This window comes from Antennarius striatus, chromosome 24 (genome assembly GCF_040054535.1).
Source record: "Antennarius striatus isolate MH-2024 chromosome 24, ASM4005453v1, whole genome shotgun sequence".
Lineage (NCBI taxonomy): Eukaryota > Metazoa > Chordata > Actinopteri > Lophiiformes > Antennariidae > Antennarius > Antennarius striatus.
In genome coordinates, this window is record NC_090799.1 from 397,732 (window position 1) to 461,672 (window position 63,941).

Consider the following 63,941-nt stretch of genomic DNA (forward strand, 5'->3'; position numbering starts at 1 on the left):
ATTTATGCTACGTAGCATCTGAGGTTAGCATTCTGAATGTCAATGAGGAAATCAATTGTAACTAGCTTACAACTAGCTGTAGCTTCCAGCCCGACACATGGAGCGTTGAGTCTGTGTTGGTCTTTTAAAAGGACGCGACACAAAAACGACTTCTACACGTATAACGAATCCAGAAACGACCGACGCCCAGGAGCTGCCCTGATTGGCTGTGATGAATCCTGTCAGAGAACAAGCAGTGATCCTGAGAGCTGCTAAACATCAGGTTCATCCCATAATGATCCCTCAGAGCGTAAAGGTACAGTTTACACGCAAGCATCTGATTTTGGAGTTTACGCCCCTTTATGTTCCATCCGTCACCCCCCCTCGCCATAGGTCCCATTCCAGCTGCAGATTCAGCATCAGGCGCCGTCAGACGGATGCTGGGCGCCAGCGCGTGTCGTCTGCGTCACGCTCCCACCAGGATGTCGTTCACGTGACGGATCGGCGCCGTAGAGCCCAATGGAACGCTCCTGAGGCGTGCATCACGTATGGAGACTCCCCCCACCCACAGAGGTCCTGGGTTTGAGTCAGGCCCCCATCACAACCTGCGTCTGTGCAAACGCAGAACTGTTCTGGGTGGGGGGGCCGCCTCCGAAGAGACGAGCGGGGGCCGTAATTCATCCCTGATTGGGAGGGAGGCAGCGGAGTCGGATTGGCGCTACAACGCGGCGCCCGTAAAGATGGAGGGGCGACATTTCCTCCCCGTCTCCCCCCTCATGAATATCAGAGACGGGGGCAGCGCCGCCAACAGACGCAGAAATTACAGCCCTATTATTTTATTTGCATTACCTGTAATAGGCAGCATATTGGGGGGGTATTTATGGCCTATCAGACGCAGCGCGGCTGTAAACAGTCCTGATTTATTATCCCTGAGCACAAACATCACCCCTAATCACTGGTAAACACTCACGTTATGGGGGGGTTCTGTTGTTTTTACCACTTTGGGGGTTTTTGCGGCGGATTGACCGGACTTAGGGCGACTCGTCTCCTACAGATGGGGGGTGGGGGGCGAGTTGATCCTCCTACCTGGCCCAGAAGCTGGAGCCTCGGCTGGGGAGTCGGAGGACGGCTGTTAGCGGCCCCCACCGGGGGCGTGCTTGTTTTTCTCTACCTGAGCTTCCATCCAATTATGTTGTTTGTCTCCTCAAAGGCCCCCACACCTCCAGCTTCACGACCCCCCCTCTCAGGCAGGCGCTTCTCCACAAAGTTAGACAGAACTGGCCCCATTAAGTTGGTGAGATGAGCAGGAACCCAGCAGTCGGCTCAGGGGTTACCCTGGATGCGCGCCGTTCTTTCCGTTATCCAATTTTACTGGGATTTGGAGTGATTTGCGCCCGGCCCCCCCAGGGAAATAAATACTTTGATTAATGTAATCCTGGAGGTGCCACCGCCACCCCGTCCCGCCCCCCCACCCGTCCCCTCCATCCTCAGGGAACGCCGCTGTTTAACAAACAAAAACAGGAGCAGACGGGGGGGGGCTCAAACCGGGGGGGGGCTCAAACCAGGCCGGGGCGGCGGCCGATGGATCTGATTTCCTGTGGATTTACTCTGTTTATTAATTACTCTGCTAATAACGTGACATCACTGCCTGTTAGCATGTGTGGAGCAATCTGATTGGACGAGAGGCGCCTGATTTACATACACATGAACCCCACGCTGGTGATGCTGTGGGGGGGTGGATGGGGGGGGGGGTTTAGACATGCGTCTCCATACTGATGTGTTTTACATCTGTATGAGTGTTGTTTTCTAGAGTGTGTGTGTGTGTGTGTGTGTGTGTGTGTGTGTGTGTGTGTGTGTGTGTGTGTGTGTGTGTGTGTGTGTGTGTGTGTGTACATCCAGTAAACCTCATCTCGCTGTAAATTTTGACCTCATTCTCAAATCAGTTTTTCACGTCTGAATTTCCCTCCACCAGCCACACCTGTCAATCTGTTGCTCCGCCCCCTCGCTGCTCGTCCAATAAAAGCCGGATAAAACAAAAACACTTCCGGTCCAGGAAGCACCTGTCCCTCTGCGTTTCCTCTTCCCTGTCAAAGCCCACGTGACGCCACACCTATCAGTTTCCAATCCCAGATCAATACGAACGGCTCCGATATGTCCGAGCGGCCGTGAAGGCGTCACACGTCTACGGTCCAGTTTGCTGGATGCAGGCCTGCAGAGCCCCCCCCCGCACCGGTCGGAGGTGTGCGTGACTCCAGCCGGCTGTCATTAATGAAGAGCTTCTGTCTCCTCTGATTGGTGGAAAAGATCCCCTCGTGTCTGAAGCTGAAGGCGCGTCAAGGTGAGAGTGGAACCGTCTAATTACCGGGACGGTGGCTCTCCTCTCACCGGGGGCCCCCGGTCGGACCCGGCTTTAAATCAGAGCCGACGGGAGACACACTCAACGTATGTCGTCCCGGATTAGTGACCGGACCAAAGGGGGGGGGGGATAAATTATGTCGCCCATAGGCGACTTAAGTAGGTCGTAATTAAAACGGCAGGAATTGCGTCAATTTAATCTGAATATTGTAACGGGGGGGGGGGGGCAGCGGAAACTGAGTTTACCGACCTCTGGAGGCGCGCATAAATCTGGGGGGGGGGGGTCAGGTGTCATAAATCCGGAGCTGAAGTGATGAAGATGAGGAGGTTTTATGAGGGAGACAGAACAGATGAATGTGTGGGGGGGGGGACTCATTTCTTTTCATATCGGACGTTGTTACCCCCCCCCGTTTTAGGCCCATCGTATATTTTTATTCTAAAGAGCAGACGGCCCTCCGCCTCGTCGCCTCCCTCATTTTTCCTTCACCGTTTCCCACCTTGATCGGTTCCTGAACGCGTCCTGATCGATCGGATAAATAACCGGCCCCCCCACCGCCGGTGACCGTCACCGGGACGAACGGGCGCGGAACGCGGAGGGAGGAGGCGCGGCTCGGAGGCTCTGCGGCCGCCGCTGGTGTTAGCGGTGATGATGATGATGATGATGATGAAGGCTAACATTGATCACCGGTCACTCAGCGTCCCGGGATGATGCCCGGCGCGCGCTCAGCCCTCATTGGCTCATAATTCTTACCGGCTCCGGTGCGTCACGACGGACCATTTGCATACCGACAAGGGTGCCATCGATAGGCCTGATCGATCCGCCTTCGACTGATAGGAACGATCAGAAGTCACGCGCGGGGAGGGGTATCTTTAAAACGGGGTAATTAAATTAAGGAGCTTTAATTGCCTCTGGGATTGGGGGCCGCGCCAGAATGTCGGAGCCGGGATTTGACGGTGAGCCCGTTTTTATCCTGAGGAGCCGCGGTTATCGATGACCTCGGAAATCTGTCGCGCGGCGATATCTTAATAACCAATAGTGTCAATCAAGCCATCGATCCGGTCCGGCTGTAAACCAGAACCCACTGCAAAAATAAATACCGTCAATTCTGTCAGATTGTGATATTTTAATCAAATTAATGGGTGTCGGTTTTTTTGTTTTTGCAGTGTGTGTGTGTGTGTGTGTGTGTGTGTGTGTGTGTGTGTGTGTGTGTGTGTGTGTGTGTGTGTGTGTGTGTGTGTGTGTGTGTTGGCTTCACGACTGATCGCGACACCTGGTGGCACTTCTGTGTTCCTTTAATCACGTGGAAACAAATGAACCTGCTTCTCCTCAACCTTTGACTCAAAAGGCGCGAAGTGGATCCAATCAGCGGCTTCACGCGCAGTTTGTCACCAATCAGAGTGTTTCTTATTTTTACCCCCCCGGTAAATCATGACGGGAGTTTGTTTCCCTAAAAGTTTAAATCACAAACAGTGGATCCGTTTTTTGCATTTACGCGTTTTGGAGTAAATTCGTTACTGTAACGCGCCACAGTAACAACACCCCCCCACACACACACACACACACACACACACACTCGGATTGGGGTGTGGATGGGTTGGGGGGGCACTGTGCTCCTTTTCATCTCGACTCCAGTGCACAAACATACAGCTTAATGCGACTAGTGTTCCCCCCTTTATGGGGCTCACCATGGCGACCAAGTGCCAGCCTCAGAAATGTGCCCCCCCCTCAATGAAGGAGGAAAAAAAAGTTAACCCGTGAGAAAAACTAAACGCAAAAAAAAAAAAAAAGTATCGCGCGGACCTACACACACACACACACACACACACACACACACACACACACACACACACACACACACACACACACACACACACTCGCGTTAATGTGTGATAAATCCTGATGGACTTTGTGGCGGAGAGCTGAAGCGAGGGGCTCGCCTTCACCCCCCCCCCCCCACCGAGCCGTGAACGTCTCCAAACCGACAAACGGAGCCGTGAAGGAACGCGCGGCGCGTCCGTCGGAGCTCCGTCCGCGCGTCTCGATGCGCGTAAACTTTAAACCAAACTTTTACAACCGCGGATCGATTTATTAGAAACGATTTCTGATTGAACTTGTCTGCGCGGCCCCCCCGGAGGATTAACCGAAGCCCCCACCCCCCCCCTTACCCCCTCCCTGCCTGAGTTGTGATTGACCGCACATGTCGGTGGACATTCAACCCGCAGCTTTTCATCCACATTTAGGATTATTTTATAGACGTAGAAGCCGTGACGTAAAAAAACAAACAAATCGACGATATTGATCAATATTTTTCTGCACTGGGGGGGCGCGTTTGTCAATTGGTTTTAATGTGCAGGTCGAGAGAAATCTGTCAACATATTCAGCAAAAGAAGTGTGTTTTAATGTGATGTGGAGCCGCCGGCAGCCGGTCAGGACGCGGAGCGGAGCGGGGAGATAAAGTCCAACATTCCTCCAGGGGGGGTAAAAAAAAAAAAAGAAATCCGTAAAGATGTGTTGACTCACCTTGTGTCCGAGAAAAGGAAACGTGTTGGTTGTGGGTGAACGTTATCCCGTCCTGCGACTCGCTGCTCCCCGAGTGTCTCCGCTCTGAGCGGCAGCTCTCCGCGGTCCCGCTATTATTTTCACTAAAATATATGAAAATTTATGCAAATGAAAATCAGCACTAACTGTTCGTCTCTTGTTATACTTGGGGAGGATTTTTTTCCTCTCCCCCTTTCTTTCTTTCTCTCGTTCTTTTTTTTTTCCTTTTTTTTACGCATACAAAATAAATGAACCCCCCCCCAGCAGGGAACCTGGGGACCTTTTTTTTTTTATAATAAGCAAATAAATATGAACACATGATATATCAGAGGGTGTTTATGGGGGGGGTGATTCGGGGAGCATTTCTGAAGCAGCTTTGACTTCTTTTATGCACATATTGTCTATTTTGTCTTCATTGGGGGGGTTGTCATGTGAAGATCCTTCTCTTCTGCGCGCTGCTGCCGCCGCCTGAGACCCCCCCCCCTTTCAAAGCTGCAGTGTGGACTGAACGGCAGTAATTTAGAGCCAATTCCTCACTGTATATTAATGAATAGAGGGCCCCACGGTTTGGCCCCCAGCCGGCCTATTCAATGTAAACACATCCACGAGGCACCCCCGGTGTGGAGCCCAGTCCAAATTAAATCTACTGGGGGGGACAGGAAGGAACTTGAAAATTTTTTACCCTTAAATCCCTTTTTTATATGGAATTATTTTGCGCCATTTTTGATTTCACCTGTCAGGGGCCTTGATCACCTGTCAGGGGCCTTGATCACCTGTCAGGGGCCTTGATCACCTGTCAGGGGCCTTGATCACCTGTCAGGGGCCTTGATCATGGCCAGGCGCACTCAACAGGCTGAACACACCCTGGGACCCGGAGACACCCACTCCCAACCGGGGGGGCCTCGCAATAACAAAAGGCCGCATTCAGCGCGGGGGTGATGCGGTCATCCAGAGGGACGGTGCGCATGTTAAAGGCTGTCGTCGTCGTCGTGTCCCCCCCCCCCCCCAAACGACTCCTCTATTTGCCCTTGTTTTCGTTGCCCCTTTCTCTTCTCCACACCCCCTGTGAGCTGCGCGCCGCCGCTCCGCATGGAGCACCCGCAACCTGTGTGCGCGAACCACACACACACACACACACACACACAGACACACACACACACACACACACAGACACACAAACACACACACACACACACACAGACACACACACACACAAACACACACACACACACACACACACAAACACACACACACACACACACAAACACACACACACACACACACACACAACCACACAGACACACAAACACACACACACACAGACACACAAACACACACACACACAGACACACACACACACAAACACACACACACACACAAACACACACACACACACAGACACACACACACACAAACACACACACACACACACACACACAAACACACACACACACACACACACACAACCACACAGACACACAAACACACACACACACAGACACACAAACACACACACACACAGACACACACACACACACACACACACACACAGACACTCATGAACCATTAACTGGACCGGAAGTTTTCAAAAGCTAGTTTGACCGTTTGTAACGCGCCATCCCATAATATAACAAGGTAAAGCACACAGCCGCACCTTTCCATTGTGTCTTTATTCCCAGAGGGAATTGAACCCTCAACCGCGGTGTGGATGTTTCATTCCGTGGGATTATGTAAATCCTAATCTGTGGGTGTCATCATCTGTAGAGGCTCGAGCCGTCGGTCCTGATGAGTCACTGGTCCTCAGGTGACGTCACTTTACATGGATGACGTAGCTGTGACGTGTGAAGTGGACACACGTTCATCTGGTCTGGTTTTTGTCTGCCCCCCCTCACACGTGACTCATCAGGGGACTCTTTACTACAAAGTTCTGCTCCCGCTTTTCTTTGGACTGCAATTAAAAATCAGCCAATCGGAACCGCCGGAAGGAGGGCTCCTGCCCCGCCCCCGGGTGGAGGGACCCGCCAATCACACCGCGGGTAACCAATCAACGGGGACGCACCGGGGTAAACATCCGCGCGTCGGTGGGGACGGAGCGGGGCGGGGCGACGCGTTTCTTTCAGGGAGGGGCTAGAGAGAGACGGGGAGAGAGGGGGGGGCAGAGAGACAGGGGGAGAGAGAGGGAGACAGGGGAGAGGAGGAGAGGGAAGGAGCGAATGAGAGCGCTCCTCGCCGGCAGCGCGCACACAGCAGCGCGCTCCCGGCCCAGCGGCTCGTACTTGAACGGGAGTTTTCGGTTCGTCCGGTTTATATACATGAAAAGAGAACAAAGAGCGGCTCCCCGGTGCTATAAAAGAAGAGAAAAGAATAAAGCGGGGGGAGAAATCTCTGCGCCTGAATGACAAAGAGCTGAGGACATCCCGCTCATGTTTTCACCTCCAGAGGGGACACGAACCGGGACATAACCGGGACATCACCGGGACTCTGGACATTGTGGAGGATTTTTGAGGCTGTTTCTGTTTTTCTGCCCCCACCAAAAAGTTTCCCCGGGACAGTTTTTTTTTTTTTTTCTTTCTCCGTATATATTCATTTTAATTTCCTCCCCGGTGCAGAACTTTGTGAACGGACTGCACATGGTTTCCAAGGGATTTTGAAAAACTGGATTTTTGTGTACCCCCCCTCGGTGTCCACAGCTGTCTGAAGCAGAATGCTGTAAATACCTGCGGATTTTACTTTTTTTTTTGGACCGACTCCTGAAGCCCTTCCATGGTGTTTCCAGAAGCTTCACACTTAAAGTCTGAATAATTCATGAGAGATCATTTTCCTGCCCGACAGAAGTGCGTGTGACCGGGGGGGGCCATCCACCAACATATTCATAAGGGCTGCCGGAATGGCCACCGCGGCTTCCAACCCTTATCTGCCCAGCAATAGCATCCTGTCGTCCGGCTCCATCGTGCACTCTGACTCCGGGGGGGGCGGCATGCAGCCGGGCAGCGCTGCGGTCACCTCCGGGTCCGGGGGCTACCGGGGGGACCCCTCGGTCAAGATGGTACAGAGTGACTTTATGCAGGGCGCGATGGCAGCGAGCAACGGGGGGCACATGCTGAGCCACGCGCACCAGTGGGTGACGTCCCTCCCCCACGCCGCGGCGGCGGCGGCGGCGGCCGCGGTGGCGGCGGCCGAGGCCGGGTCGCCCTGGTCGTCGAGCCCCGTCGGGATGGCGGGGAGCCCCCAGCAGCAGGACGTGAAGAGCTCCGCCCGGGACGACCTGCACACGGGCACCGCGCTGCACCACCGGCCCCCCCACCTGCCCCCCCACCAGACTCACGCCGGGGCTTGGGGGAGCAGCACCGCGGCGCACATCAACTCCATCTCGGGGGGGCAGCAGCAGCAGCAGCCGCTCATCTACCCCCAGCCCGGGGGCTTCACTGTGAACGGGATGCTGAGCCCGGGGGGGCAGAGCCTGGTGCACCCCGGCCTGGTGCGGGGGGACACCCACACCCCGGACCTGGACCACGGCAGCCACCACCACCACCACCACCACCAGCACCCGCACCACCAGCACCACGGGGGGGTGGGCCACGACCCGCACTCGGACGACGACACCCCCACGTCGGACGACCTGGAGCAGTTCGCCAAGCAGTTCAAGCAGCGGCGGATCAAGCTGGGCTTCACGCAGGCGGACGTGGGTCTGGCGCTGGGGACCCTGTACGGGAACGTCTTCTCCCAGACCACCATCTGCAGGTTCGAGGCGCTGCAGCTCAGCTTCAAGAACATGTGCAAGCTCAAGCCCCTCCTGAACAAGTGGCTGGAGGAGGCCGACTCCTCCACCGGAAGCCCCACCAGCATCGACAAGATCGCGGCGCAGGGCAGGAAGCGGAAGAAGCGCACGTCCATCGAGGTGAGCGTGAAGGGCGCGCTGGAGAGCCACTTCCTCAAGTGCCCCAAGCCGTCCGCCCAGGAGATCACGTCCCTGGCGGACAGCCTGCAGCTGGAGAAGGAGGTGGTCCGGGTCTGGTTCTGCAACAGGAGGCAGAAGGAAAAGCGGATGACGCCCCCCGGAGTGGCGCAGACGCCGGAGGATGTGTACTCTCAGGTCGGCAACGTGAGTGCAGAAACGCCGCCCCCCCCCTCCATGGACTGCAAGAGAATGTTCAGTGAAACATAGAATATTTTATAATTAAAGTGATTTAAACAGACTATCTCCAGGATAGCCCCCCCCCCCCTTTGATACTGTGATTGTGAGGGAATGAATGAGACTCAAATGTTATCTATTTTTCACCAAGAGAGAGAGAAAACCTTTCCCCCCCTTTTTCCTCCCAACCCAACCCCCCCATCAGAAAGAACCCTTCTTCCAGGCCCTGAAATGTCTTAACCTAAAAGGTTCCTTCTGCTTTTTTCTTTCAGGGGCATTTTTTAGTAGATTACTTAAAAGATGCGAGTGAAGCGAGCGACCAGAGGGTGACCACCACAAGTTCATTCCACCAGGTCATTCTGGCGCATTGAGACCCCCCCCCCTCCCCGACAGGAAAAACCCACAGGAAACCAGAGCTGGGGGGTTTTAATATTTTTTCTCTTCCCTTCAAAAAACAAAATATTCTCCCTTCATTTTTCTGTGTTTGATTGAAGAAACAAAGGAGCAGCATTTTGTATATTTAGAAATGGGACTGAACCGCCTTACCCCCCCCCCACCACCACCACCACCGACCCCCCCACCACCACCACCTTTCTCCCCCAGCCTCACAGTAACACAAGAGGAAAACTACAACAATAAGAGAGACATCCACGGAGCTTCCGTCGTCATTTCCAGCATCTTTTTTTCCTCTGAGATGGACTGCACACACACACACACACACACACACACACACACACACACACACACACACACACACACACACACACACACACACACACACACACACACACACGGAGGATTAAGGGTTTTTCTTTTTGTCACCGAGGCCCTCAAAGAGAACCAGGACCAGGACTTGATCTCAAAGATCTGTTCTCTCTCTCTCTCTTTTTTAATTAATATTATTATTATTATTATTTAAAGAACTTTGACTCCTGAAGGATTTTCTCCAATTTGTTTTTTTTTTGTTTTTCAGTAAATAGAGCATAAAGACGTTTGAAAAAGACTTCAACTGCACTTATTTGGAGAAAAAAAATCTGTTGCCAAGTGTGAGTGAGTGGGTGCTGTGGAAATATTAATGCTGCCCTTTCTAAGCAGTGTTCTTTGGTAGGTTTTAATAAACAAATCTCTGTAAAGCCGGCAATATAGATCACTCGATCAGATTCTGATCTGACTTATTTGCTTTATATTTTCATCGGAATTACTTGTTTTAAAATTTTATTCGGAATACATATGAATTATTCCAAACGGTAATTTATTTTTATTTCGTCCCCCCCCCTTCCAGGAACTTGTGTAAGGTGTTTTTTCCTCCTCTCCCTTGTTTGATTTCATTTTTTTCTTCCATCCTCTGTTGAATTTTTTTTTTTGTATTATCGTTTCTGAAGGAGCACAAATCACCGTGAGATGACCGTTGTTAGGTAATAAGGGTATATTTTGATGTGATCATTTGATTGTAATTTAATTTCAGTAGTGGTTCCGTACGAGCTGATTGAGACACAATAAATTTGTTAGAATGAAACGCAGTCATCTTGTCTTCTGAAATTTATAATTTCTCCCCGGGCTCGGGGGGGGGGTATTACCCCGGTGCTAGTTTTTGCTGCTCAGCAGCAGCTAATGAAGAAAATGGTGGACTATTTTGTCCCAGATGCGGGCTAATAATAACCTCCATTAGAATAAAGCAGAACAAAGGCTCTTTGTGTCAGAGGAACATGGTAATTAAAAGTAAAATATGTGGATTTTTTTATTTGCTGGTAAATAAAAATAAATAAACCTGCGCGTAAAAACAATTAACGCTTTAAGGTCTGGTGATGTCCGGTAGGCTGATCTGATCCTCACTCCTGCGTTCAGGTGGAGCGCGGTGTCGGTTGGAGGCCTAACCCTAATCTAACCCTAACCCTAATCTAACCCTAATCTAATCCTAATCCTACACATCAGATCGGCTGTTTGTTTACATCTGCTGCCTCTTGAGGCCTTGAGCAAAAAAATCCCACAGCCTCATCCCGCAGGAGGGACTTCAGGATTTTACGCACGAACTTTGGAGCAAAATCCACCAATACCTATGGAGCGCGTGCCCATATTCCTGCGTGTTACGTAATATTTACATCACGGAGACACAGACGTCATCATCAGGCTGTTTTATTAGCGCCTGATTCAGGAGCTCATCGATGTCATCTGCAAAATAATTGATTTGCGCTCATCGGAGGAGCAGCGGCTGTGTGGAGCTCAGGTGTGTGTTCCTGTCCAGGTGGAGCTCAGGTGTGTGTTCCTGTCCAGGTGGAGCTCAGGTGTGTGTTCCTGTCCAGGTGGAGCTCAGGTGTGTGTTCCTCTCGGGTGTGTGTCGGCTGACCGATGCGGGGCAGTGTGTCAGTGGGTGTATTGATCGTGGGAGTCCGGAGCTGGGCATCCTCTCCAAAGGGGGGCCGTTTGACGCGTCAGGCTAGGAGGGTGTGTGCAGATTAACGTCAAGGTCTCACCGTGTGCCAGGTGGACAGACCCCCCCATGACCGATCTGACATCCTGTCGTGGTGTTTTATCTCCAGGAGCTTCAGCTCTGGTGGATTTTTATTTCCGCGCCCAGACGCGGCTGGGAAAAAAAACTGTCTCAAACTTTCTTTTTTCTGTTTTTATTCTTCTTGCTGCTCGTCTATTCAGCAAAACTCAACAAAACGTGTCCTCGCGCTGCAGGATTTGAATTTCGCGGATGATTTCCCATACTAGTTGCTTAGCAACTGAATTCAATGATATAGAGAAGGGGGCATCATTTTTCTTTGTCTCCATTAGTGAAGTGGCAGCAGAGACGCGCTGCGTGCAGCAAAACTTTGGGTTTGGTGGTTTATTTGGTTATTTTTATTATTTGTGTTGATGATGTTTGACGACAGGAAGGTTCAGTTCAGAAGAAACGAAAAAAGCATCGAAATATTCTGTGACTGTTGGAAGAAGTGAAATAAAAATTTAAAAAAAGATAAATGCATAAAGCTCTACCTGCTCTAATTAATTATGCTGCTCTCTGCTAAAACCCAAAGTCACATGACGCACCAACATGTGTGTGTGTGTGTCTGTGTGTGTGTGTGTGTGTGTGTGTGTGTGTGTGTGTGTGTGTGTGTGTTTCGTATTGATTTTAGGACGCGCTGGTTTGAAGTCTTTTCTCCTCCAAACGGGACTTGAGGGAAAGGAAATAACGTTTAGTTCAAAAAACAAACTTTTATTGTTGACGTGTCACGTGACTGTCAACAACCACGTGACCCGTCAATGAGTGTCAGATGTAGAGAAATAACCTCTAACTGGTGCATCTTGTCTTCATGTGTTCATATTGTTGTATTTATTCTTTACACATTTCTGCTCACTTCTTTTCACCATAAATAATCACTAACACGGATTCAATCCTGTTTACACTCGTCACGGGACGTGAAATGAAGTCAAACCGATTCTCCTGTTGGATCAGATCCTCAGTTTTTCGGTGTCACTTTAAAACGACTCGGTGGTGTCAGGATCGTTGGAACGGAGGTTCAGACTGGATTCATCCACGTGTCGAGCGCATGAATATGGATCATTGTGAGCGGCTCTCCGCGGGGAGCCTTCCTCTGCCATCAGTTTATCTCTGCTGCACGAATAAAAGAACAAATCTTGTGTCTGCTCCTGACTCCCGATCATTATTATTATTATTATTATTATTGTTATTGTTATCATTAATATTATTGTTATTATTATTGTTATTATTATTATTATTATTCTTATTATTGTAAATATTATTATTGTTATTATTATTGTTATTGTTGTTATTATTATTAATGTTATTATTAATGTTATTTTACAGAGAGGAGAAAACCTGGCGATCAGGCTTCATCTGCGTTGTTTGTAATTGTGAAAAAAATCAATAAGAAAACTTCACAATTTCAAAAGATTTATCGACTACTTTTGTTGTCAGATTTATTTACTTGAATATTTTAATTTGCATCAAGTTTTCATTTAAATTAATTGTTTTTAATTCTGTGTGCGTCAATTTTTCACGACATTTGACTTTTATTATTCTTATTATTCCTATTATTCTTATTCTTATTAATCAATTCTTTTCACTATTACTATTAATATTATTACTACTACTATTATTATTATTATTATTATTATTATTATTATTATTATTATTAATATTAATATTAATATTATTTTTATTACTACCACTATTTTTTCCAGGTTGTATAAAATTGTGCATCACATTTAAGGGTTATTTTATCCTTAAGAACATAACGACCCAATCGAGCGCAGCATCCAAACAAAAGACAACAGCAGGCCTCCGTGAAAATAAAGATTATCAAGTCGTTTGAGTGGAAAGAGAAGAAGTAAAGAGAAGAAGAGGAGGGAAAGGAGAGGAGAGGAGGACGCTTTAAAATATGACGTGACTCTCGGGGGTTTCCTCTATAAATTGTGAAGGTCATGGTTTTGTGAGCAGGCGGGATGGAGAGGTAGAGGGGGGGTGGATGGAGTGTGAAGGCAGCTCAGACTCAGAGGTGAAGCTGCTCAGCATCTCATCCTGTCTGCGTTTCTTCTCCCTTGTCTTCAGAAGCGGCCTGAGTTCTACTCTGACTGATTCTGAGATCCTTCAGTGACGCGTTCGGGAACGGCTTGAACTGAGGGTTTACTTTGGATCACACATGAAATTAATAAGAAGAAAAACCTTAAACGTTGGCGATAAAATGATAAATCACATTTTCAGTTTTAAACTGGTTCCAAACGCGCAGAATTATTTTAGAAAATGGTTTAATTCCTCTTTATAATTACATTTATACTAAAGCTTGTGACTTTTGCTACAAAAACAAATTTAATATTTCACTTTATATTCCCGTTGTTGTGAAATAAATATATGTAATGATATATATATAATAATTACGTAGAATTAAAATAAAGCTGCCAGATCTTTCTGCGCCGTTTCCACTATCACGGTTTTAACTCGCTGTTCGGAGTAACTTCATGAACACGATTGTATTTTTTTCTTCTCCCATTCACACCGCAGGGTTGTGTGTTTTCTGATAAAAGTTCCCTGGTCGTAGAAATAATTCTAGTCACACATCTCTGCACGCATTAGAGAAATAGAAGCAGAATAAATCAGACATTTAATTATTTGTGTCATTTATTTCCATCTCTGTGAGGTTCGGGTTCAGCTCGGACACTTTAACGGTTGTGTTCAAAATTATTGTTTCAGACAAAATCTGTCTGTTCGGAGGGAAAGTTTCAGCAGAAATAAACCAAGAAACATCCGTTGTAAAGCTAAATGTTGTAGATATTAATATATTAGAATTAGATTAGAATATTCCTAAATAATAATATTTACACACACACATATATATACATATATATATATGTGTGTGTGTGTCTATATATATATATATATATATATATATATATATATATATATATATATATATATATATATATATATATATAATTAATCAGTAAATCAAATATTGACTTTAAATTCCCATCCTTCTCGATGAAACGCTCAGCGGTGATTTCCAGTTTCCCTGACCCTACAGCGCCACCCGGTGGTCGTTCAACCCCAGTTAGACTTTAAACTGTCATTATCTGTTTTAGGATCAATTGCCTTCATCATCAACAATCAATATAACAATATACTATTTGAAGTATTAGATTAGAGGTTTTTTTTAACAGTTTAACAGCTGCTTCTGGATTTGTTCCACATCTTTCCTGTAATTTGTTTTTTTGTTTGTTGTGATTCATCGCTTCGTGGCAGATCGATCACATGACTTCTGAATTTTATTTCAGAGGCCGATCAGCTGCACAATCATCATCATCATCATCATCTTCATCACTCTGTCAGAAATCTCCAGACGTCCCACCAGCTGAAGATAAAAGCCAGCGGTTTGTGACCTCAGACGACGCGGTCGGTTTGAAGCATCAGAGCACCAGAAGAAGAAATTTGAAATGAAATGAAAAAGCCTCCATTTGGAGCGACGCTCGTCTGTGTGGAAACCCGTCCCACGGCTCCTCGTTGGGTTTGGAGGAAAACCTCCGTCTGAACAGCTCCTCTTTTGTTCTGCTGACACCAGAGAGGGACTTTTCTTCTCGCTGTGGTTTGGTCCTCTTAGCAGGAATGCAGGATGGATCCAGATGTTTGTTTCAAAGAGCAGACGTCCTCCCGTCCGTCTGGGGGTGAGGCTGGCAGGAGCTCAGGTGTGTCTTCTGCTGAACGCCTCGCTTTGTGGATGTGAAGCCAGGAGTCCATCACGTGTGTCCAGGCTGACTATGTTCCTGTGTTCTCTGGAGGTTCTCCCACCCCTCTGGTTTCTCCACATCACCTCAGCAGCTCCACCCAGAGCCTGGAGCCGTTTGAAGACCCGATAGACCCAAGAACCTGTTCAGGGACCTCCAACAGTTTCCTGCAGGACTCTTTTGTCTCCCATCCAGCCCGAGCATCTTTCATCTGGGCTGTCTCTCATTTCACCCCCGGGGAGGGGGGGAGTTAAAAGATGCCAGGCCCCTGCTTTATTGGTTGCCATGGAAACCAGGAAGCTAGTTAGCGATCTTTCACGTGTGATACGAGAGAAGGCCTTTCAGTCGGCGCACACGCGTGTTCGGAGAGCTTTGAACAAAAGCTGTGACACCTCTTGAGGGGTATTTAGCAACCGAAGCTACACTTTGTTGGTGTTGATGGTGTCTGTTATCACTCCTGTGGGGGCCGGGGCCACCAGGTGGCCCCCTGTTGGATCTTACCTGCTATATTCCAGGTGCAGAAGAATAAGTTACACCACTGAGTTCGGTAGAAGTCTACAAAGAGGACAGTCTTGTGATCAAAAATGCAAATTTTTGATAGCAAGTTCCTGTTCCTACGTCTGAGTTACGTTTCAGGGAAACTCCCATGTGGAGCGTTTCTGCACGCATCAAATAAATAAAGTTGCAAAAAAAGAAGCCGTGCATCAAATAAAAATATTTGTCAGGACTGAGAAGCATCGGTGGCACGAGTCCATGAAGTTGTCTTTGAACAAATTGTAAGGGTAAGTGCGCCATGTGATGTAAAACTTCTCGGTGCTTACCCATAATCCCTCTCAACCGTGATTTGAACCCAGCTCCACCTCGGCCGCATCAAGCAGCGCGAGCTTGGCTGCCTCCGACGCCTCGTGTCAAGAAGCTGGTCAGCGTTTCAAAGCGCTGCGAACATTCGCCGAGACGGACGCCCACAGCCGCCGACGGACCGATGCCAACAACCGCTGCTTGTGTTGGCGCCGAGGACGCCGTACAGACGGATTCACAAGTTGCCAAGTAATGACTTTGTAACCTCAAAAAAGTAGAAAAGAAGAAGAGATCCTCTAAAGACGTGCCAGGAATCTGCTCATGAGCACAAACACGAGGAGGAGGATCGATGTGCGAGCAGATATGTTTGAGGTTGGAGCTAAAAGGTAGCGGTGAGGACGGCGTTCTGGGGTTCAGCCGCTGACGTTCAACCACCTGACGGGGGATCAGCATTAAACACGTTTGTTGTCTGTGAACGTCCTCCACCGGCCAGCGTCCTGGGGGGTGATGGATCTCAGCGGCGTGACGGATCAATGGTGGGGGGGGGCGTAGGCAGGGGTCGGTCCTCAAGGGTCCGTCGGGGACGTCTCTGCAGCCCGCCGACCGACCGACCGGCCGCCAACTTTGGGTCAGCTCATGTCCCAGCAGGCCGTTCTCTCTCTCTGGCAGCCGTTACCAAGGTGACAGCGTGTCAGCACAGCCCTGCGTCGCCGCCGAGGGCAGGAGGGTGAGGCGGGGGGGCGAGCAGGGAGCCCGATGCATCACCGGCTCTGATGGGTTTGTCAATATTGCTTAGATCCAGGGGGAGACGGCCCCGTGTTGACACACAGTTGGCCCCTCCAACGGGGCAACACACACACACACACACACACACACACACACACACACACACACACACACACACACACACACACACACACACACACACACACATAAGCATCCTTAGAAAACCAGTCCTACAAGACTACGAAATATACGGCCAAACTGTTCGAGGCACGCTAACGCTAGCTAACAGCCAGAACAACATGATCGATTGGCAGATAGTTCCATACACATTTAGTGTAGCGGGTTAGCTTAGCATCGACAGACTGGTTACGTGGGCTGTGGTTAGGGTTAGTCGTCGTTCAGACGGGGGGACTCAAAAGACGCCAACTTGGGCGAGTCTTAGAACCGGAGGGCGACGTCATCCGTCCACCCGAGAGGTTTGAAGCTTTGGATTCACACCTGAAAACACGCTAACATCCGGGGGGGTATTGTGTTCATTATGTTCACACAAACAGCCACTAAACCCCCCCACAGGCTGGTTGTTGGGGGCGAGGCCACGCATGGACGCCTGGATTAAGCCGCCGGTGTCGGAGTCGAGCTCCAGCTAGCAGATAAAGCCAACGCGGCGCTGAAGGACCGGAGAGGAAGACGAGAGGGACGGGAAAGCACGCCCGGGCCATCTGACTCTGTATCTCATTAACCAAAGCCAGACGGGGGGGTTGGAAAGCAGCGTCGCCCCCGTGGGGCTGGATGGGTAACCATTTCTAGGCTGTGGGTTTAATGGATTACCAATGATCGGCCACAGGTATGTCAGAGTTAGGCATTAGCGGCAGGAGCTGGGAATGAGATCATTTTCTAATCCGACTATTTCCTTGAGCCCCCACTTTGATGCAAGGGGGGGCATGTTTGGACGCAAAGCAGCTGCTGTTTGTAACATACATGGGGAGGGAAAGGTTTACAGGTGATCGGGCGCCGCTATCTCCAACGGAGGGAAGGTGTGACGAGCGCTCGTGATTCCTCTACATCCCATCTGACCAATCCTCTTAGCGAGAGGGACTTGAGCTCTGCCCTCCCCAGGAAGATTTTATTCCCCCCTGTCAATGTTTAATGCCCAAAGGAGGTAGAAGTGAGGGGTAACGGGGTAGCCTCGAGCAATTTCTCGCGGTTGTTTTTGTAACTATACGGCGACGTCTCCTGCAACGCCCCCCCCCACACACACACACACACACACAGGAAGTGCTAGCTTTAGCAAAGTGAATTCTGCTTTAGAGGAGAGCACACGTAGCGTCTTTACGTTAGCAAACACAAAGGCTGCTTGCACTCGAACACGGGGCGGCGCCGTTTAAAAGCTTTGCTCTGAAATAAAAGTAATTAATTGGTGTTATACACCGAGGACGTAATTATCTTTTCCAGTAACTGGCACATATTTAATTACCAGTAATTGTTCCCCCAGCCTTGTTCAGAAGTGTTGCATGCCAGACAGTTGTGATATATTATACACTAATCCTGCACTTGATACTCAGTCAATTAGGAAGTGTGTGTCAGAGAGCGATCATGTAAACAGCGTCGTGAGGAACACACACATCCTTCAAGGCGACGCCGATGTGGGCTTCAGGTGGCGTCCTCCTCCGGGGTGGGGGGGTTGGGATCCCTACCTATCCCGTTCCTTCCCGAGGTGTTAATCTCTGCCAGATTGGAGGAAAGTAATCTGAGATCATTCTGCACCAACAGGCTGCGGATACTGATTAACACGGGGGCAGGAGGCGGCGGGGGCTACTTTCTAGCCGAGTCCCATTTAAAAAAGAGCGTCGGGGGCTAAATTTACTCCCATGTGCCTTGGGGTGTAAGTGTGTGTGGACGGGTAGGGGCCGCAGAGGGGCCCTTGAACATGAGAACAGGGTTTAATAAGTAAACAGGAGAGGCAGAACGGCGTCTGATCGGGGCTTATTTGCCCCGGCTACGAGCTGATTAGCCCCGCCGATTGTAGCTTGTAATTGCACTGCCTCGACCCCCTCCAGGCAAATATTAGATTTTAGTGGTTTAACCTTTTCAGTCGTCAGAGCCGGGGTTTAAATTGCCCAGCCAGATGTTAAGCACCCCAGTGGTCGTCTGATCAGCGGGGGTGGGGCACCTTTTCCCGTTTCAATAGCCTCTCGATGTCCCGGCGCCTTCAGGCTGATTTCTGGAGCGTTTCCTTCCTCCAGAATCGTCTTGAACCCGATCCTCATCCCGACCTCTGATGTCAGGTCCCTCAAAATCAGCCCGATCGCTGTCATTAGAGGGAACAGATGATCAATGGGGGGGGGGTTCAATGGGAGATATTAACCCGGAGGGGAGTGTCCCTCACCTCAGTCAGGCTGGGGGGGTTTCACCTGGGAGATCTGTTCCTGGAACGATTGGGAAAAGGGGGCGTTTAGAACAAATGTGTAAGAATCTGGGTTGTAAATGTTCCTAGAATGTTCAAAAAAGCCTGAAAACGTCTGCGGACAGAATTTTATTTACTGAATTCATTTTATTTTCAGGAGGAAGACGCCTGTTTAAAACGGAGAGAAACAACGGGAAGTGAACGGCCTCGCATTCCCACGTTTCAAAGCGAACGTGAGGCTGGGATCGCCGGGCGGTGGTTCAACACGCTCCCGAGATAAAAGCGTTGTTTCCATCACGTCCTTCAGATTGATGGACGCTCCAGCGTCCGTCCAGATGGAATGGAAACAACATGAAGACATTCCCGGAGCTGAATTCCCCCAGAAGCCTTCAGATCTGACATCTCAAACATTCACCCAGAAATGTGAAGCCCCCCCCCCACCGCCAGCAAACAGCTGGGCCTGGTTTCAATCAGTCTTCTTGGTCTCATCGCAGCCAAAAACCTGAATCCTGATCCGCTCCAAACCCCCGTCTGCAGCGAGGAGAGGTCAGGAGCGTCCACACGCGTGTTCTGACCCGCTTCCAGGGCGTGTTCTCCCTCACACGTGATCTACATCTGTAGGTCTTCTGTGTTTCAGATTGAGCCCGTTACGGGGGACACTTCTACACGGGACAGGACCTAGAGGGTGGATGTGGGGGGGTGACAGAGGAAGTTTTTCTTGGGTCGTTCCCACCCGTTTTGCAGATCTCGTGTTTCTTCCCATCCAGCCTCGGATCCAGATCCTCTTCCCCCTCCCAACGGTGCCGGGCAGGGCAGTCATGTCTCCAGACCCCCCCCCTTTACCCCCGCCTGTAATAGTTTCCTTCCTCCCCAAGCATCTCGCCTGAGAAAGAGTGGAATGAAGACGGGGAGGAAGAGAGTCATCGTTTCATCTGAGGATGGACTGAAGTAACCCTTCAGCTGGGGGAAACTCAATACTGCCCCCAGCCCGGAGTCTGAGAGGGCAAAGGGAGAATGGGTGGGGGGCAAAGTGGTTCCATGTGAGAGATGGAAGGGAAGTCTGGGAAAGACGGGGATCGACACCCTGAACACCCCCGGCTTGGACCCCCCCCCTCCGTCCTCCGGTCTGGACCCGGGCCTAAATCCTAGTCTAGATCAGAAATAGTTTTACCCTTCGTTCCGTGTTCCCAGTCTATTCCCAGTCTATCCCCAGTCTATTCCCAGTCTATTCCCAGTCTATTCCCAGTCTACTCCCAGTCTATTCCCAGTCTATTCCCAGTCTATTCCCAGTCTACTCCCAGTCTATTCCCAATCTATTCCCAATCTATTCCCAGTCTATTCCCAATCTATTCCCAATCTATTCCCAGTCTATCCCCAGTCTATCCCCAGTCTATTCCCAGTCTATTCCCAGTCTATCCCCAGTCTATTCCCAGTCTATTCCCAGTCTATCCCCAGTCTATTCCCAGTCTATTCCCAATCTATTCCCAGTCTATTCCCAGTCTATTCCCAGTCTATCCCCAGTCTATTCCCAATCTATTCCCAATCTATTCCCAGTCTATCCCCAGTCTATTCCCAGTCTATTCCCAGTCTATTCCCAGTCTACTCCCAGTCTATTCCCAGTCTACTCCCAGTCTATCCCCAGTCTATTCCCAGTCTATTCCCAGTCTATTCCCAGTCTATTCCCTATCTATTCCCAGTCTATTCCCAGTCTATTCCCAGTCTATTCCCAGTCTCCTCCCATCACATCCATTTATCTGCGTCCATCTAATTCCCAGAGCCTCTTCATTATATTCAGCTCTGTGTGATTCCATTAGACTCAGTCACAGTCGGCTCGCTGCATTCCACCTGACTGTCTCCCCCACATACCCCCACACCCCCCCACCCTGAACCTGCTGGTGCAACAGCAGCAGCCCCCCCCCCCCCCCCAGGAGGACAGACCTGATATCTGCAGAGATCTACGGCCGCCGCCCGATCTGTTACACGCCCCGTTCATTTCACGCGCTGCCAGAAGTGTTTGTGATTATCCTGATGCTGATGAGGGCCGATCCACAGGTAACCCACGGCAACGCAGCTGTTTAACGCACCTCAGCAGAACGTCTCCATCCATTACCAGCAGCAAATTAATTTACACTCAATGACCACACTTGTTGATAAAACAACAAATTGGTGTGTGTGTGTGTGTGTGTGTGTGTGTGTGTGTGTGTGTGTGTGTGTGTGTGTGTGTGTGTGTGTGTGTGTGTGTGTGTGTGTGTGTGTGTGTGTGTGTGTGTGTGTGGTAAACGAGTGATGTGCTACGCCTCAGAGCGCCGTCAGGGATTTCTCATCTCCCTCCACACACACACACACACACACACACACACACACACACACACACACACACACACACACACACACACACACACACACACACACACACACACACACACACACACACACACACAGAGATAACTTTGGGTTCATTGAGTGGTGACACACTGTTAGTTTATTGTGGTGATAATATGAGTGGCAGTGCTCAGTGTCACACACACACACACACACACACACACACACACACACACACACACACACACACACACACACACACACACACACACACACACACACGGCGTGATTTTAACCACAATTTAAAGCAACAGGAAGAGTTTTAATCCACTAATAGGAGCAGAACAACAACAACAAATTGGGATTATGAACAGGAATAAGAACAGTTTCAGATTAATGACAAAGAGAAGGGAATAGTCTAATAAAAGCAGAAATGAGAAAGCAGAGGAATAAAGAAATGGAAGAAGATTGATTTATAGTCTATTCCTGCATATCCAAACAGATAAAACTACATTTCTTCCATTTGAAGTTGAATTTGAACGGGAATCCTGATCGTCTTTTATTTTGAAAGGCGCAACATTTTCAGGAATGCACTTCCTGGATGGGATCAAATAAAACAAACCCATTTCAGACGTCTTGATTTCTGCATTGGCGCCTTAAAAAAAGACTTTTCTGCATGTGATGCGTGTGAGATCACGTCCAACACACGACAGAGTAAATAAATTCGCTTTAATGGACTGAATGAGCAAAGTGTCCCTTTGAGTCCCGTGTTTGTGGAGCCATAATGGATTCTTTAGAGCCCTGAATGGTTTATAGGCATGACAGCCATGTTTGAGCACGATGGGCTTATCCCTACGCGCGGCGCTAAGGATATTAGGGAATCAGGATAAAGCAGCGTGGAGATGATGACTGGAGCAAAGCCTCCGCTCGCCCCATTATAAGCCCTCAATTCTCCAGGAAAAGAGGGGGCAGGAGCAGACTCGGCTCCACGGGGCCACAGTCCCCGTTATTTGGTGCTCATCTCTATTTCAGCTGTACAATTAAAAAGATGTCGCCCCGTCTGAGGGTTGGGGGATTGTGGGGGGGTTGCCTCTGGGATCTGCTGGATGAGACCCAGACCCCCGTCTCGTGACGCGTTTCAACGCGTTTGTTCATTTGTCCTGTTTCAGTAATGAATGTCTTCTCATCGCTTTGCATTCATCAAGCTGCCCCGACCAACACGAACACCTCCACCCCGATCCACCCCCGGCTGGACTGTCAGGGACAGGCCGGGGCAGAAGGGTGATTTATGTGCCACCTCTCACCCCCCACTGTAAATTACAGACCATGGGTCGAAACTATTTTTCTTGGTGAGCAGAAGCATGCTTGTGGCTAAAAAACAGGCCAAACACAGTTTATCATCCGCCTGACGACGCCCCCCCCCGGGCAAATTAACCACACGGTCACATCGACTGGCACAGGCCAGAGTCGGTGCCCCTTCACTGTGATTAATCTGCTCCTGCTCCTGTTCCAACTCTATCAAAGTGATCGCAGTGAAGACACAGCATTGATCAGTCACAACACAGGGCCGCAGTGGAAACACACACACACACACACACACACACACACACACACACACACACACACACACACACACACACACACACACACTGGAATGATGTCAGTGTGTGCGGGACCTTTCACTGAGAAGGTAGGACAATGTTTTCCATCAAAAAGGTCTGGATTTATGAGAACATGCAGAAATAAAATAAAAAAAGGAAATTAAATTTGTATTCAAATCTGTATGAGATTAGAAGACAAAACACAAAATTACTTTTCATAGAATCCTGATTAGTTTTTTGATTTCGTTCATCTTTAAATATGTCGTCCCTCATTTTATCCAACAAATTCAAAATTTGAAGCCGTATTGATTGACTGTCAGAGATTGTTTCTTTCTCATTTATACCATAAAATAAAGAATATAGTATTTTAATCTACTTGGGATGAGGTCATTTAACGTCATGTTATGCATCCACATGATTAGTTTTCGCATGTGGGTTAATATTCATTCAAATAACTTTATTTAATCCCCAACAGGCAATACAAAGGTAAAAAATGAAGTAAACTTAACGTCAGGTTGATGAGTTATGTTACTTTAAAACAACAGACTATATGGTAATGCAAAATAGAAATGTAATATAGAGAATTGGTTGAAATCATCCATCTCTGCACTTCCGTCATTGACTGCAACACAAATACAAAACAATCTGCTTTACGTGTAGCCTTGCCAGCATGTTTGGCAGACAATAACTGGCTGTTTTCCCTTTTTATGGTGTTATTACTAATAAATTACGTGGTTTTAAATCCCGTGCCGTGACAGTTCCTGAACGCCTGTTACTGTCTGTGGTTTTATATTTCTTAAATGGCATTCACATCCATTTCTGCTTTATTTAATTGTAGATGTGTGCATTTAATTAGACATTTTTATTGGATGTCTCGCTGTGTGGAACTCAGTCTGTCGTCTGTATCGCCAATAAAAAAATAAATCAACACATTTTTATTTTCATTTTCGTATTTATAGACACACTATTAACACCACTAATCAACAACAACAAAAATAACAACGATTTTCTAAATTTTTCTGTCCTTATTTTAAAATATTTATCGATATTGATTATGGCGCGTGTCTCTGACGTAACTTCCGCCTCTACGTCACTGCTGCCCAAAAAAAAATGGCGGCGCCCTGCCCGAGAACCCTCGGATCGTTTTTAGCTAAATTCGGGGCTTGTAGCTCCGGTTTAACCGCCGTTTCGTCACAGATAAGCCGACAGGTAACGTTTGAGTCAGTATTTATAAATAATTATCAGTTTCCTGTGTAAAAGAACCGGAAGTCGTAGAAAACTACACTTCGCTAAGGCTAACGTCCTTGGGTTAGCATCATGTCTACCGTGACAGATACCTGGGAACAATCACCCCCAGCTGTGGTTAGTGGGGCAAATGCGTGGCAGATAATAAAACACTTTAATATAAGTGTTGGACATTATTTCTGGCCAGCTAGCTTCATCTCGCTGCCAGTACGTCTCATTAATAACGGCGCTCGTCCGTCTCCAGGTGCTGATCCGGCGGGTGGGTGTGAGCGCTGCCCTCCCCGGGAAGAACATGGCCAAAGGGCCGGAACGATACTCGGTGGAGTTCATCAGGAAGAAGGTGGAGGAGTTCGACATCGGGAAAAGACGTCTGGCCAACATGATGGGAGAAGATCCGGAGACGTTCACCCAGGAGGACGTGGACGTGAGTCTCACAAGACTTTGACTTCTGTTGTCTCTGATGTATTTATTATTATCATTATTATTATCATTATAATTATCATTATTATTATCATTATTATTATCATTATTATTATTATCATTATTATTATCATTATCATTATTATTATTATCATTATTATTATCATTATTATTATTATTATCATTATTATTATCATTATTATTATCATTATTATCATTATTATTATGATCCTGATGTGTGTGGATTTATCATTATTATCATTATTATTATTATTATCATTATTATTATTATTATCATTATTATTATCATTATTATTATTATTATTATTATCATTATTATTATTATCATTATTATCATTATTATTATTATTATCCTGATGTGTGGATTTATTATTATCATTATTATTATCATTATTATCATTATTATTATCCTGATGGGGGTGAATTTATTATTATTATTATTATTGTTCTCCTTTGTCTCTATGTTTGTGCCTCCATTCTGATGTGCTTTAAGTCAGATCAGATGAACACCAGAGTCATTTTCCTGCCTCGTTGTCATTTGTATCATAATCAATGTCAGATAAATGATCAATCGGATGCCCCGTGATTAGTTTCAGTCTGTCGGATCGGATCTGCTTTGTCTGGAACGTCTGTCGCCTCTGTCATTATTATCATGGATGTTATCGTCAGGCAGCAGCGATGGGACACACACACACACACACACACACACAAACACACACACACACACACACACACACACACACACACACACACACACACACACAGATGTTAATTCCAGTTTTTGGCAAATCGCTCCCCTGACCATTTAGCTCAGTTTTCGCCTCATCCAGTCCCCAGTGTCGATCGGCGGTAATGAAGAGAGCTGTTGGCGTCAGACTGTGAAAGCCGAAGCGACGGCCGGCGGCTCAAACACCCGCTTGGAAGGGAAGGGGAAAATCTGGGGAGACTGGGGGGTCCAGGGAGAGAACGATCCCGGAGCGTTCAGGTGTGGCTGTGATGAGGCCCGGGAAAATCAGGAGGATGTTTACAGTCAGGGGATAAATGGAACCTGGCCACAGACCCAGGAGGAGCTCAGACGATATTTAAACAATACACACACACACACACACACACACACACACACACACACACACACACACACACACACACACACACTTCTGATTTCCGTAGTTTTGACAACCTCAGAGGCAACAACCTGCTGTGTCCTCACAGCAGCTGCTGCCTCCCTAATTCAGCTGACAGAGGAGGAGGAGGCGCTCCGGCGCCACCTGCTGATGACACGCCCACAGAGCACAGGGTGAACCCGGTCTGAACCGTCCGGCTCGTCTTCTGCTCGCCGTCGGCTCGCATCGCTTCTGTGTGTGTGTCTGTCATCCGTCATCTCACCTTGTTTCTGTGTGTCTTCTCACCCACAGAGGTGCATCACTTACCTCTTCCCCTCCGGCCTGTTTGAGAAGAAGGCCCGCCCCCTAATGAAGGTGCGTCCGCCATTGGCTTGTGGGAAAGTTTAAAGGTCACACATTCCTGTATGTGTTTTTGTTGCTCCCGGGTGAATAATTTCCAGTAGCTGGACTTTCTGACCTGAGGGGGTAAATTCGGTGTCACTCGTTACTCATTGGCTGCTCAGTGGGGCGTGATGACTCAGCAGGACTTAGAGAACGTGCTGGGTCATGATCTGACGTCCTCCGTTCTCATTCCAGCATCCAGATGAAATATTTCCAAAGCAGAAAGGTTTGTGTGTTTTTGTTTGTCTAGTTTTTTTAAGTGTTTCCTGTGACCTGATTGGTCTGTGACCTTTAACCCCTGTCCTGTCTGTTAAAGAGGCCCAGTGGGGGAAGGACGGCCGGCCGTTCCACTTCCTGTTCTACACCGGGAAACCGCTCTACTACTCCCTGATGCACGTGAGTGTTGCTTCAACGCCAGGAAGTGTTCACCTGCTGGAACCCCTCGTTCCTCACCCCCCCCACACACACAGATACACCTGAATAGAAGGGTGGGGATGAGACAGAGGCAGGGATGGCCGTTCTCTGGTGCCCCTCACCTTATGACTCCATCTCAACAGATGTAGCCACCCCCCCACACACTGTCCTGGTCCTTCCAGCCAATCGGTGCTGTTACTCCTCACCATCGTAGCTGCTGTTTGAGCATGTCACCTTTTTTACTGATTTTCTATTCTACCTTTATTTAACAAAGAAAATTAGCTACGCTTGATGTTTGTTTGATTTTTAATACCCCCCCGTACAGCCCCCCCCCCCCAGTCGGAGTGGCAGTGGATTAGACACACTCTATCCAGAAGGAATTAAACATCTGGTGAATAATTGACGGGGAAATGAGTTCTCACCCAGGAGCTGGGGGGGGGGGCTTAGAGACGTGACCGGCGTGCCCCCCCCACCCTCCCTCCATCTGTCTCCTCCATGACCCCCCCCCAGTAATGTTATTCCCAATGCACCTAATGAGGACTGAGCCCTGAAATCGTCCCGTCGTTTCTCACGTCGCCCTGACAGGAGCCCGATTGAGTTCAGCGGAGTATCTGTGAGGGAGGGGGGAATCTGTGAGGGAGGGGGGCATTCATTTCACAAGAATCATTATGATCCCAAATGCAAATAAAAGAAGCAAATCTGATTGGATGACGTTTTTTCGATCAATTTTTCCAAACTGAAACGTTTCGTTTGAACGACTGGGGGTGGAGCTGGACTCTTGGCTTCGGTCAGTCACTTCCTGTCAGTCACTTCCTGTCAGTCACTTCCTGTCAGTCACATCCTGTCAGTTACTTCCTGTCAGTCACATCCTGTCAGTTACTTCCTGTCCTTCTCAGGGCGCTGCTTCGTCACGTATTGACGGCGTTTGATTGAACCCTTTTGTCTGATTGGTGAACGTTTCAGGAAACGTACGGTAAAATCATGGCGCTGGAGGCGTACCAGGACCGTCTGCGGGACAAGCAGCTCTTCGACAAGGACTTCAAGCGGATGTGAGTAGAAGTTCACGTCTGCCGCTCTCTGATTGGATGTGGACTGACCCCTCTGCCCCCCATCAGCTCCGCCGGCACCAGCAGGTGGGTGAATCAGCACGAATTCCACGCGCTGCTGCTGGAGAACATCAGCCCCCAGGACGTAAGAAGCCTTCCCCTCCCTCCTCTTCTTCGCTGTCTGCCACGCCCTTCCAATGCTTGACCAATGCGGCGCTGATGTTCCCCCCCAGTACAGCTACTTCATCCAGCTGATGGAGCGCCTGCTGGCGATGCCCTACAGCGCCCTGGAGGAGGAGTTCGTGCTGCGTTACCGCCAGCAGCTGGAGGTGCAGTCGATGAAGGAGAGAGCGCCGCCGCTGCAGCAGGACCACCGGGGCGTGGCCTTCAGCACCGCCCAGGGTAGCTCCGCCTCATGGTCCACCATTCACTCACTATTCACAATTTCGTGGCCTTTTTGTGTGATTGTCGGATAAATGCCCCCCCCCCCCAGGTCGGAGGAAGTCGGCCACCTCCTCCGTCGTTCTTCGTGACGGCGGCTCCGGACGCGTCACCATCAACGGCAAAGAAATGATCGAGTACTTCTCCGTCCTGCAGGACAGGTAGGAGCATCGCCCCCCCCGGGGCAGTTCCTGGAAAAATGCAAGACGTGTTTTCCCCTCCTCCAACCCCCCCAAAAAAATATTCACAAGCAGCTTTTTCTCTCCACGCCGTGCCTGTTTTTTATTTATCTCTGTGTAGTGAGTTAATTACACAGTTGAGTGGTTGTGTGTGTGTGTGTGTGTGTGTGTGTGTGTGTGTGTGTGTGTGTGTTTGTGTGTGTGTGTGTGTGTGTGTGTGTGTGTGTGTGTGTGAGACGCCGGGCTGTGATTGGAGCAGAGGTGACAGGTGACTCTGTCAGCAGCCGCGGGCGTTCAGGCCGAGACGCCATCAGGAAACGCCGCCTCATCCTGTTGTTGCTGAGTCAGACGTCGCTCTGAGATAAAACCCCTTTTCACCGCCCCCGTCTGCAGAACCAACCAACCGCACGTTAAATTAGCGAAGCCGCGCGGCGTTGATACGGCGATCTGTTAAAGCGTTTCATTCTTTTACCTTTTTTTTTTCAATTAATTCCACTCCTTTTTCTTTTTCTAACCCCCCCCCCCCAAGGGAGCAGCTGATGTTCCCGTTTCAGTTCACGGGCATGCTGGGACGCTTTGACCTGGAGTGCACCGTGGACGGTGGCGGGCGGTCCGGCCAGGCGGGGGCGCTGCGACTCGCCATCTCTCTGGCGCTGCTCAGCTTCCTGCCGGAGGGAGAGAGGGAGCTGATGAGACAAGGTGAGGGGGGGGTCACAGATGGAGGGGTCAGCTCCTCCGTGAGGCGTCCGGGTTCATAACTCTCTCTCCTCGCAGCGGGACTGCTGACCCCTGACCCCAGAGTGAGGGAGAGGGACAAGCCGGGCCAGGCGGGCGCACGAAAGAAGTTCACCTGGACTAAACGCTGATGAGGAGGAACGCCGAAGTCGAGCCTTCAGTGGGACCTGATGGTGACGTCATCAGGTTCTGAATGAGTTTCTCTCAGGCCGCCATGTTTCATCGGAGCTGCAGTGACTCTGTTCAGCCACTAGATGGCAGCGTGCGTCTAGGAATAAATTAAAATGTATTATCTGTATATTAAATACTTTTTTTCACATAAAAATACTACTGTTGTGTGTTTTTTTTAAATGTTCTTGTTTGTTATTATGGGATTGAACTATTCTACATGATTTCTGCTCATTTTCAAGAAAATCTTCAAATTTATTATCGTTTCTGTTAATTATAATCATTCGGTTTATTTAAATCTAGATTATTGATAATAATTTATTAAGAACTATTTAAAGAACTGTTTTGCGGCTCGTCTTTTCTTTTCCCTGTGATTGCGGGCTTCGACCACCAGATGTCGCTGGAGGCTCATGAACGCCGAAGGCGGCGTTTCTTTTCCAGTTCCGTCTCCATCTGTTCAGAACAATGATCTGACTGTTTGGAGGTAAACTATAAAATCTCGCAGCCACTTGTCACGAAACGAAAGCATTCCATTTCAAACATTCTGCTCTATAAAACTAGAGACGTCTCGGATGCGGTGCGCAATTTGTCCTCACAGGTGCAGCACCTACCTGAATCAGGCTGGTGGTTATGGGGGCGGGGGGTGGGTGGATGTTGGGTGGAGTCACATAAACTGCCCCAGACAGGCGCACTAGACAGATTACCACCGCGCAGACAGAACCGCAGCAGCGCGGTTCCACCTGCCCCGCATTTGTCCCGCAGACCGGATGTGCGGTGAAGACCCCTGGAACCCCCGCAGACGCGTTTGAAGCCAGCGTTTGGTGCAATGGAGGCGGCGGTGCTGAGCCCCGCGGTGATGCCGGAGCTGGATTTCAGCAGCAGCCTGGACGCGGAGCTGGAGGTGAGGAAGCTGCAGGAGCTGGTCCGGAAGCTGGAGCGGCAGAACCAGCAGCTCCGGAGCCGGACGCACGGCCCGCCCCCGTCCCCGACCTGCGGGGGCTTCTGCCTCCCCAGCCCGGTGCCCACGCTGCTGTGCCGGTCGTCCTTGGAGGAGCCGTTCGATTATTTCCTCCACATGGGTGAGGATGGAGCGGCCGCGTCGGAGGAGGAGGAGGAGGAGGAGGAGGACGGATCCGAGCCGTCGGTTCTGGATGAGCTGGAACTTCTGGACCTGGATTCCCTGTCCGTCTCGGATGAGGCCCCTGAAACCTGGTACCGGTCCGCGTTTGGTTCCATTTGTTGCTGCGCTCCGCGCGTAGAGGCGTTTGATTGTGCGTGATTTGTGATTGTGTTTGGATGAAACCTCCACATCCGGTCCGACCCCCCCCCCCCCTGCTGGGGCGACACAAAGCAGCTCACCTCTGGAGTGGGGGGGGGGTTAAAGCCATTCTCCAGGACACATTCATATCCGGACGGGTTCCTCCATGAGACACAGATCCGAACCATCGACCCAGATCTGAGTTCAGCTCCAGAGCTTTAGAAGCGGTCACGTGACCCTGCCTTATAAATCAGAAGCTGAAGGATGTCAGCAAATTGTTTGATTTCTGTCAAAACGTGTTCAATTAACAGTAAATGATCAGAAATGGAAAGTAAAAATATTTCCATCTTGATGTTCAGGACTGACTTGTCCTCTAAATAAATTCAGTAATTTTCTGTCGTCAAACAACTTTAAATTCAGCATGAACTGCCCTAAAAGCTCATCTAGAAGGGTTTTACCCTCCATCCTGTCCCACCGTCCACAAAGTTTTATCTGGATCAGAGCCGTATCAGAAAATCATCCCGATCAACATGGGAACAGAACACTAGTGTTTATGGGATGAGACTGGTGAAGACGTTGGTATAAATCAGCTGCGCTGAGCGAGAAGAGAGACGAGTCCGACTGACGGGCCTGGAAGGGTTTCCTCCTGCTGTACAGGTGTGATCCAGATTCTTCACCTGCAGCACAATCAGAGTTATAGTTAAGTTACTGTGTTCATAACTCAACAAGCTGAGGTCTGCCCCCCCCCTTACCCTAACACCCCCACACCCCCCAGGCCAGACCCTCACCTGATGCTGGGGAAGGTTTTGATCTATAATTCAGTTCCCTGCATGCAGGAGGCGTTCAGGGTTAGGGTTTACAGTGAGTTTACAGCGACTGAAATGTGAGTGGACCCCATTGAATCTGTGGCGTTCCTGGTCCCCAGAGGAAGACCCCCCGAAGCTACAAGTATCAACCCCAAACTGTTCTTGTTGCTCCACCAGTAAACCAAACTGGTATTTCTACGTCAAACGATCGGATCAATCATTTAACAGTTCATGGTTCCCAGAGGATGGACCTCAGAGATGGTCTTGGTTTCCCCTGAACGTTTCCTCCAGCTCCACCAAGTCCTCCTGTGAATCATTTCTGGGTCCAGATGATTTGTTCAGATGTCTCAAATAGCTGTTGATGGTCCCCAGAGGATGTTTCATTCAGCACGTTTCACCCGTGTCCTCATCCAGGTTGTACGTGTCCCCCAAAGCCAAAGACTCCTCCGATGACTCCCCCTCGGCTCTCCACTGGTGCCGCCAGAGTCTGGACTCCCCCCGGTCAGAGGTGGAGGCCGCCAGGAGGTCGCTGACCCTTCGGCTGGAGCAAGGTAGGACTGTTGACACGCCGCCTACAGGAAACCAGTTCACACCTTCACAGAAACCAGTTCACACCTTCACAGAAACCAGTTCACACCTTCACACAAACCAGTTCACACCTTCACACAAACCAGTTCACGCCTTCACACAAACCAGTTCACACCTTCACACAAACCAGTTCACACCTTCACAGAAACCAGTTCACACCTTCACACAAACCAGTTCACACCTTCACACAAACCAGTTCACACCTTCACAGAAACCAGTTCACACCTTCACACAAACCAGTTCACACCTTCACAGAAACCAGTTCACACCTTCACACAAACCAGTTCACACCTTCACAGAAACCAGTTCACACCTTCACACAAACCAGTTCACACCTTCACACAAACCAGTTCACACCTTCACAGAAACCAGTTCACACCTTCACCCAAACCAGTTCACACCTTCACACAAACCAGTTCACACCTTCACACAAACCAGTTCACACCTTCACACAAACCAGTTCACACCTTCACAGAAACCAGTTCACACCTTCACACAAACCAGTTCACACCTTCACACAAACCAGTTCACACCTTCACAGAAACCAGTTCACACCTTCACAGAAACCAGTTCACACCTTCACAGAAACCAGTTCACACCTTCACACAAACCAGTTCACACCTTCACACAAACCAGTTCACACCTTCACACAAACCAGTTCACACCTTCACACAAACCAGTTCACACCTTCACACAAACCAGTTCACACCTTCAGACGTGTTGAGTCGTTTCTTCTAACCGGAGTCGCGTGAGAATAAAAAGTGACGTCCAGAGACATTAATTCGGTAGCGGCTAGGCTATTAGCAGGCTAACGCTGGATCCCCCTCATGGCTTCACTGACTCTAATTGGCTTCATCCATAATCCGCCGCTGCTCTGCAGCATTGAGTGGATCAGGTGTGGGTCACATGACCTTCATGTCTGATCCATCGTGGGGTCGGGGGAAGAGGACGGACGACGGCTACCGACTTCCTCTCAGGATAAAGCGTCACATGGCATGGGCTGATCACACACTGGAGCCTACAGACCGGCGGCTTTGGTTTGGACTTCAGCGTTTCCATGGTTACCTCATCCGTCTGACTAGACTTTAAGAATAGATTCTAATCCTGAGATTATCTACGTCCGACCAGGAAAAGGCAGATTGAGGCTGTTAATCCAGATGTTGGCCAGAGCCCCCGTCTGATCGATGAGCCTCTTTGATTTCTGTTTCGTTGTGGGGGGGCAGCAGGGGGCAGCAGGTTGGAACAATCTGAAGCCTTTAAGGAGAGGAGGCTCACCTGCGTGGGCGGGTTGGTGTCTGCACGCCAACCCCCCCCCACAGGTTCAGAATAAAATCCTCACCTCCACCTCAGGAGTTGTGTTAGCGTTGCTAACGATGGTTTCGTTTTACACGTTCCTGCATCCGCGTTCCGTTGCCCCCCCAGACGCCTCGTCAGCATTGGGGTCACGGCGCTCGACCTCTGGCTCGGCGCCGCCGTCTGAAGCCGGCCCATATGAGCGGCTCGTAGCAGACGGGCCCCCGCACCGTCTCGGCCCCCGCCGTCTCCCTCGCGCCTGAAGTCGAGTACAGCGAAATGGAGAGGCGTTGCCATAGCAACAGTTGTCATAAAAGAAGCTCACCCCCGCGTTCATGCCTAAACGGCTCGTATTCACATTGGCAGGTAACGGGGGGGTAACCCCCCCCCCACCCCGCCTGCTCAGAGAAACACAAAGAAACTCGTTTTTCTTTCTTTTTTTATCATTCGTCTTTTTTCCCATGATTCCCGGCAGCTGAGCTTCAACCCGGTTCCCTCCTCCGCGTCTATGAATAGTAACCGGGGGGGGTGTCACCGCCGCCACCGCCGGTCCAGCTGCAGCCCCCCAGCAGCTGCTGTGGTGAACGCCGTTTTGTTCGGGATGCGTTGAAAAGAGCGTTTGGTGACAGTCGCCGCGGCGACGCTGAGGTCACAGCTGAACCATCGCCGCGGCGACACTGAGGTCACAGCTGAACCATCGCCGCGGCGACACTGAGGTCATCCGTGTTCTGCATGAATATTCACACGTTTGCATCATCAGTTGAGCCGGTTCGTGTTTTGGGGGCGGTTATTGTGGGACTTGGGGTCACGTTCGGCTCATGATGGGGGGGTTTGGGTGTTTGTTTCCTCAGTCTCCAGGTGGCGTAGCTCCCTGTCCAGCCCCTCCCCCTCCACCTCCCCAGCCCCACCCCTGAGCTGCGTGGGCGGAGTCTCACCCATCACCTCTTCCCCTTCGTCCAAGCCCTGCTCCACCCCTCAGTCCTCGGATCGTCACGGTAACCACACGACACCCCCCCGACAGCGATGGGGTGATTTCCTCCGACTGACTCGTCTTCCTCCTCCCCCCTCAGTTCCGTCCCTGCCCCCCCCCCTCCACCCGGCCCTCCATCGGACGCTGAGCCCCGTGGGGAGGGAGCTCTCCCCCCTGGCCGAGAGGACCCCCCTGTTCCTCCCCCACAGACGCAGTAAGCTCCGCCCACCGACACAAACCCAGTTCTACTGTCATCGGGGTGTGGATGCAGGGGGGGGGGCGCTCGCTGCAGGACTGGGTCAGCCTTCAGATGTTACCTCAGCTCGTGGGTGGGAGGAGATGCCCCCCCCCCAGTTACAGATGTGAAACTGAAGCAGCCCCTTCGTGTAAAATCTATGAGTGGAAACCTGCAGCTCCCCAGAGATAATCCTGTAGATGACCTGACAGACGTCACTGGAGTCAGACATCAGGAACGTGTTAACCTGGGGGGGGGTTAACCTCTGATAATATTCCTGCTTCACTGCACTTTAATAAGCTGGAATAGAGAGGAGGACCCCCCCATGTTCATCAGATCATTCATCTTAATGTAAAAGAGACTCCAGGGTGGGGTCTTATTACTGAGCTGCCAAAACTGTGTCTGTCTCATTTGTTTAACACCGCTGGGGGGTCAGAAAGGGTTAAAAAGAGAGAGAATGGGGGGGGGACTGAAAGACACTCTTTTTATTTCCCTTCTGAAGGTCGTAGTCTCCGGCGCTCAGCCTTCACCCCCCAGTCTTCCCTGGACAGCGACCTGGGGGGGTCGGACGACGACTCCTTCGCTCTGGGGGGGTACAAACTGCAGGACCTGACCGACGTCCAGGTGATGGCGCGGCTGCAGGAGGAGAGTAAGTCACCGCCGTCTAACACCCAGACGCCCGGGGCGACCCCCCGTGGGTAAAGGGGGTGGGGTAAAGGCCTGTCCCGCCATAGCGACGCCTACCGACGCTCGTCCCGTCCCCATTGGCTGATTTTTTAGCGACGCGTGACCTCATGTTTGACGAATTTGTTCAATTAAAGAAGAACGTTTCTGATCATGTTGATCAAACATGTTGATCAGACATGATCAATGGTAAAAAATCATTTCTGAACGCTTCTGGTCAATCTGTACCTTTAGCTGTCTTCATGTGAACTCACTTCCTGTCTCCACCCCCCCCCCCAATTAATATTTAACTGTGGCACCAGATCTCAGAGCTCATCGCTACTTCAGCTTCATTAACCCCCGGAGGTGTGTGTGTGTCTGTGTGTGTGTGTGTGTGTCTGTGTGTGTGTGTGTGTGTGTGTGTGTGTGTGTGTGTGTGTGTGTGTGTGTGTGTGTGTGTGTGTGTGTGTGTGTGTGTGTGTGTGTGTGTCTGTGTCTGTGTCTGTGTGTGTGTGTGTGTGTGTGTGTGTGTGTGTGTGTTGTGCACCATGTCATCACGTCTCGCCCCCCCCAGGCCTGAGGCAGGACTACGCCAGCTCGTCGTCGGCCCCCCCCCGCCGCAGCCAGAGCTTCACCTTCCAGCTCAGCGCCGCCCCCGACCTGGAGGAGGAAGACGAGGAGGACGACGAAGACTACGGTCTCCTGCCCCCCCCCCAGCCGCGCCTCGCCCGGCTCCCCCACTCACGCACCTTCTCCAGCCTGCGGGACTGGAGAAGAAGCACAAGTTCCCTGTCCACCCCCCCTTCCACCCCGCCCACCCCCCCGTACCCTTCCGCTGGGTTCACCTTCCAGTATCTGGGACCGGGACCAGGACAGGGACTGGGACCAGGACCAGGACAGGGGCTGGGACCGGGACCAGGACAGGGGCTGGGACCAGGACTCGGAATGGGACTGGGCCTGGGACTCGGGGGCCTCTGTACAACCGAGTCCCAGGTCTTCAGACCAGGATCAGGTGAGAAAAGACGACTCGTATTTTTAGAGCAGGGCATTAAAACTCAAGGCCCGGGGGCCGAATGTGGCCCTCCATATCATTTAATGTGGCCCCCAAGAGCACAAAAGGTCAGAGAGTCTAAAATCAATAGGTCAAAAGTGTGCTTTGACCAAAACTACATTTCCCACAATGCAGTAGTTCATCCCATCTTAACTCTGACTAAACGTAGTGAACAAAGTTAACGTCCTAACTTGTGTCTGATGTTATTTTTCTTTATTGATTGATAGTTTGATCCTTGATTGATGGAGTTCTGTGGGTTTAATAACCTGACAAATGAAAAGGATTTATGTTAGAACAGAGAAACAAACAAACATGTTTTTTCTGTCTAACTGTAATGTTTGGAACTAGAATCAGTCAGAAATTCACTTATTTCAGTGACATCTGGCCCTTTGAGGGCAGACATTATGCTGATGGGGCCCCCAGTGGGGATGAGTTTGACCCCCCCTAGTTTAGGGTCTCTGCTTTTAGTGTGTTGAATTACTTTCTGGTCGTCCCACGTCAGTTTTCCCCCTTTAGACCCCCAGACGTCCCAGCCCGGTCCCAGTGACCCCACTGAGGGTGTCTTCCTTCTGTGGGTCTAATATTTACGTGTCTTTGTATAATTGTGTCTGTTGGGGGACCGTTGCCATGGCGCCCAGCCGAGTTTGAGAGTAAGTGGATGTTTTACACTGAATTCACCCTGATGAGACTCCGCCTACATTTAACCCATTCATTCATCCGTTCTTCTCATCAGCCCCCCCCTCAGTGAGGTAATAATAACCGTCCCATCCTGCTGAACCAGTACCGTTGAGGTGTTTCCCCCCTGACACCAGAGCCTTTGATGGGATCAGAGGAAGGGTTGGTCCGTCAGACTGGGGACACGGGTTCCAGTCTGACGGACCACACCGACTGGACCAGCCAGGCCTGGTCAGCCCCACAGACTTCTGGGTAATGTGTGTCCTAAACGTTTTATTTTTCCAGATAAGCTGCGGAGGAGCCTGCCTAACCTGGTGAGAGCTCCCAGCATGCCCAGTGTGCCCGTTCCCACCGCCCCCAGTGCCCCCAGTGCTTCGCCCTGTTTGCTTCGCAGCAGCCACAGCTTCGACTCGTCCAGCGGACCCCCCCGCCTGCACTCCTCCAGTAAGACGCCAGCTCTGGTTTTATTCGCTCTAGCGGCGGGGGGGTCGCTCACATTTCCCTGTCGGCTCAGTTCCCCCCCCAGGACAGCTGCACCTCAGGGTCCAGAGCGTCGGGAACTTCGCCTCGTTGTCACGGCAACCGCTGAAAGCCACCGCCTACGTCAGTCCCACCATCAAGGGCTCGCCCTCCCCCCAGGGGGGGCAGTGTGGGTCGGGCAGCGGGATCCCGATGCTAAGTAAGGCCCCCGCCACACCGACGACGCCCCGCAGCAGCCTGCCCCGCCCCGCCTCCTTCATCGGCAGCACGAGCAGCAGCCCCCGCAGCAAGGTGGGCCAACCCCCACGAAGGTAAGGCCTATCATGGGGGGGGGTCCTTGGTTACTCGTCAGCTGATTCTGTATTTCTTGAACCTTCAGTTTAGCCACGCCCCCAAAGAGCCTCTCCCCCCTCGGCACCTGGAGGGACGGCTGCTTCTGACCCGCTGGTGGGGGGGTGCAGTGGCGCCCTGCTGGCGGGGGTGACTCACTACACCTCGACTGCAAACGGACTGTTGGAACGGGTTTGGACCAAAAGTAGAAGACGACCCCCCCCATCCGTTCAGCCCCCGTTCACACGGAATGCGTCTGGAAAAGGCGGTCGGTCGTTTCCTGTGCCAAGGGGGGGTCGTTCCCTGCTGCTCTTGTGCAATAAGCCCCCGTCTGTAGGGTATTAGTGATGCTAACGTGCTAACGAGGGCTAACAGTTTCTATTGACCAATCAGGTGGCTGCTAGCGCCAACGATGCTGCTAAGACTCTAATCGGTCCGTGTTCGTTTGGGCACAGGTGTCATTTTTAAAAGCGGGATGTTTAAGTATGTTTTTGTGTAAAAGCTAACTATTAAACATTAATAATAATCTACAGATCAAACATTATTGACTTTTAAATGTGACCAAAAGGAAAACGTCTGAATGTGTAAAATTGTCCGACCACGATGTCACGAAAACTTAATTTGTGCAAATCAACACTTTAAAATGTTTAATCACTTCTGTCTGTTCTGATGGCACTTTGTACAAACATGGTTTTATGTTGGTTCACCAGTGCTTGCACTTCTTGTACATTTTGTCTGTTTAACACTCAGTGTAACACAGATTCATGTAACACAGATTCATGTAACACAGATTCATGTAACACAGATTCATGTAACACAGATTCATGTAACACAGATTCATGTAACACAGATTCATGTAGCACCTTCTGTAATATCTCACCTGTATTTTTAAACGACCGCCAACGCAAAATCTGACAATTTTGTTACTGTGATGGAAAGAATGAGTGAAATATTTTAATAAAATACCTTGAATTTAAAATCTTTCCGTGCTTTTTTGAGTTGAACGTCAGCTTGCTTCAAATAGTCCAACTTTATTGACACAAGTGTCAGTTTGACAGGTGGATCTTGCAGCAGGGTAATGTCGCCACCTGTCGGTAGGATTTGAAATTGCTCTTTGACCCACTTTAGACTTCAGAATCAAATGAGCATGCGCAGAACTTCTGACGCCTTAATTCTTCGATCTGTTCAGTTTTAGTTAATGAAATAAAATATTCAAAAGCAAATGGTGTAAAATGTGGAGCTGCTAATAAATAAGTCAGCCTGAGACCAGACTCTAGTCTTCAGTGGAAATGAATGTTTTCTGGTCTCAGGTTCCTGCAGCTCGTTAGCAGAGATTATTTCCACCTGTGAGCTTCTCCTCAGCTGATGCTGATTAAGAGGATGTCTCACCGTCTACTGGGTTTGTCTTCATGTTGATATGTGTGTACGGCCGCCAGGGGGCGGCAGTAGCTCACAATCACAATCACAATCAGAAGATAGTTTATCGCCAGCTACAGTAAAGTTTACCCCACGAGGAACGTGACGCGGTGTGGGTGCGTTAAAATGTGGAACAGAAGCAATAAGGAGTAAAAGAATAAAAAACTATTTACAATTTACGTTAAGGTGAGCTCAGTCCACTAAGTCGTGTGTGTGTGCACACACACACACACACTCATACTGTATGTATGTGTGTGTATATATATATATATATATATATATATATATATATATATATATATATATATATATATATATATATATATATATATATACACACACACACACACACACACACACACACACACACACACACACACACACATGATTTACTACAATATGTACTAGAGTGGACTAACAAGGGATTTGGTTTGGGTTTGGGTTTGAGTTAAGGGTGGGGTTAAGGTTAGAGTTGGGGTTGGGGTTGTCCTTGGAGTTAGGGTTAGGGTTGCTGTGCAGAAAGATTTGGGGTTAAGGTTGTGGTTAGGATTGTGGTTGGGATTAGGGGATTAGGGTTAGGGTTTTGCTAAGGGTTACAGATAGAGTTGGGGACACGGTTAAGGCTGGGCTAAGGGTTGGGGTTAGGGGTAGGGTCACATTTTTGTCCTGCAGGAAGACTCAGGGTTAGGGCTATGGTTAGGATGGGGTTGTGGTTTGGGTTAGGGTTTGGTTATGGATACAGTTAGGGTTCGGGTTATGGTTAGGGTTGTGGTTGGGGTTAAGGTTAGGGTTATGTTACGCTTAAGATTGATGTTGGGGTAAAGGTTGGGGTTAGGATTAGGGTTAGGGTCACATTTTTGCTGTGCAGAAAGACTCGGGGTTAGTGTTGGGTTACAGTTACAGTTAGGGCTAGGGTTATGGTTGGGGTTGGGGTTAGGGTAAAGGTTGGGTGTGGGGTTGGGGTTATTGTCACATGTTTGCTGTGCAGAAAGACTTGGAGTTAAGGTTACAGTTATATTATAGTTGGGGTTGGGGTTAGGCTTATAGTTAGGGTTTGGATTGGGGTTTGGATTACTGTTTGAGACAGTAAAAACTAGTTCAGGCAGACTCTCCACACTTTGGGGACAAAGACTAATTTGATCACGTCCGTCCCATCTTTGATTGTATATTTTTCCAAATGAGTTCCACATGTAACAAACTGAGTTTTACTTCTTTTTTTCTGCTCCTTTTTGCTTCAGTGTTTCTTTCTGCCACCTGTTCAGTATCAGGTGACAGAGACTGAAGGGAGTCCTGCCTCCGTACGAGTCTAAAGACTTTCATTCATGAGAATAAAGACCAACCTGCGCAATAAAAAAATGAAATAATAATGATTTTTAAAAATGTGTATTTGTTGGGACAAATAAATCTGGTTTTTATGTTTAAAACAAAAATGTTTGAGTATAACCTGTCTGTTGTTTCTAACATTTATTTTACTTTATTCCTCTTCAAATACCTTGATCTTTAATTTATTGGTACTTTTCTGGGTTTTGTTTCACATTAAACAAACATTTTAGATTGTCATGAGGTTTTGTAACTAGAGGGATTCAGACTCAATCATCAGAATCAATGAGTTTCACCTGAGAGCTTCTCCACAGCTGACGGCCATCAAATGGGGGAAGGTTATAAGAAGAGGAGATTGGTTCAGTGTCTCCAGAGATTCAACACCATCAGTTGGGTTTCTGTGGGTCTGGTTGGGGGGGATGTTTCTTTAGTAAAAGCTCAGAAACTTGTGCATCCAAAATGATCCACTTGATTTCTAGAACTTCTCCTTTTAACTGACTTGAAAATCCAGTTTCTACTGGAAACTTTCAAGTGAACCTCAGCCGATCGATTTGATCGATCATGATGGGTTCTTCTCATGTTGGTTTAAATAACAAAAGCACCTCAGGGTTGAACCTAAATCCACCCTCACAAGTCATGAACTGTTAAAGAAATCAAAGTGAATCTTATTTATTTTGGGATGTTTTATCTGTTTTAACTCATTCTAGTTGGTTTTAATTAACCTGTCGCCAATTAATCCCAAAAACGGGACCAAGACTTAAAACCGAGACTTAAAACAAACACCAGGAGCCCCGTTTACCGACAGAGGGACACGCAAACCTCAATGACGTAACAGCGTCCCCCGTCGTGCCAAAGATTGCCACACAAACAGACATCTCACTCTTTTCACGTTTCTTAGTGAAAACTGCTCTTCAACTCACTACATGGGTTTAGATGTTTGAAGACTCCACGTTGGTCCCCAGTGGAGATAAATGACCAGAAACCAGGAAGCATGCAGTCTTTAATGCACTAGAACTCAGGGACAAAGACTTAACAGTCTACCGGAGGCGGCTTCGAGTCTTGCTGCTGCCATAGAAGCCGTTGAGAGACATTTGGTTCCTAAAGTGAATGTGGTCACAGAACGTCATGAATTCATCCAGAGAGCAGCGACCAGATGAATCCATCAACCAGTTCTGAGCTTCCCTGAGAGAGTTAGCAACTTTTTGACAGTTTGTTGACATGGAGGAACAAATGCTTCGTGACCAACTGATTGAACGTGTTGCAAACGCATAAGAGAGACTTTTACTAGAAGCGGATCCAACACTAGTCTGGGCTACGGAACGCAGAATTTTTCTCTGATGACGCATGACGCGTTAGGCCACACCATACCCAAAGAGGGTCTTCACCCGTACCCAGACAGGGTCAAAGCGGTGGTCAAGGCCCCAGCTCCACTGACACTCCTCTTGCTTTGTTAGACCTTCCCTCGTGGTTTAGGAAGTTCATTACTGGTTTCTCTACCATGGTTGAACCTCTACATGCAACACGTAGAGAGACCTCAAATGGAATTCTGATGCTGAAATGAAAAGTCTCATAGTTGAGAGCCCTGCTTTGGCTCTGTATGGTCCTGGGTTGCCTATTTATGTGACTACTGATGCCTCTGATTATGTAGTAGGAGGTGTAATTAGCCATCTTCAGCCAGGCATTGAAAGATTTGTGGATTTTGCATCTAGGGCATTGTCTCCTGCAAAAAGAAATATTCCAATGTCGAACGTGAAGCACTTGCGTGTGTGAGGGCTGTACAAAAAGTGGAGGACTTACCTGTGAGGTCATCACTGTGCTACATACAGATCATCTCACAACATTGCTCACGTCCAAAGGTACCGGCCCTGTTGGACTGTGAAATGCGAGGTGGTCAGCATGATTGCTGTGCTACACCTATATGTCGTGGAAAGCTGCCTGTGACGGCAGACTGTCCAGACATCCACTGCCTGCCACTGGTGAACCTGACATGGAACCAGGTGTTGTAGCTACTGTCTACCAGGAATCATTACATGCTATTTGTCTGATTTCACTGCTGCTGGTGACAATTGCCCTGAATTGACTCAACTATGTCAGCAGACACAAAAAGGCTGGCCAAAGTGCAGAAAGAACATTGCAAATGGACTGATGTCCCGCTTTCTGACAGGAGATGAAGTGGCAGTGGATAACACACTTATCATGAGGGGTATACAATGCTTGGTTGTGTCTACACCACTACATCCCAAGGTGGTAGACCTTGCACATGAAGGACACCAAGGAAAAGTTGGCATCACGCAGAGACTGTGTGACATGTATTGGTGGCCGCAGATGGACACTGTGGTGGAGAGTCTTCTTAAGACAGGAGAAGTTACAAAATATTTATTGGTCAATTCAAATCATACATAGGTTGAGAGAAGTCCGACAGTGTCATTGATGATGCAGACAATGCCAACAGATACTTATGTAACGAGATCTCTGGTAACGACATCCAGGGAGTCGAGCTAGCCCTCAACTCAACTGAAGTCTTTGTCGAGTTCTTATAGCCAAGCTCTGCTGTGTGTATGCATGTGGTGGGCGGTTACTGGACTCACCGGCAACTGACCACATGTCAAACCGAACCCATGTCGAACTGACATACGTCATCTTTGTAAAAAACGTTATGCAAGTATAGTGATAAGTCTACTGCCAATACTCATCTGAGTCCAGGAAGAGCAAACACTCTGCCTGACATCAAGGTCACATAGTCCCTACGACTGTCAACTTCTCGAACAAATTTCAATTTGTATTTTATTATTTTATTTTAAACATTCCAGCACAACACCAACAAAACTCGTGTGTGCCAGTACAATGACAAGACAGTGAAGACTGCTCCAATATCCAGATGGGAAAAAGTGGCTATTGATATAACCGGGCCATATGACGATGCTTGATGGGATTGTCATTTTCCCATTACACTCACAGACTATTACAGTAAATGGCCAGAAGTGGTATTTGTCTCCAATGTTACCACAGGGGTGATCATTTATGTCAGTAGTCAAGGTAACCCAACCGGTCTCATTTCTGACAATGGATGCCAATTTACCTCCCACGAATTTGCAAAAATTTTGAGAGGAAGAGATCAAACATGTGTGCTCCAGTGTTTACTACCCAAGAGCAAATGGGGCAATAGAGAATTTTAATAGGGTACTGGAAAAATAGGTAAACCATGGAAACAAGCTACAACCGTTCTAATTACCGGTTTGGGTCGGTCACTGTTCCCCGGTGTTGCTGATTGATCGTGCACCTCCTCATGCAACTACAGGAGTCAACTGGAGTTACTCAGAAATAAAAAGATGCGTACAAAACTAAATCTCCTTCCCATGTCACTCAATTGTGCACGATACAAACTAGTTAGAACGACTGTGACACAGAACCAACAAAAGAGAAAGAAATACACAGAGGAGCAGAAGAACCGTCCAATAAAAGACTCTGTCCGTGTCCGTTGACCTGAACATGATCACAAGGGGGCGTCATGGTGGTGCAGTGGGTAGCGATGTCGCCGCACAGCAAGGCGGTTCTGGGTTCGAGTCCCACTCTGTGTGGAGTTTGCATGTTCTCCCCGTGTCTGCGTTGGTTCCTTCCAGGGTGTCCGACTTCCTCCCCCCTCCAGAAACATGCGCTTCAGGTTGATTGGCCGTTCCGAATTGACCATAATAATGAGTGTGTGTGTGTGTTTGTGTGTCTATGTGTAGCTCCGCGGTGCACCAGTGTGCCCGGGCGTGACGGATTTACAGAACTGATGACTGTTGTTCGAGAAGTTGGACCTAGTACGTACCTTCTAATGGAACGCGTCAAGGCTGACGTGCTTCCCAAAAGACACTTCAGCGTGTACGACACAAAATGACACGCAATCTGATGAAGTGAAGCTGCCAGAGAATCCGTTGAACCTGAACCAGTTCCTAGGCGGACTGAGGGTCAGTAAACCACCAGTGGTTAGCAGTTTGTAAGAGGGAAGTGAACTTTGAAATACTGATAACATGGAAAATAATAAGTCTTTAAATGGTACTAGACCGTTTAAGTTTCAAGTTAACCTCGTTACGTTCACACAAAGTATTGCTTCAAGAAAAGGGGAACTGTTGTGTCCTGTTACAATCATAGACCAGCTGAGGGCGCTGTGACTGAGTTGAATGCCTTTCAGCTACGTCCTTAATTCACTTTACAAAGGGATAGAATACCACTTAGTCTGAACAGTCACACACCACATAAATTTTAGTGGGACGGCTAGAAAACACACGCAGGAGGTAGTTTCAAATCACCTTTGGAGGTGCGTTCCAATGTCGTCGCTACAGCAACCTGTCACATTGACCAGTAATGTGGCCCAGTCTGAACAGATCAGGATCCTTTTGGACACTTGTTAAATACGGTGTGAACGGTCAGCCCTAAAAATCTGATATGTTTGGAGTCTGACTGGAATCCGATTTGCCTGCAGTCTGAACGCAGCCTGAAATGAAATCAAGAGGAATCCTAAACTAGTTGTGACTCTATGAATTTATTGTTGGGTATTTTTTATTAGTAAATTATTCACATTTTTAATCATTACTAAAAATAGACATGTGTTAATCTTCAGATGCCATCTGGAGTCTGGTTTAGAAGCCTCATATGAACAATGAAATCATCTCCACTGTAGAGAGTGATACCTCCTCTCTTCACACACGATCTCCGTCTCTCACGCCCAGCCTCAGCACCAGCGCATCCTTTCTCCGCGGGGTTCACACCCTGCGAATGCGCATCAGCGTAGGAACCGCGAGTGGATGAGGCCTTCGTGACTCGGACGAACACCGCGGGACCTCCTTCTCCTCCCTCCCCCCACCTCGTCTCTCGCGGTCCGTTATGTCTTTGAGCCTGCTCCCCCTCTCGCCATGCCGGTCCTCGAACGCCTCACGCCGCTCCTGCTGCCGTTGCTGCTGCTGATTTTCTGCCTGGATGTGTCGGTGAGAGCAGCGGGGGAGGGCGGCCTGCCCTCCTCCTCCTCCTCCACCTCCTCCTCCTCCTCTCCGCTCTGGGACAATGGCCTCACCGTCGCGGGTGGAGACCCGCCCGCCTCCGTTCCGACCGGCCCGGGGCGCATCATCAGCCCCTCCGCAGGTAAACAGAACGGAGGAGAAATAATAGAGAGCAGCAGAGGAGGGGGGGGGGGGGGGTGAGTCACATCTGAGTCAGTGTCCCTCCCCAGGCTGGGTTTACTCCATCATTAAAGTATATATTAGGAAGAGCTCTGCTGCAGGTTTACACTTTATTATCTTCAGAAAGATTTCAAAAGGTGCGTTTGAGGCAATCAGACATTACTGCTTTCAGTTCACAAGACAAAATCGAGTCTTTCAATCTGATGAGATTCTCATCCATCCATTTTTCTGAGCTATTGATTAGATATTGGATGTGATTCACAGACAGCCGTGTGCGATAATCAGATTAAACTAATGTGAACATTTGGGGGATTAGTCTGTTCTGTTGGGTTTGAGCAGGTGAGGCATTCAGGGGCAGCGTGGTAATCCTGATGCAGCATGTGATCTGTTCTCCTCTGGGTTTATTTACACCAGGTGTTGGCAAAACGCCTTCCAGGTGACATCACGTAGGAATATTTCTGAAGCTGAAACGTGAAGTTGTAGATTTTTCTTTTCTACCTCTCGTTTATTTTTTTGTTTCCCGCTGAACTGCCTCATGGTTTTTTCACGTGAGGGAAAGGTCACCGGTGCTGAGCGGGGGCCGCGGGGCGAACGTTTCGCGTTCGGTGAACGGCTCTGATTTCTGCTGTTTGTCTCCAAGAGAATAAATAAAGTTGTGTCGTTCAAAACAAAACGATTTAAAGGTCCGATTGACACGACTTCTCCGTGCAGACACCCGCTTCACCCTGAAGGTCCTGGTGAGGGACGCAGCGACGCGTCAGCCGCTGCCGGGGGCGACGGTGGGCGTGTACGTCAACCACACCCTGACAAGCTCCGCCCAGACAGGGGAGGGAGGGGAGGTCCTGCTGTGGGCGGCGTTCAGCCCGGGCGTGGGTCTGACCCTGCTGGGCAACATGCAGGGGTACGTCCCACGACCTCTGACCTGGAGAAGTAGCAAGAGGCCGAGTGAGTATCGCCTCTCTGGGATGTGTGTGTGTGTGGGGGGGGTAAATAAATAAAAACAAACACAAAATGAATGACGATAAAAAAATTCTAAATATTTAGTTGCATAAATTAAAAGACGTCATTCTGAAGTTAAAGATCTGCATCTGAGACAAAAATCAGGCGCTTCCTTTTAGTTTACACACACCTGCATTATTCATGTTCATTACAGATTGATGTGTGTGTGTGTGTGTGTGTGTGTGTGTGTGTGTGTGTGTGTGTGTGTGTGTGTGTGTGTGTGTGTGTGTGTGTGAGAGAGAGAGACAACACACAGCTTGTCTGAGAGGTTTGTTCACGATCAATAATCCTTCGGTTATGAAGGGTTATTGATCGTCTCCACGGCGACGTGGAGTCGGGGTCTCCTCCACCGACAGTCTTTGTCCTGCCCCGGATAACATCCAGAGGGGGGGGCGGGGGCTCGGATGGGATGCACCAATCTCATGATGGAGGGTGGGGGTAACGGGGGTAAAGTGGGGGTGAGTCTGACTGCAGCGTCTCTCCCTCTGATCGGACTCAGAAACAGGGAGGTGGCATTTTTCAGCGCAGGGGTGTAAATCATGGGAGGGGGGGGCAATAAAGAGTGTCATCTGTTGGGATCTGCCCCACTCTGCGTCATCAGAGGCGCCTCCCTTTGTGCTGCTGAGCCAGACAGATGAACCCTAACACAAAAGAAAAAAAAGGTCTTTCTGGTACTACCGCCACCTGCTGGTGGCACCGCGGGACTACAAGTCAACACTTAACAGTTTTAACGCAAAAAACTACCAAAGAACAAAATCTCGACTCACTCAGTGCCTCAGAAAGTACAAACTTTTATGTGGAAGAAAACATCTTAATCTGATATTATTATCATTATTATTTGTCCTCCAGTTTTCTCCGCCGTCACGTTGCTGCTGCTTCCTCACAGTCAGGGGAACGTTTGGCTGTTTGAGGACTCGGTTCTCATCACGGGGAAGTTACCTGGTAAAGTGGAAAATAAAGTCCATAAATATACAAAGATTTCAAAAGACTTTTGCTCAGGCACATTTGCGGTAACTTCCTTGTACTGACAGGAACATTTATTTTTACTTCCTGTGTTTACTTCCTGTTTACAGACAGCTCGTCTCAAACGAAGGTCACGTTCCCCAAGAACCTCCTCACGGTGCCCGATCAAAACGTCTCCACGGTGACGGCGTACTTAACCGTCCCACAGCGCCACCTGGCTAAAGACTGCACCAACTGCACTCCAGGCATCGTTAGCAGTGGCAGATCAGGTTAGCGATCATAGCAAGGTGTTGCTAATGTGTCCGTTAGCTTGAGAGGTAACGCCCCTGACTGTTCCCGTCCCACAGGGTTCAGGACGGTCGAGCTGAAGCCGTTGGCCGCCGTCAGCGTCCTGTTGTACTCCAGCGGCAACGAGCTCCAGGTGCGAGGACCCATTCAGATCAGCCTACCGCTGGGACCCGGGACCCGCCTCAGGGCCGCTGACACCCTCCCAGCCTGGGCCTTTAACCTAAACACAGGTGATCGATAAGATTCAGCGACTGGAAGTTGGGTTCTCGACCCCCAGTCGGTGGTTCTGCATGTGTTCGATCCATAGCGCCTCCTGTGAAGCACATGAACGTCACATGAAGCTGCTGTTCTTTATTTTTTAAGGTTCCTGGGAGAATCAGGGTCTGGGAATAGTGAAAACCGTCGGCGATGGCCTCGTGTGGACGTACACCGCTTCCCATCTTGGCCACTGGATCGCCGCCCCTCTACCCTCATCGGACGGTACGCAGTAGATCAAGTCCCTCAGTTCATGTAGATACAGCAGTGTGTTAACGTTTGGACTGATGGCTTTGCGTCTGTAAATCTGACCCTCTAGATTACGTGGGACATGGAAGTTCTCTGGACTTCATATCCCACCACAGCTACCTGTTGCTGGGTCTACTGGGAGGAACGCTGGCCGTTGTCATCGGACTGCTTTCCTTGCTGTTGTGTCACTGCGGGTAAGAAATCTCCTGTTCAGAATTCAAGGAACCAGACATCTGTTCCATCCTGATGAAATATTTTCTCACAAACAGAAGTTCCCAGCGAGACCCCCGGAGGAGGACGGCACGCTTCTCCAAACTCACGGTGGTGAAAAAGGACCAAACCACCTCCACCCACATGGAAGAGGGTCTGCTGTTCCGCTCTGGGGACAACAGCCTCGCCTCCTGCAGCGTCCAGAGCGAACCTTTGTCCACGCCGAGACACAAGGCCAACTTCAACATCTACGTAGAAGATCCGGGGGGTCGGCCGGCGGCGCCTTTCTATGAGAACATTCCTCCGGATCGGATGAAAGGTCCCCAGCCGACATCGCATTACATCAACAGCGACGAGGTGGCTCGTCTGCGGGAGAAGACGGAGCAGAACAACATGAACTCGGACGCTTTCTACCAAGACAAGCTGGTTCACATCTACAACCAGCCGGTGGCCATCATTCAGGCGCCGGAGCTTTTTGGCGCCCAGGAGCAGCAACTGTCTGGCTGCAAGTCTGCCACTTTCCCACGAAATGGAATAGAGTTTGACGCTCACACTGAGCCCGCAAGTAAAGACAGCTACACCCAGACGCTACCAAAAGTCCCCCACCACCATTCTCAAAGTGGTGGTGGCCCACAGCAGAGCAACCAGGACGAGCCCCAGCCTCTGGAGACTCCCCCCCAAAGCCAAGGCCCCAACACTGTTTGGGGACGCTACAATAACCTCCTGGAATCCTCCGTCTCGGTGCCCGGGACTCTGAATGAGGCAGCTGGGATGGAGGCCTTCAGCGGGGGCCACGGCGTTCCTGGCGAGCTGCAGGGGATTTCCGAGCGCACCTTGCTGGAGCTGACCCGGGGCAAGCCCCTGTCCTCACACCCCAGGGCTTGGTTTGTCTCCTTAGATGGAAAACCGGCGGCCCAGGTGCGTCACTCCATCATTGAGCTCCAGAGTCGCCACCGCCCCCCGAGCAGCAACGACACCAGCCTGGACTCGGGGGTGGACATGAATGAGCCTTTGCAGAACATCCGCGAGACGGAGCGGGACAGGCCTTCGATCAGGGCCTCTTCCCTGCCCCACCACAGCCGAGGGGGGCGTTACGGGGAGGAGCAAGACCTGAGTAGCAGCGAGAGTGGCACGACGGCCACCTGTACCCCCGAGGACCCCTCCCTGAGGAACATCTTGGACGGGAGCAGCGGGGCAATTCCCAACATCCCCGAAGAGCGAGACGGGATGGACACCTCCAGTGCTCAGGAGGACAGTGAGTCGAGGGGAACCCCGCCCCCACGGCGCCTGAGGAAGGTGAGGGAGAAGGGGAAGACGGACAAGAGGGGCGCCAAACACGTCCGGGAGGGGCGACCTCTGACCAAACGGAGTTAGACCAGACTCACGCCAAACGCCCATCAGAGCTTCTAAATGTCCCGTCAAACACTCGAACCATATTTTTCCCACGTTTTGCCACCAGGACTTGTTCCCCACTCGTGTCCGACAGGCATCGTTGTTGTTGATTCGTCTGATTGTACAACTTTGCCAAAGAATTCACGCGTTAGCTCGTTAGCTACAGCAGGAACGGCGTCACGCTGCCGTTAGACAAGCGCGCACACATTTCATTCTCCTGAATCTGATCACCAGCGAGATCCTTCACAGCAAAGTGTCCATGCGAACACGATATCCCACAGTTCCCAGTGTTGGCATTATGGTCTGTACCTTGTACCGCCTGGAATCATGAAATATGATGACTTTAGGCAGTCTTTGTCTACTTTTAGTCCAATTTGGTGACTTTGCAGGATCAAAACGGACGCAGGTCTGTGTGTAGCGCACTAATCCTCACCATGAATGTCTGCTGTAAATTAAAAGACAAGCAGAAGCTTTCCTGGCTTGCAGTACGGAACATTTTGGCTCATTTACTTTAAATCAAGGAAATGGAAACATGGAATCTGAGCATTTGTAACCCTTGACATGAACTACTCCTTTATAACGGAGTAAGAATGGAACCTGTGATTATTTTAGGCATCGCTCATGCATTTTATTTGCGCATCTTGTGGTAAACAAACACAAAACATTTTTTTGGGAGATTTATGAGACTGTAGAGTGGGAACATTCAAATTGCAATAGAAGGAACGGAGGCTGAAATATTCATCTTTGTCTCCCCAATTTATGAATTCATCTTATCATCTTTTTTAAACAACTTGTAACATCTTTGGGGTTTGGAGTCTGGTTTAATAGCCAAAAACAACAACATTTACCTGTTAATCAAGAGTGACTTTGTAAAATTAGGGTTAGGGTATCTAAAATGTGTCCCAGGAGATGGATTTGGATAATATCTAAGACAGTTTTGATGAACTTCCATCAATTTCATTCTTTTTGGCGCCCAGGTGAGGAATTCTGCACCTTCTGGTCAATTTGTATGAAACATATCAATAAATATTGTTTAAATTCTCTCAGGATGAATTTGTTGAATTGTGGTTATCCCTAAAAGTCTCACATCAAAATTTCAAGTTCTCAAACTTGAGCTAAGCTAGGCCTGTTAGCACGCAGACGTATTCACGCTACACAGTGCAGACATTACGTCTTAGCACCACCATTCATTGTCTCAGTCCTCGTGCTGCGATGCTACATTAGCATTTACATTAGTGACAGCCCCGCTTAGCCGCTAGCTTGGGCATCAGATCTTTAACGCGTGTATTTAAACATGACTCACACAGAAAGCACAGTACACTTTAATATGAGAACACTCAGTGTGTAAATACTGTACTACAAAGATGATTGATTATTGATCATCGATAAAGTCTGGATCAAAAAAAAAAAAGACACAAACACCAGAAAACATCCGCTAGCAATATTTACAGTTAAACTCCACGTTTGCAGCCACAATTTGACCGTTTTTAGTCTTCCGTCATACGACTGTAAATTTTTAAAAGTGTTTTTTTATGTGTGAGACTGTGTGCAGCGATCACATGTTCTTTTATATGTATATAACGACTCGGCATCTGTTTTGCATCATGTGACTGTCGGACGTGTTCTCGCTGAACGTATTCGTATTGATTTGACGTCTTCTATATCGTGCTCCTCTCGTTTCTTTCCTCTGTAACGGTGGTCGTGTCACTCGTCTTAGCTTTTTGTGTGCTGAATTAATAAACTATTATTAATTATTAACCTGCTCTGTTTTTATTATAAGTTGAGTTTTCATGACTCTGCATCCTTTTCGGGCCAAACAAGGACATCTGTTTGCACAAACTGTCCTGTTCTGTGAATACCAGCAGGTTTTTGGTTCAGATCTCTTCCGGTTGGTTTCCATGAACCGACCCGTCTGTCAGCAGCTGGATGCTGGATCAGGACTGACGAGGCCGCGTTGGGTCGTGATCCAGCACCACCTGATGGGAACACGTTTCCTGAAGAGCATTTTTCAGCGGAACAATAAAAGCACACGGGATTGGTCTCCAGCGGCTCCTCCTGACACACATCCCGGGCTGGGATCGCTTTCCGCCGCACGTTTCCCGATCCAGACCCGTGATTGGTCGGCTTGGGGTCGGAGGTCAACAGATGGATCGTTTCCTGTCCGCTCATTTTGGTTTGGCGCAAAACTCACAACATCTGCAAGTTCTGCTTCTGCACAAAACAAGTTATTTTAGATTTTACATGTCAACAGGTGTTCAGCGAAACACTTCTACATCATAGAATAAAAATAAATTATAAAGGAATATCACTTTTATTGATCAGACTGAATATGGATTAAATTACATGAATTACTATTAATATCACAAACAAATATGATCTCAATAAAATAAACCTTCAGCTGGAATAATTTCGTTCTAACAATGTGAACACTAACCGCTTGATGGGGGCGCATCGCTGTAGCCATGGTAACCTGATTCTTTGCATGACGTGGAGTTTCGTACCGGCAGAGGGCGCTGTAACTAAAAAACTCAAATTTCTGTTCTATAATATGCAAAGCAAAAAAAGAGCAATAAACTGCATATTTATCATAAATTAAACCCCTTAAAGTCAATCCTCAAAGTTTTAGTATTTAGCAAAAAATATAAAAGAAGAGCCAAAGAAAACAAAATCATAAATTAAATTCTTTTAGTGTAACTAGGGCTTTAAAGTTGACTGTATCTTAATTTTTTACAGTTATTGAACAAATACACAGATTCTTATTTATTGAGTCAATATAGATTTTAAGTGAATTATAGCTCATAATAGTTCTTCAGTTGTGGTTAAATTTCTGCTTTGATTGATGCAGGAAGTAAGATGTGACAGCTGAATGAGCTCGATTCAGATCTGAGGGTCGTCACGTCCATTCAGGGATGTCCCTCCCTAGGTGATGTGTGATGTCATCCTCAGCTCAGCCCGTTCTTATCAGGGCGGCTCGCTGTCGACTCCGACTCTGGTGGGAAACACAAACCCTGAAGGACTTCACCAGCAGAAACACTAAAGCAGACCTCTGAAACTGAAGGATTATTTCTCCTCCTCTTAAAGGTGAGCTTCTTTCGTCCCTCAAGTTGTCAGCATGTACTCTGATTACTTCATCTACAGCTGAGAACAGGGATAATGATCTATATTTGTGTATTTTTACATCTACGCATTATGTTGCGGGACATTTAAAACTAAAACACACACATAAAAATATTTTAGACATGTTTCCCAGGAGTTTTTTTGAATGTAAATATTCATGTTTGTAAGAATCTCAAGAGAATAAACTGACAAAATGAGTGACGGCTCCTAAGATGCCTTGAAAGCTAAAGAATTCCCCACAATGATCCGATCAAACCTTTCCATCACACCTAACAGCACCATCTGCTCCTGCATGAGGAGGTGAAATGGGATGTGTCTAATGTGTGTTTCTAATAAATGTTACCTCATGGTAAAGGTCCTGCTTTCTGTAACCCGTAAAGAAACTTGAGATATAAAGTGTTTCTACAGAAAGACATCATAAAATATTTCTTCAGTTTGCAAGTGAAGGTTGTAGAAAGACTCAATCTGGTGCTACAGTGTGACAGAAGACTAAATATGTGATTTAAGATGCAAAATTAGGTGTTAACACTCCAATATTCCATGTTGCAAGAACATTCCTTCACACTATGGTCTTCTAACCGATTGTGCAACCTCTTAGTGTTGCCTTATGTAATGTTGGGATGCATAGGATTGGATGCAGATGAAATTTCAACCACATTATTATGAAAGTGAGTTAATTTCTTCCCCTTGGTATCTGTATCTTTAGGAAAAAAACATGATTTTAATCTTAAAATGAGGCATTTTAGTTCAAATCAGAAGATTTTCTTGTGGATTTCCAGGAAGTTTTTCACTGTTATCTGGTTTTAATATATTATCTTTATACTGGAAAATGCACATCATGACAAACTACATTTTTTGCAGTTGTGTTATTTTATCATGATGGAATCAAATTATTTTACCTGCCTTATTTTCCACAACACTGAACACACACCTCACAGAAAGTTATTTTCAGTTGCATTGAAGTCGGTGCATGGATCCTTTAGTTGCAGCTGTATGCATGTCACAGTATTTATATCTGGGTTAAACTTACTCAACATGCCTAATAAGCATGCAGGAAGGAAGCTGCGGAGAGCAGAGGAAGGAAGAGGACAAATCTGTAACCTGGAGTCCAGAAAGGGGAAATGTGCCATTAGACATAAAACAACAAAAACAAAACATGGATTTAGAGACAAAATGTAATTATTTAGATTTACATTTGGGCGAAGGTTGGAGAGCTGGATATTGTTTGTCACAAAACTGTCCTGCTAGAATTATAAGGTATTAACCAGTTAGAGAATCACCTGAACAAAATAACGAGGGGATAAAAATGGCCGATTTAGCAGAAAAAAAAGGAAATAAAAGTGTTGATTTAATGTTGTTGATTGTGTAAAATGGGTCTGACGGCTCCTGTCAGCGACTCATGTGTCGGGTCAAACCTGCAGCTGCAGCTCAGGAAGCGTCTTTCTGCTGGAGACCTTGGGGGAATTATTCGGGCCGGCGAACAGTTTTAGCTTTTCCTCCGACTCGAATATAAAAATAACTCCAACAGAATCGGCGTGAAGGTCGTCGTGCTTCCAGGTACTGAAGCTTCAAAGCTTCAGAAAGTGATCACTTCATCACCCTCTGCTCCCCCACCAACAGGAAACCAGTAGGCTGCAGATGGGTCCCAATGGCGTCATGTTCCTCCTGGTTCTCTGCTCCCTCAGCCAGGTATCTGACCGGACCGACTCAAACACTTTGCCTTCCGTGGCTTTTGCAGTCTCCCGTTACATCCTTCGTTTTGTTTGCACCTCAGCTGCTCTTGGCATCGACTTCTGAGGATGAACCCCAGGAGCCCCTGAACCACCGGGGGGAACACCAGGCCACCCGGAACCAGATCACCATGGCCCAGTACGAGTGCTTCCAGAAGATTGTGAAGGAATCCCACCGCAAGACGAAGACACCAGGTGGGCCGGAGGTCTCTGGAAGTGTTTGAGGGCTTCATGAGAACACAGCCACCAAATAACGTGTGTGTCTGTGTGTGTGTGTGTGTGTGTCAGCATGGCTACAGTGCAACACGACGTGGGACGGGTGGCTGTGTTGGGGTGAAACTGAAGCCGGTGTCACGACAGAGCAGAGCTGTCCGGACTATTATGATGACTTTGACCCTCATGGTAAATATCTGAAGACAGCAGATAAATGTGTTTCACCTGTCTATAATCTTATTTTCTGTTGAAAACAAAGACAAATTTGTAGTTTTTGCACCTGATTTGCGCTTGAAATAAAACATTTAAAGAGAAAACTTTGCGTCGACAGCGGTGGCCCTCAAAGTCTGCACGAAGTCGGGCGAGTGGGGCCGCCACCCGGACAGCAACAGGACGTGGACCAACTTCACCAGCTGCAAAGCCAACACCACGCACCACCGGATGGTGGCCATGACTCACTTCTACTTGGTCATGATCGGCCACGGATTGTCGCTGGTGTCGCTGCTCATCTCTCTGGCAATATTCTTCCATTTTAAGTACGTTTGTAAAGAACAACAATCGAAGATAAAGGAAATTAAAAGCCTATATGACGCGTCTAATCGTGAACATTGGGTGTTTTTGGTGCCGCCTTCAGGAGCCTGAGCTGTCAGAGGATAACCCTCCACAAGAACCTCTTCCTCTCTTTTGTCCTGAACTCCATCATCACCATCGTCTGGCTCACCACGGTGGTGAAGAAGCAGGGTCACACGTACAACGAGTCCGTGAGTGAGCTCTACGCCTTCGCCTCAAACGCCTCCAGGTGCTTCATCCACCCGCTGACCTCTGATGTCACTTCCTGCCTCTGTAGTCCAGCTGCAAGCTGCTCATGGTCGTCCACCTCTACCTGCTGAGCTGCAACTACTTCTGGATGCTCTGTGAGGGCATCTACCTGCACACGCTGATCGTGGTGGCCGTGTTTGCTGAAAAGCAGCATCTGGTGTGGTATTACCTGCTGGGTTGGGGTAAGTCAGGGTTTACCCCCACGTTCTGGGAGGGGTAAGACCCTCTGATGCTACAAATGGATTGGTTTGCAGGTTTCCCTCTGGTGCCGGCGGTGATACATTCAGTCGCGCGTCACTGCTACTACAACGACAAGTGAGTCTTCTGTTTAATTTGGCGTGGCCGTCGGTCCTGAATCGTGCGTTGACGTGATTTCACGTGATCACAGGTGCTGGGTCAGCTCAGACACGTCTCTGCTGTACATCATCCATGGCCCCATCTGCGCTGCCCTGGTGGTCAACCTCTTCTTCCTGCTGAACATCGTGCGGGTCCTCATCACCAAGCTGAGGGTGACCCACCAGGCCGAGTCCAGCCTGTACATGAGGGCCGTGAGGGCCACCCTCATCCTCATCCCGCTGCTGGGCATCCAGTTCGTCCTGCTGCCCTACAAGCCGGACGACCACTGGGTTTCTGAGATCTACCTGTACGTGATGGAGATCCTCATGCACTACCAGGTCAGCGTCTCCACAAAAACCTACCGTGTGACCATCATATTTCCTGAGCGGGAACACATGGCGCCGCCAGCCCTACATCCACAGCTGTTTGAGTTTAAACCATTTCCTGTCTTGAGTATTTACGGACATTTTCTTTTTTTCCATGGGTAGGGTCTGTTGGTTTCTACAATATTCTGCTTCTTCAATGGGGAGGTGAGTCAAGACTTATGATTCAAAGCCGATGAAAGCTGATGAAAAAGCCAGATTTGTCTTTCTGAGTAGCAATAAGTTTACGATTGAACTCGGGCGAGAAAGTGCGTCTTTACTGACGATACGAACCTTCTCTCAGGTCCAGAGCGTCCTGAGGAGACACTGGAATCAGCAGCGGATGCAGTTCGCCGGAACGTTCGCCAACGCCGACTTCTTCCGCTCCGCCTCTTACGTGGCGTCGTCGCTGACCGAGGTCCACCGCTGCTACAGCATCGAGAGCCACACCGAGCACATGAACGGGAAGAGCTACTCGGACATATTCAGATCGGACAGCCCCTTCGTGTGAGGGTCGCCCCTCCACCTCGCTGACGAACCGTCCCTTCAACTTCTCTCAAGATATTACACAGACCTTCTCGCCAAAAAAAAAAAAGAAAGAAAGAAGAAGTTTCTCCATTGTTAAGACCTCAGAAATGTTCAGGGAGGTGTTGATGGGACAGAAGGGAGACGCCTCCAAGTGAAGCACTGAAACATGGAACTAGCAGTTTCCCATCACATGGAGTAAACCTTTAGCCGACTGAGTTGTCTACGATGTTTGAAAAGATGGTTCTGATTTTTTTTTTTTTCTGGGAGTTTTGTGAATACTGATGCCTTTCGGCCAAGAATAGTAAAATCTGCCTGGAAGAAAGTGAAAATATAAAGTACCGTGATGTTAGGGATGTACCGATAAAGGAGTCAGCTCCAGGGTTCACGTTTATTCCAAGATGCTGGAAAGACAGATGAGAGGAAGATGTGAACAGAGGTTTGTTACGGAAGCAGAGAACGGCCATGCTCTGTTATATTTTAAAGCGTGGATAATTAATGTTATTTAGCGTGTCCCTCCTCAGCCTCCGTAGGTTGTAGATGCTTTTTTTTGTCAATACAAGTGAGACAGAAGTATGCATTTTGTTCTCTAAATATATTATTATATAGTACTAATCTTTTTTCTTCCTCAAACTGCAGCAGGTTGATTAATAATATAAGGAGTGAAAATAGGACGTTGGGTATTTTTCAGATTAAATTTCAGAAAGGTTGACAAACAGGAAGCAAATGCAGCAGGAAGTGATTCATGTTGATCACTGATGTGATGCTGAACAAATACTTTACAGTAAGTGTGACGATGTATTCTGTCACCTCCTGCTGTGGATGAGAGCTTCTGAGCTGCTGGTCTCAGCTTTAAGAACAGGAAGTGAATCTGATGTAAAGTTGTTTAAACGATGCATAGAGAAGAAGATTGACACCAACTTCTGGTTTTGCTAATCTTTTCCCAGTGTTTATGCTAAGCTACAGAAACTGTACATATATTTTGTGTTTAAACCAAATTTCTCTGAATGTGTTTTCCCAAATTCAAAGAAAGACTTTTGGTTTAACGAAAATAAAAGACCCAGGTGTGTTTTATTAGCGTTGTTCTTAAACAATTGAAGTCCTCCTTTTTGTACCGTATTTTGTCAATAAATCAAAAATGCCTGATACTTTAAAACATAATTCTGTAAATAAAAATAAGCTGATTTACTTCCACGTTGATGCTAATTATATCTTTCCTAATACCTGTCTTGTTTGTTTTCATGTCATTACCCAGAAAAGCAGAGGAAAGATAATTTACCACAGGTATTTACTTTCCCACATACTAAATGAAGGGTGGAGTTTCCTCGTTTGAACTCAGAGAAATGTTTCCTCTGAAATGAATAGTGTTTCCAGACAAAACAGGCTGTCCTAACGTTTCTTCCTCGTCCAAAATATACATGCGTCCAGGTGCAACTCGGAAATCCCAGAGGAAAAGTGTTATATCGTCTTTTCTGAGCATCGTGGAGAGAGGAGGTACGGAAAAAAGCAAGTGACATATTTTTCTTAAGAAGTTTGTCACCAATGAACAAACCATTTTTATTGGTGGCATGAATATCTTAATCAACAGGGGATCTCTGCAGATCAAATCTGTTTACTGATCCCACAGACCCCACCTCCCTTTATTTACCTCAGTGGAAATCACACCAGTGGATGTATCGCAGGCTTCCTGTTTCTAAGAATACTTCACCGTTGAACTCTTGATCCCTCGGCTCTTTTGTGCCGGTAACAAACACTTCCTCACGCTCATGTCTGAAACCTGTTTACTGCCTCAGCTTCCGAACGCTTCTGCCGAAACCTAAAGCTTCAACTTCAAGTTTTGGGTTTGGGAAATAGAAATAAACGGACCGTTAGTTATGAGTAGAGAGTCGATATTTAATTAAACCTCAGTACATTCCTGATAGCTCCCGATGGTCCCATCGTTTGTTGGGGCCAATAAGCTAAATGTGAGCTAACGTCAGTTAACTACACAACAGGTGCGGTAGAACACCTCAAGCTGAGGTTTCTTTTCCTTCCATGAAGAAGGAAAATTCCTTTTTATCCCTTCTGTAAGTGAATGCTTGGACAGAACTGTTTACCATCCCAGGTGACAGCGGTGGTGGAATGTTAGGAATGCAAAGAAACAAAAGGTAGACGGATACGATCAATTCAAAATAAGACAGAAGGACGCACGCGTGGCTCATTGCATGATCTGGGATGATCGTACATGAGGATGTTTCCCTCTTGAGAACAATGGAATGAGTTTTTGGCGCGGCTTGAGGGTGTGGAGGGCACACAAACACAGGGTTTGGGGTGAACTATGTGGCCCGGCGGCATGGATGAGATGTGACCTCACCTGGGTGGAACCGCAGGAAGCGTAAGGCGTACGGCTTATCTGAGCAGCTCATCTCAGTGCGATAACGACACTTAGCTATCTGGGTTGGGTGTGTCTGTGGAGGACGTCACGATCAAAGGTGTGAATAGATCATGAGGGGAGTTCACGCCCCCCAGGGCGTTGCACCACTTTTGTGTCTTTTGCAGCTGTGGATCTCCAAACACGCCATCTTTCACTTGAAGAGCTATCAGCCTCCATTCTTTGACATCAGAGGTGTAGATATGTTCATAAGTTATGACGTTAAAGCTGTTTGATGCTATTGTACCAAACCTGTCTTTAAGGATACTCCAGTTAGCAGAATTTGGGTCTCATTTCCACAGTTTTGGGTGTAAATAAACTGCCATCATCTGCAAACTTGGTAAGACAGCGGCTACTGAATTTGTATCTGGGGGTTCTTGTGGAACCTCATCTGAGAGTTTGTACTTCATCGTGCTGTTGAGCTAAATGCTAATTAAAAGGAATCTTGTTTTTGTCTAGTCAAGCTTATCGGGAAAGTTTTGCATTTAGTTAATCCAACATTTGGTTTTCCACCTGAAGACGAAACAAGATTTAAACTTTATTCCAATACCGCTGTTCCTGGCAACCAATCATAATCACCCAGAGAGTTTTTTGGGTTGAAGTTCCCGCATCTCAGAAATTCCAACTTCTACATTTTAACTGTACTGATAACAACATTAGCCTATTTAATACCCACCTAATATAAAATCTTCCTTCATATTTTCAATTATTTTTTTACGATAAAAGATTAATTGAATTACAGTCAATAATTACAATACATTACAGTTGATAATTCAACTCTTGGATCGGTCTGGTTTGGACTGTCAAACCGCTCTGAGGCTTCATGAAAAGGGGATTCATTGGCTTCTTCTTGGATTCAAACAGCCTGAACTGAACTGACCTGACCTGACTAGCCAGTGGAATGACGATTGTTTGCTTTCTAAGCAATTTCAGTACGATACAGGACCTACTGAAACATCCCACCCTTCGAATGTCAGAAATATGAAATTCTAATCTCCAAAACATCTTTTTACACGTCGTGGAGAGCCCAGTTCCTACTGCTCTGGGCGTTTGGCCGGCAGCCACTCATGCACCGTTGCTCTTGTCTTCAGCATCGTCCTGCCAACAGGAACTCCCTCGCTCCTCTCCCAATTTCCTGCCATTGTTCTTTCCCCTGCCACCAGGCCCTGACTCCTCCCAGGATCTAGGAAAAGGTGGGATGTTGAAGTGACCCATTTCCCTTTCGATCAGCTCCGACCCCAGCTGACGGAGGAGGGGTGCATAGGGAGAGTCTATATTACATTACAGTCAATAATTCACCAATATTTGATTCCGATGACCGTGCAAAGTGAAAATCTTATTTTTCCTGATGTTCAAGATTTTAAAGAATTACTTCTGGCTGGTTTTTTTTAAAACTATACTTAGAATCTAATGAAAAAACAAACATAAACCTTTAACATAAGAGACAGAACATGTGGTCAATGCTACTTTTGGGATGTCTCATGCAGACACAGGGATACGCTAAGAACTGTGTTTTCTTGCCACTGGGGATGATGTAGGTCACTGGTTTGATCCCTTCTCCTGAGCCTTTCCCAGTGTTCTCAAGTGTTTTGGACGCGGCGTCAGTGAGGTGCGGTTGGAGGGTGAACAGGAAGGAAAAGGAGTAGCTGGGAAATCTCATTGAGGCTCCTCAGCCAGCAAGAGACACCCCAGTCAGGATGTAGGTGTCGCTGCCAAGTCATGTCAGGGTCGGAGACTCCAACGGGAACGTCTTTCGGTGGAGAAGACTCAAATACATTTACAGCACTTAATACATCAAACATGCATCCAAACAGAGGATGAGAAGAAAAGACTAAGTCAAGAAAAAGAGGTTCATATATTTCCTGAGGAAATGACCTCTGGCTCTCTGAGATGAGCAACAGGCTAATGAGGAGATCGGATCAGTTTCTGTAAACCATGTGCTTTTGTAATACTAACAATGGCTCACAACAATAAAAGTTAAGGTTTCCTCGTTATCAATCATCAACAACCCGGATACAGGATATAACAGCGGGCAATATGGTGCTATCATATTTAATCTATGTTTCCTTCTTGGGATGGGCCGCTGGAAAATAATAACGCTAACTAGACGGCAAACCTCCAACAGCTCCGTTTTCCAGTTATGTCATTGGACCTACCAGCATCAGCACCACCATAGTTTATCTGAATCGCCACACCCGGAACAGGGTTTGGATCCAGATCACACTTTGACATGTGATAGATATGAAAGGGAAGTGATTGTATAATGTTTTTCATTATTGTTTGTAACATTTTTATATTGATTGCTGGATTTAGAAGAAGGTTAAAAAAAAAAGGTCAAAATTCCTATACTGTTTACAAAAAATGGAAACCTCGGGAAAGATGTTCCACAGAGCTCCCGGAGAAGAACAGGTTCCATTCCTCCTCCACTTTTTACCTAAAATTTTCCATGCTGAAAATGAAAATAGAAGCCCGGCTAAAAATGACCACCTCAACAGATGTGGAGCGAGCCGGAGCTGCAGGAAACGGCGAGAATGTCACGTCTTTCACCGAGCACAGAGGGAAGAGGTCGACCCAGAAACATGTGCTGCCTGAACTTTGCCTCTTGGTCTTCCTGTAAGGATGCGTTCTTTCTCGCTTCTTTTTCATCTCAGCCTTTCACCCACCCATATGTATGCAGACACACTGGAATAATGAGAAAGGCATGCAGCCAGGTCGTAACTTAAAGTAGGAATAAAGCTTTTTCATACTACGTTGTTTCAAGAAAAAAGCATGTATGCAGGGCGGATAGAGGATTAAGACGTCTGAAAGTTAGATAACACAACAGTTTGCATTAGTTTATTATAAAGAAGTGATTGATTGGTTTTAAACTTCCAGATCTCAGCTGATTTTCCATTCCACCTGCTTTTAATGAAGATCCTTTTCACCCAGAACGACAGGTGGAAGCAGTTAACTTGATGGCTGTCAGGAAAAGCATGGTCACCCTCTAGTGTTGAGATGGTTTTGTTTCAAGTTCTCTATCATTTAAATCCATTTTTAAATCAAAATCTAATTCTTCATCAGGGGAAACCAAGTTTATTCAACATTTCTGTTCTTCTTGGGGGTAGGAGAGCACAGTCATTCCAAAGAGAGACATTTATTCCACATCAATAGTCAACAACAAACAAATAATTTGCACTTTACAGTCATATATTGGATTTACAGAAAATTTGACAGAAGATAAAGAGGTGTTTTTTGTTGCGGCTATCAGTTCCTGCACAGAACGAAATAATTTAGGTTCAAGCATGAGCATTTTCATCTTTTATGCATTAAAGTTAAGAACTTTATCAACTTATTCCAGTCAGCATCTGGACAAGAATGTACTGGGGAAAAAAGCCAAATAAAACTCACCATACATTTGACTCACTGTCATGCAATCTGCTTGAAGTTCTCAAATAAAGACACTAAAGTTCATTCAATTTTATTCTATTGGCTATTTTTCCAGTTTATGCAAGTTTGCAGTCCACCTAAAGCCTGATGTTTTGTTTAGGTGCGTTTTTTGTCAGCACCTCAGACATGCATGCATTTCCCATTAAAGAACTGTGCTCTAGATGATAAATGTATTGATTGGTGAATAAATTATATCAGCATCCCACCGGTCAGGGACACTGGACTCCAAAGGAGTATGGGAAATGCAGCTACACGTGTAGAATGGCATCAATAAAACATCTAGCCCTCATTGACTCGTACACTCACAGAGTCCATATGCTATCATTTCTGGTGACGATGATGCTCTCTTGTGTTTTTATGAGAAGCACACAGGACCGATGTCCAAGCCGAACTCCTGATTGGCTTTTCCAATATCAATAGGGGCCAAATCCACCACTGGGAGCCTGGTGGCCGTTTGAGTCCTGTACTGAATCACAGTCCTGCCCCACTGTCCATTTGATTTCTGAGGAAAAAGATTCAGATCAATCAGTAGAAGTATTTGGCAATCACTTCTCATCAATCCGAGGCGTTCTGGAAAGACTTACCGAACATCCGTCCTCGATGACGGTGTACCGGAGACGGTTGTTGCCCTGCGCTCTCAGCTCCTGGCCGTTGGAGCCTCTGAGAACCAGAGCTTTCTTCAGGTTGCTGTCTTTCTTGTCTTTGTAGGCCACGCTGTTCCTGCAGTGGTAGGTGATGTTCTGGTGCGATTCCTTAGATAGAAGCTGCAGCAGCTTGATTTGAACCGCCACAGCGTTTGGTTGCTCCTCTTCATTTCCATAGCTGAACTAAAAGTAGACGTTAGTTTGACATGATTATACTCAAACCATGCTCGATTCCAAAGTTACTCGATTTTGGGTAAACAAAGCCAAATAGAAATTTAAAGACTATAAAAATGACTATTGTTGTCTTACTTTAGATCCGCTGTTCATATCTGCTCCAAACCAGACAAGTTTGTTGGCACTGGGACTGGATTTTGTCCACCAGGCTTTTCTGGGAATGCTGGCTGGATTGGCAGAGATACAGGTTTCACCACTTTCCATATTACAGAAAACCCTGATGGCGTCTTTTGTGCTTCCTTGATTTGGATCAATCCAGTACTGGCCTGAAGT

At 48.1% G+C, this 63,941-nt stretch overlaps 6 protein-coding genes across 6 annotated transcripts in view; 5 read left to right on the plus strand and 1 right to left on the minus strand.

Moving 5' to 3' along the window:
- Positions 1–7,490: 7,490 nt before the first annotated feature.
- Positions 7,491–9,419, plus strand: pou3f3b (POU class 3 homeobox 3b). Its single transcript, XM_068309571.1, has 2 exons — positions 7,491–8,975; positions 9,278–9,419. Exons 1-2 carry the CDS (start codon positions 7,761–7,763, stop codon positions 9,374–9,376), a joined length of 1,314 nt encoding a protein of 437 aa, XP_068165672.1. The 5' UTR covers positions 7,491–7,760; the 3' UTR covers positions 9,377–9,419.
- Positions 9,420–24,175: 14,756 nt separating this feature from the next.
- mrps9 (mitochondrial ribosomal protein S9) lies at positions 24,176–29,394 on the plus strand. Its single transcript, XM_068309460.1, has 11 exons — positions 24,176–24,287; positions 24,568–24,747; positions 26,180–26,242; positions 26,465–26,495; positions 26,586–26,665; positions 27,647–27,732; positions 27,799–27,874; positions 27,963–28,131; positions 28,223–28,331; positions 28,879–29,048; positions 29,124–29,394. The coding sequence occupies exons 1-11, from the start codon at positions 24,189–24,191 to the stop codon at positions 29,213–29,215; spliced, it is 1,155 nt and encodes a 384-aa protein (XP_068165561.1). The 5' UTR covers positions 24,176–24,188; the 3' UTR covers positions 29,216–29,394.
- A 488-nt stretch (positions 29,395–29,882) lies between these two features.
- Positions 29,883–38,540, plus strand: LOC137591665 (SLAIN motif-containing protein 1-like). Its single transcript, XM_068309800.1, has 9 exons — positions 29,883–30,464; positions 31,731–32,011; positions 34,049–34,192; positions 34,268–34,381; positions 34,905–35,051; positions 35,640–36,077; positions 37,077–37,235; positions 37,306–37,582; positions 37,651–38,540. The coding sequence occupies exons 1-9, from the start codon at positions 30,079–30,081 to the stop codon at positions 37,709–37,711; spliced, it is 2,007 nt and encodes a 668-aa protein (XP_068165901.1). The 5' UTR covers positions 29,883–30,078; the 3' UTR covers positions 37,712–38,540.
- A 6,674-nt stretch (positions 38,541–45,214) lies between these two features.
- fam171b (family with sequence similarity 171 member B) lies at positions 45,215–51,580 on the plus strand. Its single transcript, XM_068309632.1, has 8 exons — positions 45,215–45,458; positions 46,208–46,441; positions 47,345–47,437; positions 47,569–47,727; positions 47,806–47,976; positions 48,110–48,226; positions 48,321–48,444; positions 48,520–51,580. The coding sequence occupies exons 1-8, from the start codon at positions 45,233–45,235 to the stop codon at positions 49,832–49,834; spliced, it is 2,439 nt and encodes an 812-aa protein (XP_068165733.1). The 5' UTR covers positions 45,215–45,232; the 3' UTR covers positions 49,835–51,580.
- A 1,190-nt stretch (positions 51,581–52,770) lies between these two features.
- Positions 52,771–58,148, plus strand: LOC137591311 (calcitonin gene-related peptide type 1 receptor-like). Its single transcript, XM_068309230.1, has 11 exons — positions 52,771–52,933; positions 54,590–54,658; positions 54,744–54,894; positions 54,988–55,101; positions 55,244–55,448; positions 55,547–55,673; positions 55,760–55,913; positions 55,986–56,046; positions 56,120–56,405; positions 56,556–56,597; positions 56,734–58,148. Exons 2-11 carry the CDS (start codon positions 54,608–54,610, stop codon positions 56,938–56,940), a joined length of 1,398 nt encoding a protein of 465 aa, XP_068165331.1. The 5' UTR covers positions 52,771–52,933; positions 54,590–54,607; the 3' UTR covers positions 56,941–58,148.
- A 4,262-nt stretch (positions 58,149–62,410) lies between these two features.
- LOC137591442 (collagen alpha-2(V) chain-like) overlaps positions 62,411–63,941 on the minus strand; it is a 16,829-nt gene continuing 15,298 nt past the window's right edge. The window contains exons 53-55 of the mRNA XM_068309426.1: positions 63,744–63,934; positions 63,375–63,617; positions 62,411–63,292 (exon numbers count right to left, since the gene is read on the minus strand). Coding sequence (XP_068165527.1) covers positions 63,146–63,292; positions 63,375–63,617; positions 63,744–63,934 — 581 coding nt within the window. The 3' untranslated portion in view covers positions 62,411–63,145. The remainder of the gene's footprint in view (positions 63,293–63,374; positions 63,618–63,743; positions 63,935–63,941) is intronic.

Excerpts from the sequence above, each read along its gene's own strand:
- pou3f3b (XM_068309571.1), top strand. The coding sequence starts at position 7,761 with ATGGCCACCGCGGCTTCCAACCCTTATCTGCCCAGCAATAGCATCCTG. Across the intron at positions 8,976-9,277 it reads TGTACTCTCAGGTCGGCAAC|GGGCATTTTTTAGTAGATTA; the intron begins GTGAGTGCAGAA and ends TTTTTCTTTCAG.
- mrps9 (XM_068309460.1), top strand. The coding sequence starts at position 24,189 with ATGGCGGCGCCCTGCCCGAGAACCCTCGGATCGTTTTTAGCTAAATTC. Across the intron at positions 24,288-24,567 it reads CGTCACAGATAAGCCGACAG|GTGCTGATCCGGCGGGTGGG; the intron begins GTAACGTTTGAG and ends GTCCGTCTCCAG. Across the intron at positions 28,332-28,878 it reads TTCTCCGTCCTGCAGGACAG|GGAGCAGCTGATGTTCCCGT; the intron begins GTAGGAGCATCG and ends CCCCCCCCCAAG.
- LOC137591665 (XM_068309800.1), top strand. The coding sequence starts at position 30,079 with ATGGAGGCGGCGGTGCTGAGCCCCGCGGTGATGCCGGAGCTGGATTTC. Across the intron at positions 30,465-31,730 it reads GATGAGGCCCCTGAAACCTG|GTTGTACGTGTCCCCCAAAG; the intron begins GTACCGGTCCGC and ends GTCCTCATCCAG. Across the intron at positions 37,236-37,305 it reads CCCCCGCCTGCACTCCTCCA|TTCCCCCCCCAGGACAGCTG; the intron begins GTAAGACGCCAG and ends CTGTCGGCTCAG.
- fam171b (XM_068309632.1), top strand. The coding sequence starts at position 45,233 with ATGCCGGTCCTCGAACGCCTCACGCCGCTCCTGCTGCCGTTGCTGCTG. Across the intron at positions 47,438-47,568 it reads CATCACGGGGAAGTTACCTG|ACAGCTCGTCTCAAACGAAG; the intron begins GTAAAGTGGAAA and ends TCCTGTTTACAG. Across the intron at positions 47,728-47,805 it reads CGTTAGCAGTGGCAGATCAG|GGTTCAGGACGGTCGAGCTG; the intron begins GTTAGCGATCAT and ends CCCGTCCCACAG.
- LOC137591311 (XM_068309230.1), top strand. The coding sequence starts at position 54,608 with ATGGGTCCCAATGGCGTCATGTTCCTCCTGGTTCTCTGCTCCCTCAGC. Across the intron at positions 55,914-55,985 it reads GTATTACCTGCTGGGTTGGG|GTTTCCCTCTGGTGCCGGCG; the intron begins GTAAGTCAGGGT and ends ATTGGTTTGCAG. Across the intron at positions 56,047-56,119 it reads CACTGCTACTACAACGACAA|GTGCTGGGTCAGCTCAGACA; the intron begins GTGAGTCTTCTG and ends ACGTGATCACAG.